Source organism: Montipora foliosa, chromosome 12 (genome assembly GCF_036669935.1).
Source record: "Montipora foliosa isolate CH-2021 chromosome 12, ASM3666993v2, whole genome shotgun sequence".
Taxonomy (NCBI): domain Eukaryota; kingdom Metazoa; phylum Cnidaria; class Anthozoa; order Scleractinia; family Acroporidae; genus Montipora; species Montipora foliosa.
This window is the reverse complement of record NC_090880.1, coordinates 40315256-40387122: the sequence shown is the minus strand read 5'-3', so window position 1 is coordinate 40387122 and position 71867 is coordinate 40315256. Positions and strand designations below refer to the sequence as shown.

General features: G+C 39.3%; 3 protein-coding genes and 1 long non-coding RNA gene across 11 annotated transcripts in view; 1 reads left to right on the top strand and 3 right to left on the bottom strand.

The window, feature by feature from the left end:
* The window catches only part of LOC137979073 (uncharacterized), a 13894-nt gene extending 5808 nt beyond the window's left edge, over positions 1-8086 (bottom strand). Inside the window, exon 1 of one of the 2 annotated variants that reach the window (XM_068826241.1) lies at positions 7817-8086. In XM_068826241.1, coding sequence (XP_068682342.1) covers positions 7817-8015 — 199 coding nt within the window. In that variant the 5' untranslated portion in view covers positions 8016-8086. Of the gene's footprint in view, positions 1-3979; positions 4778-7816 lie in introns of those variants that run through there. The other variant, XM_068826240.1, reaches the window with a different exon arrangement.
* A 15330-nt stretch (positions 8087-23416) lies between these two features.
* LOC137980096 (uncharacterized) lies at positions 23417-33941 on the bottom strand. 2 transcript variants are annotated; one of them, XM_068827451.1, is made up of 4 exons: positions 29846-30649; positions 26029-26138; positions 24524-24842; positions 23417-23626 (listed from the first exon to the last, which is right to left on the bottom strand). In XM_068827451.1, exons 1-3 carry the CDS (start codon positions 30228-30230, stop codon positions 24546-24548), a joined length of 792 nt encoding a protein of 263 aa, XP_068683552.1. In that variant the 5' UTR covers positions 30231-30649; the 3' UTR covers positions 23417-23626; positions 24524-24545. The 2 variants fall into 2 exon arrangements, with proteins under 2 accessions (XP_068683552.1, XP_068683553.1); XM_068827452.1 differs by lacking the exon at positions 29846-30649 and adding an exon at positions 33683-33941 and having other exon boundaries at positions 23490-23626.
* A 4558-nt stretch (positions 33942-38499) lies between these two features.
* Positions 38500-65361, top strand: LOC137980057 (uncharacterized). Of its 5 annotated transcripts, none has more exons than XR_011118431.1 (4): positions 38500-39029; positions 49318-49375; positions 61114-62882; positions 63220-65361. It is a non-coding gene; the product is annotated as an uncharacterized lncRNA (long non-coding RNA). The 5 variants fall into 5 exon arrangements; XR_011118430.1 differs by lacking the exon at positions 49318-49375 and having other exon boundaries at positions 38504-39029; positions 61114-61607; positions 61754-62882; positions 63220-65358; XR_011118433.1 differs by lacking the exon at positions 49318-49375 and having other exon boundaries at positions 38510-39029; positions 61114-62046; positions 62671-62882; positions 63220-65354.
* Positions 47539-56605, bottom strand: LOC137980053 (uncharacterized). Of its 2 annotated transcripts, none has more exons than XM_068827404.1 (4): positions 56048-56605; positions 52185-52294; positions 50706-51023; positions 47539-49311 (listed from the first exon to the last, which is right to left on the bottom strand). In XM_068827404.1, the coding sequence occupies exons 1-4, from the start codon at positions 56430-56432 to the stop codon at positions 49132-49134; spliced, it is 993 nt and encodes a 330-aa protein (XP_068683505.1). In that variant the 5' UTR covers positions 56433-56605; the 3' UTR covers positions 47539-49131. The 2 variants fall into 2 exon arrangements, with proteins under 2 accessions (XP_068683505.1, XP_068683506.1); XM_068827405.1 differs by lacking the exon at positions 56048-56605 and adding an exon at positions 52408-52563.
* Positions 65362-71867: the final 6506 nt, after the last annotated feature.

Here is a 71867-nt window from a genome sequence, read left to right as displayed (position 1 = left end):
TGGTGTATTCTTTTATGTTAGTGTTTGTTCTGAAGAAGCAACTTTGGCTACTAACGAAATTAATTTTTTTCAAAGCGAACGTCAATCGCCGCTCGACATTGAAGTCGTCTTGTCGATCACAAAAGCTCTTGCTTTTAGTTTGACCGCTTTTGTGGGAATTCATCTCCTGTGGGAATATAACATCAGCTCTTTTGACCTTTTTATTTTAGAAATGCCTTGTAAACGAATATTTTTTCGCCCAGGTGCGGTTGCGGGATCAAAATATAACGAAAACACTACCCTAGTGGAAAAATGTTTGTCGACGAGTGCCACGTGACCAGCGTGAACCAGGGTCTTCTCTCAACGACAATGGAGGCAGAGAAGAGAGACCCTGGGAACGAGGTTGCTTCCGCACCATATTCGACTGAGAGGAGGAGATTTGGGTTTTGATTTAAGAACGAGGTAACAATGTCTGATTTGAAAGCGAACAACGGAAAATTAAAACAGTATTGATGGTTCGCATGTGACGTCATGGTGACCATGTTGGTTGGCAAGACTCTCCGCTGGGAAGTGAACTTTATTATTATGCAAATTCTGCGAAAAGGAATAAGGTGAGACATTTCGTGACACATATACAGGTATAACATTTGGTGACGTTCGTGGCAATTTCTGACAACCTCAGTGTTAACCCGCTTTGGCAGACAAACAACACTCTGTTTACGCAGAGAATAACTGTTGGGTCAGGCACTGATCTCTAGTGATTAGTTTTCAATTGTTCTGGTGACACCATATTTAAACTTAGGAAAACTTTAGTAAGATAGTTTGGTACTTTCTATACACAAAACTAAGTGTCTCACCTAATTTTAGTCACAACCAAAAGAAATTGTGTTTGTATTGCCAACCAACATGGCCGCTTTGTCACTTGGGTGAAAACCAAGAATCTATTTTAGAATTGACTCAAGAGTATATCACTTAGAGTTTTATCTTGATGAAGCTCATGGAGATTAAGAGGATTACTGAAATTCCATAACAGATAGTTGTGTGGAAAGAAGATTTTACTTAAGGTTTCAAGTATGTTTTAAGTATGAAAGAACGCCTTATCACTTGGAGCGTCAGAAGGCCGCGACATGAACATTCAAGGGAAGTATTTTTCCAGTGCATGGCCTAGCTAACGCCTTCGTACAGTAGAGTAAAGGGAAAAGATAACTTTGAGGTTCGGTTCACACTATTTGGATATGAGATTTACTTTAAAATCTGCCGGATAATCTGCGGGTGAGACAGTTGGCCTATAAGTTGAGTAACTGGAAGAATGTCCGACACGAGTCTTAATTCCGGCAGAGCTTAAAAGCTTCATGATCTCAATACAATTGCCAAGAGCTATAAAAGTTTAGATCATTTGCTCCAAATTCGAGATATGCCAGATACTTCAGAATTGTAACCGCGCGTATTTGTACACTCTAAACAGAACGCTACGAACGAAGTGTAGCGGAGTATATCATTCTTACGAAATATTGTTTCTACGCCTACATGTTCAGCGAACGACAAAGTCCCTTGATGGCGGTTTCTGCTGAGACATCCTGATAAAGCATAAACCTTTTTTTTTTTGGACCAGCCATTTATTTTTGCTGGAAAGATAGGACACACCACAACATAGGGAAGTTTGTAAAGAGTCCTTCGGAATTTATGAGCAATGAAGTGGGTTGCAGGACGGGTTTTATTTTTCTTATCCGAGTATCCATTTCCGGTTGAAGTTAAGTCCGGTGGGCTTCGAACTCACACTTCTCGCATAGAAGTCCGATGCTCAAATGACTGAGCAACAGGTGCACAGTCTTGACCAGAACATTATGCGCTTTTTTGAAGCGCTCAAGTTCGGTTAGCTCAGGGGTGATCTGTTCCAAATATGAGTGGCTGGCGAGCGGGTCCGCCTTGAGTCATCATCAGGAAACAGATACATAGATGTTTGGGTACCTATTCGTTTTGCAGCGTAATTTAGCCGACATGTCAGAGACAAACAAGGAAGCCTCTTTGAAAGTTAATCTGGCCAGCCTGACCTCAGATTTAACCAGAAGATGCGTTTTCTGTTACACTCATGTGATTGTTAGTAAGCTTTGGCAGATAAAGAAGACCAATGCAAAAGGCGGTATAGCTTGGTGTGTTGACCACGACAGGAAACATCAAAACGCGATTTTAAAAAAGCGCCAAGTGGTTCTCTTTCAACCCGGCTCAAGTCAAGTTAACAAAGAACGTGATCTACTTATTACAAAGTCAAACGCCTAGAAAAGAGCACAACTGAATGAATTCATCAGTTCTTGTTAAAAAGCCGATTTTCTGGCATAGCATCACGCATGCGCAATAGAACGTTTTGTTATATCCATAAATAAGTACGTACAAAGTTCCTCAGGAACGTTTAGTGAAGTGGTAGTAAATTTAAAGGAACTCGCAACTGCCAATGACTTCCAACCTGTCTCGACAAGCCTTCAGCACTCCCTCAAGTCTAAAGTCCAAAGTGTAAAGTTCATTCCGGTGCGCCTAAGTCGAATTGTTTGTTTTTCTGCCAAGCTAGAGTACCACGGTAGTTTTAAATAGGTTGGTTGCCCGTAAAGTAAACTACATTACTTTCCTCAATTTGCTTCTTCTTTTTTTCCCCCCAGAAACGCTTGTAAACCGCCTTTTATCGTATCTGGGTCATTTGCCGTGACGATGAATTTTTGCCCCTCCGAAAAAATAGCCGGAAGACTTATTTCTTTTGCGTCATTAAACTTTTGTCTTCCATGGTAAGAACCAAACAAGACCAGAAGAGAGAAATGGAAAAAAAATGCGGCTTTTGACAGCATGTAAAACAATGGACTCTTGGAAGCACTTCAGTCACAGTCATAAGCGGTTTGCTTAATAGAGCGACAGTCAATTACATGACCGTCTAGCTACGTGGCTTTCGGCGGCTTCGAGAAAGGGATGTTAGATTGTTAAAAATAATTCTGCATTGACCAAAGGGAACAACAATTTTTATCAAGTGTTTCTCCATTCCACCCCCTCCAAAACCCCGTTGTTTTCGTAAGGTATCAGCGGCTTACTGATTTGGTCATGTTTGTAGTGAGTCAAGTAAAATTATGCTGCTAATAGCTTAATTAGAGGTGGAATGATGATGAATTTAATTAAATAATAGATAATAGTGACTTATTGTGGCGATAATCCTACTCCAGCTTTTTTCTTTTGCAGCCGAATTGATTCGTTCTTAGAACAACGCGTCATAAATTAAACAATTTGCTATAGCTAGAGCAAGAAGAAGAAGATCACTTTTTGTTTGAGAAAATAAACACCTACGAGACCGTTAACAACCTCATCGAATTGCATAGCCACAACATTTATCGTGGTTTACACCTCAATGGACATTTGGTCATTTTATGCCCATCGGATATACTTTGCGTCTGATTGAAACGTTTCCGACAACCAAGACCTGCCTTTAAAAATCGGCAAACCTGAAATTTTTCATCGCGAAATGTCCGTGCGATGATATACGGTTTCCAGCTGTTAAAAAGCACTAGTCATTACTCGAATACACGCAGCTTTTTCCGGAAAAGCGAACGAGCAAAGTACGATCTTTCCCGATGTTGCGGCAGTCGTAACTGCACGTGACCAACATCCTAACGGTTCGGGGTCGAACTCATCAAGGGTAAAAATGTTTATATTTACGACGTATTTAATTTCATTTAAACTCGTGATTTCTCTTACTAACAGGAAAAACTGGATATTTTCCCTCATTCTTTCATACGTTTAAAGATTTAAAATTTTTCTCGGTTTTTATCAATGGCATCATTGTGCATACAAAACAGACAATTCTTTATAGACGTGCATATGATGAAGTTGTTTGTAGCAGCTTGGACGAATGTTTGGGTATGAGAATGGAACATAGCGCATTGCTCATGAAAAAAAAAAGTTGACCATTCTTCTCTCGTTGTATCGCTTATCATAATGTGAAGTGGTTATGACAAAATACTCTTACCGTTGAATGCAACACTTTGGCTACGGTCTCCAGGTGAGGTTATGCTCTTGTTGATGATGCCAAAATTGTAAAAGATGAAAGCAGTGAAAGCAAGGGAGCTTAATGAAACCAGCGTCAATATGATTAACCAAAAGATGAAGCATTTTGACCGTCGAGATAAGTTTCTTGTTGTAGGTACTTCAGAGACAACGTCGATATACATCGGCTCCAAATGAAGATCTTGCTTGCTAGCATCATAGACGTTGGTAGTGCTCATTGTTAACGCAGCATTATTTAGAAACTCTTTTCCTTGAGCTAACGTTGCGTAATAATTTTCTTCACGGTCTGTAGTGGCTTTCGAAGGCACACAGTTGTTGTAGTTATTGTCTGCTCTTCCCAAATACATATTCCCTCTCTACTTAATTAAGGAACTTTCCCGGTTGATTTCGCGTTTGTTTTGATCTAGCGGGAAACTCCGACAGTGACAAGTATCGTTTCAACTGCGCAAGGTTCCAGTTTCCCGCCTTTTAAAATAGATCACCCGTACTGAGACTGCGATCACAGTTGGAGTCCAGACTGCAGTATAGCATTTCATCGTTTAGTTTATGCGTGCGAAACGCCAGAAAAACGTGGCGTTTTTCATTCGGAAATAATCCATCAATCATTCAAGTTAATCCAATTAACCTTTTTTTCACCATTTTCATCATTAACAGAGCGATATGTGACAACTTGTAAGAGTAATTAAAAAGATCGTTTTTTTCGATATCGCTGTTTTTTCAACAGTTCGGATAGCGTTTTATTCGTTAAAAATGTGCTCGCAGACACAGGAAAAAATAACAGATTCCCATTTTTGGCTATTTTAGGGTATTTAAAGAATACCAACAAAAATCCCAAATTTGGAAGAGTGAGACAAGTCCCAATCAGGGAACGTGGTTGGGAATTCCCTGGTTGGGACTTGTCTCACTTTGCCAAATTTGGGATTTTTATTGGTATTCTTCAAAATACCCTAAAATATCCAAAAATGGGAATCTGTTATTTTTTCCTGTGAAAACAAGTTAGTGACGAGAATAATTTTTCCCATTGCTTTTTGAATAAATCCCTATTTCATTTGTTTTAAGATAAAACATTTGCCGGAAGATTTAACATAGTTACTCCCCTAACTCCATTCAGCGTGTAGTGATTTCCCAATGACCCCCAACTAGCTTAACTTGGGTAATCTTAAATGCAGCTGCCATGTCAAAACAGAGAAACCCGTTAGACTGGTTAAGAGTACAATCTATACATAACTTGGGTAAAAGGGGTTCGTTGCAACTTCTGCTTGGACTTGTCATCACTGAAACGACAAACAATGCTGTACCGAAACAAGACGAGCCATCGTTAGATGCTCCTGACAATATCTTCCTTTTCACTTCGATATGAGTTACTTGAAATAATTTTACCGGAAACTTGGTACAATAAGTTTTGAGCGTAACGAGGTGTCAACATCAGTATACCACCAATTTGCACAAGAAGAACCCAGGCTGCTGTAAGTACTAAAATAGAAAGTTTTGAAGCAAGCAACCGTGGACAAACAAAAAAATAAAAAAAATAAAAAAAAATGTACAATTAAAAATTTATAAATTGAACTATGTAAACTACATTAACTATCTTACTCAATATCATACAATAAAAGCTGCTTTCCATGAATGCCGTGTTTAGAATAATGGCTTACATAACCTCTTTAATCAGTCGTTTGAATTGATTGAGGAACTCTGCTTTCCTTAGCTCTAATGGCAAACTGTTCCGCAAAACTGCGCCACTAAATAGCTAAAGCTGTTTTTTGTAGTAGTTTGTGCGCGGTTGCGGAACATTTACCTTATTCACAGAATCTCTCAAACAATAACCAGAATCGCGATGGACAGTTTTCGAGCAGAGATACTCAGGTGCTAGTCCCTGTAGGGACTTAAATACCATTGTTGCTCTTTCAATTTGCATTTGAGAGACTAGGGATTTCCATCCTAAGAGTTCAAATAAATTGTTGACATGAGCGTCATATTTAGCAGGGTCGTAACGAGGCATATGGGATCATTGATCAAAGGTCTGAAAAGGGATCAAGGATCACAGCTCTGGGATCAGGAATCACAACGCATGGGATCGGGATCAGCAGTATTTTTCTTGGAATGAGGGATCAGGGATCAAATTTTTGCGGGTTCAGGGATCAAAATTCTCATCATTTTTGGGATCGGGATCAAAATTTTGGGTAAAAATATCGGATCAGTTACGAAAATATATATCTCGTTACGACCCTGTAGATAGAGTAGGTCAAGACACGGGCTGCTCTGTTTTGCAGTTTTTGCAGTTTGTCCTGCAAAGTCCACAGTTTCCCCAAACAATATTGCAGTAGTTGAAATGAGGTTGTACTAGGGCCTGATAAATAGAATGTAAGGTCCCATAGGGTACAAGATGCCTGTTTTCACTCACGTGATCAGTAACCTTGTTTTCCTCCGAAACAAAAGAAAACGTTTGAGTGATAATAGAGCTCAATTCCCGGAGACGTCACATGAAAACACTCTTCAGCCGCGAGACGTCAAGTTATTGAGAGGAATGCGTAACAAACTAAATGTCACGGTAGGGGATCACGCGTGTCGAATGACGCCCGAGTTGGTGCGGAGTGGATGAAGATGAAGGACCCCATGAAGATCTGAACGAGCATGAAATGAGTGAGGAGCTAGCGACTATGATAAAGGCCAGCAAGAATTTGATAAATGTAGTGACGAAGTCAGTGCAGATGACAACAATTCCCAGGCCAGCAAGATGAATTAGGGACACCGACGAATTGTCTCTTTGGTTTAACGTCGCGATATGGAAGGGCAGTGCCCGGAGAGGGGGGTGGGGGGGGGGGTGACTCCCATATAAAAGGGGAGGGATGCTCATCGTCTCGCTTAGGGGTGTAAATTTCGGATTTTGGTCTCACTTAGGGTGTTTTGGGCAAAACGCAATCATATGTAGACGTGAAAATATCCTTAGGGTTGCGCGCGAAGAAATATAAAAGTGTATATTTACACTTTTATATTTCTTCAGGCAGGTGAAAGTATTAGATGATAATGTTTTTGCCATCATTAAAAGTCGCTGTATTTTTTTATTTTTCTGTGTTATGGATAATAAAGTAAAGGAAAGTGGTGCATTTATATAGCGCCCTTATCACAACGTCTGAAAGGCGCTTTACAATGATCAATTTACTCCCATGGTCCCTTTTAGGGGTAAGAAAACGCCTGGGCCACGCCCACATTGGTCTCCTTTAAGGGTTTAATGTACAAGAGTATCCCTCGCCTTTTTATATGGGAGCCCCCCCCCTCCCCCCCGGAGGCGGTGAGGTTCAATATTCGACTCTTGTTTTAAGTAAGTATCTGTTTATTACCACATTTAAACTTTGAGCAAGTTCCTGCTGCCATGTAAAACAAGGAACAAACAGTACCGGTTAGCTTCCTCAATGCAATCGCATGTTTTAGACCAAGATTAAACATTCCATTCGCATCTCCAAACTGTCAGGTCATAACTGAGTATTGCAAAGTCTTTCAACAATTTTGTCCGCGGCTGTAGATGTTATTGATAGTACGGGTGTTGTATCAGTTCAAACCTCTTCTTTTATTTTTGTAGTTTAGACTAGTTGTAAGTCAGTGTACAAATTGCACTCGAAATCAGGCGATTTCCTATACAAATTGGAGAGATGTGAAAGAGTGTGATGGGGAGTAGTCAGTACGATAACAACTCAACCATCAACTGAAAACACTCAAATTTCAGCGTTATACTATGAGTATGTCTGCCATGTGTAACCACACCTTTGAGGTTTAATTTGAAAAGAGAGTGAGATGACCTTACCATTGTTTGTCTTGGAAGCGATGTAATCCACTGTGGCTTTGATATGAGACAAAGTCTCGCTGTCGATTGGTGATGCACCACAATGGTTGTTTATCACAAGGCCTTGTCCTTCGGTCAAATTGATTGGTGTTTGATTGCTGCGAGAAAACGAGGTGGCAATCATGATAATGATCGTGGCGTAGCTCGTAGAAAGAAACATTTTCAGTTATTTGCATTGAGACAATGAATGACAACAGTTCTAGCTTGTCAATGAGTATTTATAGCTGATTCGGAGTGAAAACTTAACACTTGCACGTCATCTGACGTAAAGGAGCTATAGGATTATCAACTGTGGACGTCAAATCCAAAGTGCACAGTTAATCTATTGTGTTTAAGCCTTGTTTACGTTGGCCAGACATCACCCGCGCTAAAAACACGCGTGAAAGAACACGCAAAGGCCATAGCAACATTGAATGGAAATTCTTTGTTGGCCAAACACCATATGCTCCACAGTTATGAAATACTACGATTCTCAGTTGAGTATGACACTAGGGAAGTTCGGTGACAATGTTTCAGCGTTAAAGTTACCATGTTGTCAAGGGCAACTTCCTTCGGCGTGAAAACTTAACACTTCCCACACGTCATCTGACGTAAAGGAGCTATAGGATTACCAACTGTAGACCTCAACTGCAAAGTGCACAGTTAATCTATTGTGTTTAAGCGTTGTTTACGTTGGCCAGATATCATCCGCGCTAAAAACACGCGTGAAAGAACACGCAAAGGCCATAGCAACATTGGATGAAAATTTTTGTCGACCAAACACCATATGCTCCACAGTCATGAAATACTACGATTCTCAGTTGAGTATGACACTAGGGAAGTTCGGTGACAATGTTTCAGCGTTAAAGTTACCATGTTGTCAAGGGCAACTTCCTTCGTTTCCAAGAGTAACTTTTAGGGCTTTGACGTCACGAGCGATGAGCCCGCCAAAATCTACAAATTGCAACGGTTAAATTCAAACTGGCGACTGTTACCAGTTAAATGACGTCAAACCCCGAAAAGTTACCCTTGGAAACGAAGCAAGTTGCCCTTGACAACAACAAGCCAAAAACCTTGTCCCCAAACTTCCCTTGTCATACTCAAATGAGAATCGTAGTAGATTTGGAGAATGTGGAAATTGTTGACAGGTCACCGACGTGGCGATAAAGACTAATTCTTGAAGCGTAGCACTCAGTGCCAGATGAGAACTCCATAAACGAACACATAGCGCTGCCTAGCGTATACAAAAACATTAACAACTTCTAGCGTCATTAATAATACTCTCGGGACCTTAAGGAATTCTTTCGAGATATTTAATATTACTGTACAGGACGCCGTTAAACATTTGCATTTTTATCCTTTGCTGAAGAAGGCAACTGTTGTAGCCGAAACGTCCGAGACGATAAGAATTTTTAGCCAGTGTAAACTTTTTAATTCCTCTCCTTAGCTGAGAGCTTCCTCATGGTATTATGTATGCATGCGCCATGTGTTTTTCTGTGGTACGGTCCCATGCGCGGACTCGATCGCGGAGTTTTGCGCATTGAGAATACATTGTTTTTTCTATGGCAGAGATCAGATCATCAACTAGATTTCATGGAATAATATGATGAGAGATTTTTAGTAAATGAACTTAACGGGATTTTGTTATCAAAATTCTCACCTCAAGCAATTATTACTATTGAGGTTCAAAGAGAGCATTTTACTTTGTGTTAAATCTGTGCGCATCAAAGGCAAAATATAACCAATCTTTCACAGTGAAGAGCCAACAATATTGTATTTCGGGATACTATATTTAAACCTTCACAGGAAACATACAAAACGTTAACGTTTAATTAACTGAATAGATTATTTGGGATGGAGTGAATGAATGATTGACTGCCATCTGACTGCCTCAGATACCTCATTGCATGCTACGTCATCCAATGCAAGGGCCAGGGGAACCATCTTCGTGAGCGAGTGCTTTTTTGCAGGTTTCCACAATGTTTTGATATCTTTACGTCGAAACTTCAGACTTTGTATCTTGAAGCCTTTTTCTGTTTTTTTTGGTTAGAGCATCCGACTAGATCACGGAGGGTCGTGCGTTCAAATCCCATCTGGGACTCGGATATTTTTCCGAGTCTACATTTCTCCTTACATTCAATATCATTGTTGTTGTTTCATCGTTAACACACTCACTTTGGAGGTTGGTTGGCTGCATCTTGATATGCATTAATGTGACAGCGCGATGCTGTTAGTGAGTTTCAAATGTGCTGATGCGGTTCCAGTCGAGACCCACAAATCGACCCTTGCTCACCATAGAGTCTCCAGTAGCTCAGTGGTTAGAGCATCCGACTAGATCACGGAGGGTCGTGGGTTCAAATCCCATCTGGGACTCGGATATTTTTCCGAGTCTACATTTCTCCTTACATTCAATATCAATGTTTAATAAGCTTGGTTAAACGAGAGTTTTAGAGTAAAAATCTCAACTACCTTTGAATTTTTTGGCGTTTGTTGAGATAAGTCCTTCTAAAGAGTACATGCAATGCATAGTAGCAGGCTATTAACGTAATATTTAACAATTATTCCATAAGCGCGCGTTGGATATGAGATGGTAAATAGCCAACGAGGCGCGTAGCGCCGAGTTGGCTATAACCAGTCTCATATCCAACAAGCGCGAATGGAATAATTGTTTTATTAAATTCCTTGAACTCCAAAAATTTGGAAGTACGAAATACGAGCGGACAAAGCGAGCAAATCCGAGCGAAATCGAAAAAAACTTGATGAGAACTGATGCGATGTTGTGTAATACCTTGTTGTCAGACAGACGCAGGCTCATCACAAAAACATTTCTTGCCTTTTCGCGTACTTCTAAACGTCGGAATTGATCCAAACTTTCCACAAAAAGAGATTTTTCTCCTTTTACGTGGGATGCCGAAGGCATACCACGTCTTAAAACCGGGCTGGATACTTTTTTTTGCTAGTAGTCACAAATGTGCACACCCCACGGATGTTGAATTAAGTTCCGATCGGATGCATCCTACTGAAAACCTTGTAGTGCTATCCTTCTTCCCTACGGCGATTAGAACCCCCTCAGTTGACCCATATCCGAAGAGCACTGAGAGCGCGTTAGACCGCTCTGCCACTGTAGCAAAGTTCTCTGCTATGAATGAGAGCAAATATATAATTGATTCCTTTCCGGCCGCGCTGATCGATACAGTATCAAACGTCACATCTGAAAGTATTTGATAAAGTGAACAGCTGTTTTTTTCTTTGACAATGGCAAGCTTCAAAGGTAAAGAAAAGTTTAAGTTATTTATAGAGTTTGCTTCGTTCGTGCGCGTTCCACTGTAAACACTCCAATCGACCTGTTCTTGGGAACCAGTTTGTTCAGTCGTTCTAGCGTAGAAAGAAGACAAGAAAAAGTTTTCAGTGGCCAAATAAAATAAAAAATGAAATCAAGTTTTAAAAAAATAGCTATTCTCTTTACGGGGACTACGCAGCGGTCTCCATCCAAGTACTAACTTCAGTCGAAGGGGCTTGACTTAATTTGAAGCTCAGGACTCTGGCCAGAGCGGGTTTTCAAAAGGAGTAACTCTAGAAAGTCTTCAAATCAACACACTTCGATGATATAGACTCCTTCAGAAGAATGCGAGGGATTGTCATGCAAGTTTTCCTTCAAATTGTTTCGTTTTCTTTGCAAACTGACAAACTGACGGGTCTGGTCGGCCAGTTCTGACAAAAGGAAAACGCACTTAGACTAGCATCAACGATTGTGATCTTTGTTTTGAATTCGTACACATCATCTTGCCGAACTTTATAACACTTGAAAGAAAAAAAACACAAACTAACATGTTTACAACACTTGAAAGAAAGAAAAAAAAACTAGCAAACGAACACTTGGTGTTTTTCAGTCATTTTTTCACAGATGTATCCTTTGTTTCGTGAGCTGCACGCAAGGTAACTTGATCACAGGCGGCTGCTAAAATCGATGTCGCTTTCGATTTTAGGATTTTACTTGTACAACGAAAAGTACCGTAGGAGAATTGAACGTTGTAAAAATCTCTCAAAATGTTTTTCTCTGAAGGTAAGTTTTTTATATGTGCGGCACAAAATTATGATGTTTGCATGTCGCAAATTTTGTTGTTGGTCGCCAAATATCGACATGGTACATTTTGACGCCTGAGCAAACGAAAACGACTCAGTTGACAGTTGCGGAAAAACAAACACGGTGTCAAATTACTGTATTACCACATGTACGTTAAATTTGTTTCGAAATAATATAGAACACTGGTCTTCACCGAAAGTTTCGTTAGATCAGCGAATTTTGGTTACTTCCCGGATCGCCTTTGTAAATCTTTACCGATTCGCCTAAAAACATTGTAAATCCCAGTAACTATCGGAATGACTTAGAAAATTTGTTAAAACCTTTTAGAAAACTAAATAAGTGGGCGGACGGACCACGGCAAAAAAACCAAAAAAAAACACATGTACGCAATGCGTCCGTAATTTGTTAAATATCCCGCATCTCCTTTATTGTACGCCCAAATGTCCCTTATCCGTGGAATTTTTTAGTTAAACATTCCTTATCATGAGAACCCTAATTGGACTTCGTTGTGTTGCATTTGCAACCCGGGGTACAACTCCGTACCGTAGTTCTGGACTCCTTTTTAGTGACTCGAATCCGAGCCCTCAGCTGTAAATATTAGGCGCACGAAAAAAGCGTACTAAATTAAATGACCCGGCCACAAAGTCCCGTACTTGAAACGGGGAGCTTAATTTTCTGTCTGTACGTAGTCTGGTATGGCAATTAGCTTCGGATGATTGTTGACTTTTTGTGCTCGTAATATACAGCATAGAGCACGTGGCGATCTTTGATTGGGCAATGCACAATAGAAGGCACCTGCCGCTGTTTACACTGGTCAAAGTTGGAAAGCATTATATTCTTAGCAGCATTCAGCTACGTGATTGATAACCCTCCTTCTTCAGTTGTCAGCCTTCGAGTGTCTGTCGACCATGCGGAAGATGTTGCGTGGGCTTAATCGCTTTCTTCTTGGGACGCTCAAAACACATACAAACGCACAGGCCGTTCGCGGTAGACCCACACTAAAAAATGTCGAGCGTCAGTTTCGAAACGGGCCGGTCCGCGATCTGAAAGAAACTCAAATGAACTCAAATGAAACTGAAATGAATGCAAATATTGAAAGCAATGCATGTCGAAATACTAATTTTTTAATAAGGAGATGCTTTATTGAGAACGACTCTGAAGGTGACAGGGACAAAGAAGAAGATTTGACAAAGATCATAGACGCCATGTTGGAACTTCTGCAAGACTGTGGAAGAACAGGTAAATGCAAAATGAAAGTTACCTTCAAAATCATGAATACTCGGTACGATGTGGATGTATTAAAGGATGTTTTTAAAAGTCTGGTCCACCGCATGGCATATTGTAAGTTCAACCTCTGCAGGGACATAGAGGAAAACCCTGGTCCACAGCGCATTTTTCCCAGTAAAATAGTACATGCTCGTTATTGTTTACGTTTTGGTATTTGGATCAAATGCTGGTCTTGTATCGACAAGGACTATATTGTGTTTATTTTATGTGATATTTTTACTAACATTACATAACCAGAATTTCAATAGTGTTGATGGTAAAATTCCAAGTCGATGTTCATATTGTTTTCAACATTCTGCCATCTATGTTTACAAATACATGGGAAAGTATCTGTCAAGAAGAATTCCTCACGCTTCAGATGGAAGCTTTAATCCTTACGTTATCTCAAACGGTTTATGGTCACCTCGCCACCAGGAAGACTCGCCACCAGTTAACTCGCCACCAAGGGTCATCTCGCCACCACCAAATCGCCACCAAGGCATCACCGTCTCGTATTGCTTTGGTGACTCTAGTCAGAGCTATTATAGTCATTATAGCACTCATCCGGCCATAGTAATAGTGTGGCATGGTTTTCTATAGGTTAGGCTTACAAATATTTGTCAGGAATAGCTTGGTAGGGTAGAGGGTAAGTACAATTCCTCGCAACTATCGTTGAACCAATTGTCGACATCATCCCATCAACTTTAATAATTTTTTTTTCTACGTCCTAGATTAAGTATTTTTTTCCGCAATTTGAAGTAGCAGTGGAGTTTTCTCGTCTAAATGGCATCGCTTGTTTACTGAAATTTTTTTGTTTGGAAGAATTTGGCATCAACCGTGAAGTAAGCGTTTGAAATGGTGGAAAATCCACTAAGGGGGAACGAAGCTTTTACAGTGAGGAGTTCGGAGAAAAAAGTTTTGAAAACCGGACCCAATGCGCCAACTGCTCGGATCGGAAATAAAAATTCGAGTCGCCTTGGAAAATATCAATATTAGGCTTGGATTATGAAACTATTAACGGATCAAGGCGAGTCTTACCGCTTAATTAAAAATCAACACAGCATCGCACTAATGGAGAGTGTCCCTTGTCTATGATTTATTACCAAATTTGCAATATAAGTTAAACGAATAGTTAACATAACATACTTAAGGCAACGCACTTTAAAAAACTGAAATACGCTGTTTGTTGTAATGCTGTCACGGCGCTGACGTTTTTTTCCCTGTTGACGGATCCATAAGTCGGAGGAGGTCTTGTTCAGCTCTGGAACCGATCTGCTGAAGGACAGGCGTTTTGAAAGTACCTTGTCTGGTCTTGAGGTGTGGCTTGGGCCGATATTGTAGAACCAATGGGCAGGTTCCCCTTGCTGGCGCGGTTCTCTCAGAACAAGCGACGGACTTATTTGTCTTGGTCGCGCCTTGTCTTCAATGTACGCGATCTTGTTGCAGCAGATTGTTAAAGCCCATTTCCGTCTCTCACGTGGGACGTGTTTAGGGGGCTGGTTGTGACGGCCTGGATTTTTGTCTGTTGGGCTGGCTCGGTTTGGTGCCTGCTATCGCATTTGGACGTGTGGAGTGCTGGTTTTGGGGGAAACGAGATGGAATTTCGTCCTTCCGAGCCAGAGCGGTTTTTCTGCGGAGACTTGATCGGCGAGATAGGCGGTGGGCTGTCTCTCATTTCTGCGAGCATGGCAATGATCTGTTTATCATCGAATTTTGGGCCATTAGATGTTTCTTTACAAAGAACTGTTTCGTTCAGCATTACAACAACAACGTTAATTTCGTGGAGAGGAAAGAATTACATGTCTTTCCTATTTCATTTTTTGTCCGTGAGGTCAGTCCAGCGTGTAACTTAATTTACCTTCTTAATTTTAGATACAGTCAAGTAGGACAAACTTCGGTAAAGTTTAACTTAAAAAATTCGGAACAGCATGGTGGCGAGCATAACTCGTCGTGGTGGCGAAAGCTTTGACTTGCATATTGGTGGCGAGTTTGCTGGTTGGGAGTCTTCCTGGTGGCGAGAGATGACTTAAGTTTCCCTTTGGCATCAATGTATGCAGATGCCGTATTTAGTTTGAGACATATTTTCATTGATACAGTTGGTGTGATGACGCGAGGAAATAAAATCACCTCTTCTTATACAGCAGAGTAATCAATCTATTTGTTTCATCATGTAAACACATGGGCAATTATAAAGAACACAATTATATTTTGTAACTTTATTATGAACTTCGCCGCGAACTTGCCATTACAACCACTTTGCCGATTATATTAACAATTCGGCAGAACACTTTTATTGTGAATGGTGTCGAAGAAAATTCTGGGGATCTTTCTGATGCTGCAACATGTTGTTACATTTCCCAACATTTTCTTAAGTGTAGAACTCTCACCAAATTCTATCCTCAAATAATTTTCCCTCTGACCATGAATGTAGTAGGTGAATATTATGTACTCCCGGGGATGGTTCGATGTATTTAAACCTCATTTTCCAGTGGCTTTAAAGATGACACTTCTTGGGTGTCCATTGATGATATGTGTGCTGCAGTCAGAATTACACTTCATTTGAGGCTCCCTTTTGGATGAGCATTGTCAAGGCTGGTTTTTTGGCATATTTGAAAAGTCTTCAAAATTGTGTGTAATAATAATAATGAAAATAACATTAATTATGAATATACAAAAAATCAGTTGCGTTGTGAAACTTTGCAGGAAGATTATAATACTTTGCTTTTTGGCACTTCTTCAACAGATAAACCCACCTGTAGTGTTGATAATAGTGATATATTGCTGTATAACAAAGAGCTGTGCTATTGCTTTTTATGCTAGTTGTTTTTCGGTGATCAAACATTGTAATTATTGGAATTCGGATACATCTATGCAATTGTTGAACATGGACAACGCGTTCTTTATTGAAATCACCAAGTATCAGGAAAAAGCCATTCAACGTACCACAAAATGTTAGTATATATGGTGCCAATATTAAATGTGAATTTTGTTCTTAAAAGCAAGGGGGGGGGGGGGACTCTTTCCGTCCTAATTTTTTTCCCTTCTAGTAAATTAGTTTCTTGAGAGATTGATTTTGCAAAGTGCAATTAATGAATACAGGATTTTTGCTTCATTTTCCCATGATGTGTTTTAGTTGTGTTTATCACTAAACCAGCAGAAATGCAACATTTTTTCTTAATTTGCTTGAATGAGAATCAAGAGCTTGATATACATAAAGAAAGTGATGCAAATTCCTTAGTTCAAAGAGTCTGTGAATATGTAACTATCAAGCTCAATGGTCATGAAACAGAGTATTATATTCAGTGTGTATCATGTACATGTCCATTAGAGAAAAGAGAAAAACAAAAGATTTTGAAATGCCATAAGTCTTCCAACCAGAAAACCAAAATTGCAATTAAACGGAGAAACTGTTATGCACAACTTGAACCTGCAAACAAAAAGATCCGCTTGGATAAGCGTCACCAGCATTACAAGAAAGGAAAGAAAAATGTTTTGAGTGCTTGTGCAGCGAAATATAAATCTATGGATGCAAATGAGAAACAAATCTTCTTACTTCCTGTGCAGAAAAATATAGAGCTATGGATGCAATTGAAAAACAACAACTTTTACATAAAACAAGACAAGCTTATCAAAACATGGAAAGCAACCAAAAAGAACAATTGTTTGCAAAGAGGAAGGCAGTAAAAAGTAATGCAAAACTACAAAAAGCTACTGTACATAATGACTTTGATTCCTGTCTCACATGTTTTTTCAAAAAAAAATCAGAGAAGGCCCTTACTACATATGTTCTGTGTGTAATAGAATTCTTTATAGAAAAACAGTCAGAGAATTAAATAAATATGCCATTCAGGATTTTTTTACAGGGAAAAAGTCATTTGATAACAAGGAATACATCTGTAAAACATGTAATGCTAAGTTGTCTAAAGGACAAATGCCATGCCAAGCTGTTCAAAATAAATTAATGGTTGATGAAATCCCCTCAGAACTACAATGTCTAGAAAAACTTGAGCAGATTTTTTATAGCTCAGCGCATTGTTTTTTTGAAAAAATAGTAGTTATGCCCAAAGGTCAGCAACGAAAAATAAAGGAGCTATCTGTAATGTGCCCATAGAATGTGATAGGACGTGCAGTGTTTTGCCTAGACCCCCTGAAAGGTCAGGAATAATTATGCTAAGGCTGAAACGGAAGCTTGATTTTAGAAGTCATGTTTTTTTCAAGCTGTACGGCCTGACTTTGTGCTACATGCCCTTAACTGGCTCACATTGAATAACCCTTTGTACAAAAGCATAACAGTTAATATTGAAAACATTGACACCAATCTCACTAAGCTACAGCTGCAAAGTAATTCAGAAAACAAAGGCAAAATGTCTCCAGACATCAATGTCTCTTGTGAACAGAAAGCAGTAGATCAAAAGGAGGAAGAAAGAGATGATCCTTTGAACGAGTTTAGGGCACCCACTACTGACATGTTTACAGTCAGTTCTACCAAACTATCCTGTGAATGTGGAGCAAAACAGAAATTCAAAGTCCACTGGAAATGAAATTTTCAATATTGCTCCAGGTGAAAATAAACATCCAGTTTCATTCATGACTGACACACTTTGTGAAGAACTAGCATTTCCAGTATTATTTCCAAAGGGCAGATTTGGTTATGCAGTAGAGAGAGCAGTTAAATTATCACCCACAAAATACTTCAATGCGCGGCTTTTACATTATAGTAGCAGGTTTGCAATGAATCCTGAGTATTTATTTTTTGCACAGTTTATAATAGAACAGAAAAAAGTATCGGATAGTATTAATATAGCTCTCAGAAAAGTTCATGGACAGTCTCTTACTGCATCATGTTTAAGATCCAATGTCCAAAGTTTACAAAATCTTATATGTCAAGACCAGGCCTATTTATTTCTAAGACAAATCCCAGGGACACCGCCATACTGGCAAAAATTTATGTATGAAATTTTAGCCATGGTGAAACAGCTTGGCATTCCAACCTGGTTTATGACATTGTCTTGTGCTGACCTTAGATGGCCTGAGTTGTTTCAGATTATTGGCAGAACACAAGGCCATAATATAACTGAAGAAGAAATTGAAGCATTGTCTTATAATGAAAGGTGCTCTATGCTTGATGTAAACCCTGTTGTTGTGGCAAAGCATTTTCAGTATAGGGTTGAAACATTTTTTACGGAAATACTGCTCACTAGCCCAAATCCTATTGGTAAAGTAGTCCATTATGCTCTACGAATTGAATTTCAAATGAGAGGGTCACCCCATCTGCATGCATTAATATGGACAAGTGATTGTCCAAGGTTAACACATGAAACGAAACAAGACTACATAGATTTTATTGATGCTCGAGTTCAGGCATACCTGCCAGATAATCATGTCGACTCTGGATTATATGAATTGGTTGGAACTTATCAAAAGCATAATCACTCAAAGACTTGTAGAAAATACAGAAATATTCCATGCAGATTTAATTTTGGTCAGTTCTTCACAAAGAGAACAGTTGTAGCAGAGCCTCTCTCCCAAGAACTGAATGAAGAATTAAAAAACAAAGTTGTTAACCAAAAGAAATGAAGTTCTAAGTTTAGTCAAAGAAGAAATAGACAAAGTGTTAAATCCAAATAAGCCAGAGTATGATCCCATTAAAACAGAAGAACAAGTTCTGAAATTCATTAGGTATTACAGAAGAAGAATATTACTGGGCCTTATCTGTGTCTGGTGATTCAGACTTTGCTTTGCACCTTAAAAGACCAGTTGATAGCTGTTTCATCAATAACTATTTTGTTGCTGGGTTAAAAGGTTTCAGAGCTAATGTTGACTTGCAACCTGTCTTTAATCATTACAAATGTGTAACATATGTTTGTTCATACTTCACAAAAGATGAAACTGAATGTTCACAGGCGATCATGAATGCAGCAAAAGAGGCTAAAGAGTCAAACTTGACTATTAGGGACAGTTTGAAGAAAATAGGAGCGGCATTTCTCTCTACAAGGGAAGTGAGTTCTCAAGAATGTGTTTACAGGTGTATGCCTGAACTTTGGCTTAGAAAAGTTTTTCCGAAAACAGTTTTTGTAAGCACTGATTTGCCTGAGAAAAGAGTTAGAGTCGCAAAGACCCAGCCAGAACTTGATGAATTAGATGATGATAGTACAGACATTTTCAAATCCAATATAATAGAACGGTATAGCATCAGACCATATACAATCCCTGCTGTTGATAACTTATGTTTAGCTGAATTTGCTGCATACTACTACAAAGAATACAAAACTGATGCTACAACAAATGATACACAACCAGAAATTCTTACAGACAAGGCAACAGAATTACATGTTCAGTTTACCACAAATACTGATGTCACCAGCCTGTTACCTCCCAAAATTAAATTACTTAACACTAATGAAGTCATGAAATGCAGGAAAATTAAAGCTGTGGTACGGTACTATACACCAAACAAGACAAAAGAACCTGAAAAGTATTTTCATTACCTACTCATGCTGTATTATCCATGGAGAAAAGAAGATACTCTTATTGGCAGTGAAGAAACATATGCATCAAAATTCTGCGAATCTGAAGTGCAGCTTGTTGTTGAACGAAATAGAGCAACATTTGAACCTGATGCAGATGCTATTTCAGAAGCACTGGCAGCTTTGAGGAACAGTGAAGGCAACAATATTGTCCATTCCTTTGATTCTTTGAATGATCAGGAAAATGAAGACTTGAAATTTCATATGCAAAGACAATGATGAAAATGATGAGGAATCGTTTAACGAACAACCACCTTTACATCTTGCCTCTAATTCTGACTGTCCTTGTGCATCAGCAGTAACGGCAATATTACGGTACCATATAAAACAGCAATTTTGCGTAACAAGATGCACTCACGTTGTGGCCTAATGTCACCATAGCAACTGGAAAAAAGCACCCAATATTTTTGTTTGAAAACGTTTAAAGCTCGAAAACGAACATTTTTTTTTATTGCTGGAAAGTGATCTACAGGCTAAGTTGAAACTCTTAGCAAAGTAAAATTTCTCTGGAGTAGATTCAGAGCCACCTTAACTATTCTGGTTGTGAAGGTAGCTCCGAATCCGCTCCAGGGGAATTTTTTAAACTTTGCAAAGAGTTTCAAGTGAGCCTGTTAATTAATTTCCAGCGGAAAGAAATGATAGTCACATAGTTCGTTTTTGGGATATAAGTTCTAAAGACAAGATATTTCTATGGCAAACCTTTTCGTCACACTACTAAGTAAGCACGTCTTGTTTTGCAACAACTGCTGTTTTAAGGAAACCACAACATAGCTGCTTGATAAAGGGTTGTTAGGTACAGTTTCTTGATCGTGTTGAAACAGGTTTAAGCCCCCTTAACAGATTTTGTTTAGGTTTACGTTGGTAGCATGTCCCTCTATTAGTATACGCAAAAAGCATTGTAAGACTGCTTGTGCGCGCGATTATTTAACCGAAACCGTCTTCACATAAGTTGCAGTCCATCGTGCTACATTTTTTGCGACATTTCAGTACGTTGTTTTCCTAAGGTAGCATGTGGGAATTTGATGAGAGATTAAAAGGTCTTCGTGATTGAGAAATCTAGATTTCCTCAGCTGGAATGCTGGGAAATGCTTTAAATTGCCAAATCCAAGGCAAAGTCCATTTTCCGATTTTGTGTTCGATCTAAATCGATTTCCCAGTCGAACGCATGTCCTGAAGTAAATAAATAAGAGGCCTTCATCATTTTCTTCCCTACTAAACGAAGGTACTGCTTAATCAGTTCAGGAGTTATTTTCAACCCTTTTGTGCCTTTTCACACTGTCGAGAAAAGAAACCTTTTTGTACTCGGCCAGTTGACAACTTAGCTGAATGAACGCCGGCCGGGGTGGGTTGTGTTGGGTTTTGGCAAGAAAACTCTCCAAACTCTACTACCCCTGCCTCTCAACAACTTTTGATACCCAGAAACCAGAAATTTGGAAGGGAACATCTGCGCTTAGTTTTATTAATTGGACTTTGCCCAGAACTTGACAATAACAAACTCCGTTATTTTTTCACATCCCAGAAAAATGACCTTTGTAATTTGTACGCGCTGATCATAATTTCGTCATTTCTTGGTCTTTTCAAGCCTCGAGATTAAAGCGTGGCATGCATTGGATGTAAGTGCTTATTTCCGCTTCTGTCATCGATTGAAGTGGATGTGCCCTCCCCAAGCCCACAGCACAGTGTTTTGATCAAGAATGTCCTTTCCTCATTCCAAGACATTTCCTGTTTGGGTGTCTATGTTTAGGCGATATATTAAAAAAATAAACAACACTTGTCTCGTGAGACTCACGCGGAACGAATTAGGATTGAATTAAGACTGAATTGTATAGAATGGAATGTTTCATATATTTAATTGTTTCCCTACTGCGCGCTCCCCAGGCAATTAACTCAATGACGAGGCAATATTTGTAACGGTTTACCTCTGCGCAACCCATTCTCAGCTTACAAAATTCGAACACATCTGACTCGCTAATAGCTCTTGAAGAGGAAATAGGGAGGAAAACGTGGGAGATGTGTAGGAGAAGAAGTAGAGTTGCAGAGGAATGCTCAATACTAAGTCGTCCACTGCACGGTGATGACCGGTACGAATCAGCCATAACGCGCCAAAACACGTTCTTAAAAACGCAAAAAAACAGACACTGATTTTCTGTGAGCAAATTAACTTGATTGTATCCATTTAATCGATTCAATACATGATTCTTTAACAGCAGTTGCAACGTACATAACTTGCTTAATTAAAATCTACGGTCTCTTCACAATGATGAATAAATAGTGATCTTTACAATCTTTTCGTTTTGAAATTACATAAAACCAACAAAATTGGCTTAAATTTCTTATATTTGCTTTACAGTGTACATAAGATATGACACATCGCGGGGAAGTTTCAAGAGTTCAGCATTCAGAGCTAGCAACTAGTAACCCCACTTAATTGAGTGAACGTTTTCACAGACCTAATCATTTCAGGATTCAATTACTCTCTTTTTGTAAGTTATGCCTCTCTGACGTAGACAAAGACATTGTGTATTGATTGGCTACGTGGCACCATACTTGGCTGGGAAGCCGATTAAAATGTAGACTGTCTGCGATCACTCCAAGTAGAGATATGGAAGTTGAAAGCTCCGAGACACGAGCCCCTGAGAAAGTTCGTTATTTACAAGTTCCGAAAAAATTTTCATTGACAGCTTTTTAACATGCAAAGAAGACACATGAAAAACTAAAGGACAACTTTTCTTCGTCCCCACTTATTTTCTGTACAGATAAAATACACTTTCAATTCTCTTTACAAAAATAAAATTTTACATTTATTTATTTACCTACAGAATTATAATATATATCTATATACATATTTCTCTATTCGTTTATTCATACATCGATTCGTCAATGCAGGGCTTTACAAGTGATGTAAAAAAGCTCTTTGAAACGAATGAAAGGTTTAAGACTAGATGAAATTCACTTCGTTTTCAAGTAGTCTTTCAGGAAGCCAAGCCTATACATATGATACAGAAACGTCTAATGTTTTACTCAAAAGGGAGGTCGTTTTTTCTCTCACTTGAACGAAAGCCTTAGTCAAATTTAAGTAATTCTAACGTAGTTCAATTGTTTCTTTGGGTTTTTTTTGTTGTTTTACTCTGACAACTAAAACGTTGAAAGTTGAAAGGTCGTATACAAAAAGTGCGGCCTGCAATAAGCCTACCCCTTTTTAGGAATGTTGCCTTGTTGGAGAAATTCCGCCCCTTAATCGTTCTAACCTACCCACCTCATCCATTCACAATGTTGTTGTTTTTTATCACCGACTTACTTTTTCCGTCATCAACATTGAATGGGAAGGGGTGGGGACTGAATGCAATGTAACGTAAAGATGAATTTTTCCTTATGGTGGTCTTTTCAGTAGTCTCAACTACTTTGGTCGCTTATTGTAGCTGAAGGTTTTGCTATTATCTGGGATTTGCATGAAAAAACCTGTACATTAACTCTTTCTACCCAATGTAGATTTTCTTTGTTCCTAAATGATTATAAGTGTGAAGAGATGTCTGTTAAATCAAGGAAAATGTTGACTTCAAATTCAATGCATCTTTGGTTTTGTCGAAAGACTCACTCATTCAACTGTACTATCGCTAATTCTTCTCATATAATACCATGTCGGTCAAAATTAGCTCATGTACACTCCAAGAATTTCGTCGGGTCTAATAACCAGTGCTACAACCAGATTCGGTGAAAGGCTGAGCCGGAGAGAGCTCAAAGTTCACATTCCCAGTAATTTATTTTGCAGGACATTCAATTCGTTTGATTTAAGTGCCTTGCGTGTACCATTACAAACACAACTGTATTTAGGCAAACCATCTTGTCCTTTGAATGTAACAGTTCATATGTGGAGGCATCGTTTGAATAACACGAGGCGCTTATTATCTTCTTGCCCTGTAGGTGGCAAACGGCAAACAAGATTTGATAAATTTATTTCTACCTTATTTCTACCTACCGGTAAGTTACGGACCGAGTTTTTTCCCGTTGATTTATGGCCAAAGCGCGAGGTGCGCGGCCATAAATCACTCAAAGGGAAAAAAACAAGATATTTATTGTATCTCGGAGGTTATCCGGCGCGCAGGCAAGGAAACTAGTCGAAGTCAAGCGGAAGTGGCTGGCAAAAATACAGGTGTTTTGATGAGCTGGCTGGGAAATTTTTATTATTGATAGAGGTTTTGCCTGGGAATTACTGACTTTTTCTAGCATTTCAACCCGAGCTGGCTGTAGAACTCTGAAGACTGAGGACGACTAAAAAAAAAAAAAAAAAAAAAAAAAAAAGCTTAACCCCTTCCCTCTCCCAGAGAGTAGTCACAAACATACGACGGCTGGTCAGAGTGATTGCGCTTGCGGAAAAAACCTGTGTTTTGTCCCGGTTTTGTCGCTTTTGTTCGGTCGTTTTGGATCGAGGGATTTGAAAAGCGCGCGGAATTCCTGGCTGGGAAATAAATTTGATCAGCTGGCTGGGAAACCAACCAATTTTATCTAGCTGGCTGGGAAATTTCTTGTGTGTCTTGCTGGGAAAAAGGAACAGATAATTTTTTCCCAGCAACACTGAAAAACACCTGAAAATGCCTTAATAACATTTATTTTCATTAACTGGTTTTATAATAATGAAACTTGTCGAGTTTCATAACCAGCCTACATCTAGTCACTATGTTGTATTGTATTGTATATTGTGACCCAAATTTAGCGGTTTAAGTAATGTCAGGACTCCTGGTAATGTTTAAAAAAGGAGCACCATATGAAAATTTTCGTACTAAAAGAGAAGCGATAAGAGAAAAAAAATCTCACCTTAGTCTCCAATATGGACGCGTCAGTTAAGGCAGTCACACCTGCCGTTACATTTGAAACGAAGGTTTTGTAATTGCAAGAGCTGAAATTCCCAGCACCTCTCTGTCCGGGGGAACCAGGGGGACCAGGGGGGACCCCGGGATCCAGGAATGCCATTAATGCCGTTATGACCCGGTGGTCCCTTTGGTCCTAGTGCCCCCGCTTTTCCGGGTAATCCCGGTAATCCGTCTCTACCTTTCAAGCCTGGTGGTCCTGACGGGCCTTGAGGTCCCATGGGACCATTTTGCCCGGGTGGTCCCGGCATTTTACTGATATTAGCCTACGAAATGAACATGCAGAGAGGTTGTAAATAAGAGTCACCAAGTACTAGATGCTCATGGTGTCATTGAAAGGAGGATTATAAGTTTAATTGATTGATAATGGCAGGTTATCAGCTCATAACCCTGTTTGCGAGAAGACTTTGAACGTGACCATATAAGGGACGGACCATTAGAAATAAGCCGAACTGGTGGGGGGCGTGTAAGCTTTGAACTAATTTTTTCCTCGTGCTTCTTTTGTACCGGAATAATTCAGTTATGGGTTTCACAAACCAGCTGCTCGGTTGGATGAATAATTCAGTTTGGGTTTTGCCATGCGGGAACTCACATTGGGTTGCCATGGGTTCGAACCCTGGCCGAATCAAAACTCAGAATCTTAAAATAATTGGGGAGAAAGTTCTACCTCTGTAATTTCATCTGCAAATGGTTTGACTTTCAAGTCTGCTCGGACAAGGACTATAAACCGTAGGCCCCGTCCCACAAATATCTCATATATTCTTAAGTTCCCCGTGGGATGTTAAAGACCAATTACTCTTCACTATTCGAGAATAGTACGGGGGATGGAGTTCCCTGTGTTGTGCCATAGTTAATAGATGTAGGCTGGTTATGAAACTCGACAAGTTTCTTTGTTTCATGCTTTTTGTTCGCTTTTTTGGCCTTGACCCTGCACAAAACCCGACAAAAACACTTATTTCGGCAGGATAACCAATCAAAAGCTCCGACTAATTTATTCGAAATTAACTTGCTAACCAAAAACAAAAGATTTTGCAGGGTCACCGTCGGTTTCAATATCTAATTGCGACTGTATTGTTCCTGCTTTTGAAATTCCCAGGGTTTCATAACCAGTCCCTAGATTAACTATGGTTGTGCCTGTCCTTAGGAAGAGTATGGGTCGGTGGGCATAGGAGGTCCACATTCAGCTGAATAGCTGCCAAAACTTCAATCTGCTCAAATAAATAACAAAAAGAAAAACAAACAAACAAACAACAAACACTAACGTATGTATGAAAAACAGTTAAGTTGGTGAAGTGTAATTGTTTTTAAATGATCGTTGAATGTTTGGTAATCCCTGAAATCACAGTTAAACATTTAGGATTGTGCCAAAGATGCATGAAGGGACATGATCATCTGTAATACCAACTTTGCGTCACCTTGTGCGCTTCTATTTCAGTTGTATTTGTTACTTACCAGTTTTTCTCTGAGGAAAGTCACTTGTTGGGAAAGCTGGTTAATTTTCTCTTCGTAATCAGTTTTCAAAGAGGCAAGCCCAGTTCTTAATTCGCCTGAATAATTTTGGCCTGAAAAATAGAAAAGATGTGATATTTAGCATTGCGGTTCTTTGCGAGGTCGTGTACAATTATGATAGTTTGGTCAAGATTAAATCGTTGTTTTGTAAAGAGTTCTTCCGCACCATATTCGACTGAGAGGAGGAAATTTGGGTTTTGATTTAAGAACGAAACGAGGTAACAATGTCCTATGATTTGAAAGCGAACAACGGAAAATTAACAACAGTATTGATGGTTCGCATGTGACGTCATGGTGACATGTTGGTTGGCAAGACTCCCGCTGGGAAAGTGAACTTTATTATTATGCAAATTCTGCGAAAAGGAATAGGTGAGACATTTCGTGACACATATACAGGTATAACATTTGGTGACGTCGTGGCAATTCCTGACAACCTCAGTGTTAACCCGCTTTGGCAGACAAAACAACCCCACTCGGTTTTACGCAGAGAATAACTGTTGGGTCAGGCACTGATCTCTAGTGATTAGTTTTCAATTGTTCTGGTTGACACCATATTTAAACTTAGTAAAACTTTAGTAAGATCGTTTGGTACTTTCTATACACAAAAATAAGTGTTCTCACCTAATTCTAGTCACAACCAAAAAGAAATTGTGTTTGTATTGCCAACCAACATGGCGCTTTGTCACTTGGGTGAAAACCAAGAATCTATTTTAGAATTGACTCAAGAGTATATCACTTAGAGTTTTATCTTGATAAAGCTCATGGAGATTAAGAGGATTACTGAAATTCCATAACAGATAGTTGTGTGGAAAGAAGATTTTACTTAAGGTTTCAAGTATGTTTTAAGTATGAAAAACGCCCTTATCACTTGGAGCGTCAGAAGGCCGCGACATGAACATCAAGGGAAGTATTTTTCCAGAGCATGGCCTAGCTAACGCCTTTCGTACAGTAGAGTAAAGGGAAAAGATAACTTTGAGGTTCGGTTCACACTATTTGTATATGAGATTTTACTTTAAAATCTGCCGGATAATCTGCGGGTGAGACAGTTGGCCTATAAGTTGAGTAACTGGAAGAATGTCCGACACGAGGTCTTAATTCCGGCAGAGCTTAAAAGCTTCATGATCTCAATACGAATTGCCAAGAGCTATAAAAGTTTGATCATTTGCTCCAAATTCGAGATAGCCAGATACTTCAGAATTGTAACCGCGCGTATTTGTACACTCTAAACAGAACGCTACGAACGAAGTGTAGCGGAGTATATCATTCTTACGAAAATATTGCTTCTACGCCTACATGTTCAGCGAACGACACAAGTCCCTTGATGGCGTTTCTGCGAGACATCCTGATAAAGCATAAACTTTTTTTTTTGGACCAGCCCATTATTTTTGCTGGAAAGATAGGCCACACCACAACATAGGGAAGTTTGTAAAGAGTCCCTCGGAATTTATGAGCAATGAAGTGGGTTGCAGGACGGGTTTTATTTTTCTTATCCGAGTATCCATTTCCGGTTGAAGTTAAGTCCGGTGGGCTTCGAACTCACACTTCTCGCATAGAAGTCCGATGCTCAAATGACTGAGCAACAGGTGTACAGTCGTTGACCAGAACATTATGCGCGTTTTGAAGCGTTCAAGTTCGGTTTAGCTCAGGGGTCATCTGTTCCAAATATGAGTGGCTGGCGAGCGGGTCCGCCTTGAGTCATCATCAGGAAACAGATACATAGATGTTTGGGTACCTATTCGTTTTGCAGCGTAATTTAGCCGACATGTCAGAGACAAACAAGGAAGCCTCTTTGAAAGTTAATCTGGCCAGCCTGACCTCAGATTTAACCAGAAGATGCGTTTTCTGTTACACTCATGTGAGTGTTAGTAAGCTTTGGCAGATAAAGAAGACCAATGCAAAAGGCGGTATAGCTTGGTGTGTTGACCACGACAGGAAACATCAAAACGCGATTTTAAAAAAGCGCCAAGTGGTTCTCTTTCAACCCGGCTCAAGTCAAGTTAACAAAGAACGTGATCTACTTATTACAAAGTCAAACGCCTAGAAAAGAGCACAACTGAATGAATTCATCAGTTCTTGTTAAAAAGCCGATTTTCTGGCATAGCATCACGCATGCGCAATAGAACGTTTTGTTATATCCATAAATAAGTACGTACAAAGTTCCTCAGGAACGTTTAGTGAAGTGGTAGTAAATTTAAAGGAACTCGCAACTGCCAATGACTTCCAACCTGTCTCGACAAGCCTTCAGCACTCCCTCAAGTCTAAAGTCCAAAGTGTAAAGTTCATTCCGGTGCGCCTAAGTCGAATTGTTTGTTTTTCTGCCAAGCTAGAGTACCACGGTAGTTTTAAATAGGTTGGTTGCCCGTAAAGTAAACTACATTACTTTCCTCAATTTGCTTCTTCTTTTTTTCCCCCAGAAACGCTTGTAAACCGCCTTTTATCGTATCTGGGTCATTTGCCGTGACGATGAATTTTTGCCCCTCCGAAAAAATAGCCGGAAGACTTATTTCTTTTGCGTCATTAAACTTTTGTCTTCCATGGTAAGAACCAAACAAGACCAGAAGAGAGAAATGGAAAAAAATGCGGCTTTTGACAGCATGTAAAACAATGGACTCTTGGAAGCACTTCAGTCACAGTCAGAAGCGGTTTGCTTAATAGAGCGACAGTCAATTACATGACCGTCTAGCTACGTGGCTTTCGGCGGCTTCGAGAAAGGGATGTTAGATTGTTAAAATAATTCTGCATTGACCAAAGGGAACAACAATTTTTATCAAGTGTTTCTCCATTCCACCCCCTCCAAAACCCCGTTGTTTTCGTAAGGTATCAGCGGCTTACTGATTTGGTCATGTTTGTAGTGAGTCAAGTAAAATTATGCTGCTAATAGCTTAATTAGAGGTGGAATGATGATGAATTTAATTAAATAATAGATAATAGTGACTTATTGTGGCGATAATCCTACTCCAGCTTTTTCTTTTGCAGCCGAATTGATTCGTTCTTAGAACAACGCGTCATAAATTAAACAATTTGCTATAGCTAGAGCAAGAAGAAGAAGATCACTTTTTGTTTGAGAAAATAAACACCTACGAGACCGTTAACAACCTCATCGAATTGCATAGCCACAACATTTATCGTGGTTTACACCTCAATGGACATTTGGTCATTTTATGCCCATCGGATATACTTTGCGTCTGATTGAAACGTTTCCGACAACCAAGACCTGCCTTTAAAAATCGGCAAACCTGAAATTTTTCATCGCGAAATGTCCGTGCGATGATATACGGTTTCCAGCTGTTAAAAAGCACTAGTCATTACTCGAATACACGCAGCTTTTTCCGGAAAAGCGAACGAGCAAAGTACGATCTTTCCCGATGTTGCGGCAGTCGTAACTGCACGTGACCAACATCCTAACGGTTCGGGGTCGAACTCATCAAGGGTAAAAATGTTTATATTTACGACGTATTTAATTTCATTTAAACTCGTGATTTCTCTTACTAACAGGAAAAACTGGATATTTTCCCTCATTCTTTCATACGTTTAAAGATTTAAAATTTTTCTCGGTTTTTATCAATGGCATCATTGTGCATACAAAACAGACAATTCTTTATAGACGTGCATATGATGAAGTTGTTTGTAGCAGCTTGGACGAATGTTTGGGTATGAGAATGGAACATAGCGCATTGCTCATGAAAAAAAAAAGTTGACCATTCTTCTCTCGTTGTATCGCTTATCATAATGTGAAGTGGTTATGACAAAATACTCTTACCGTTGAATGCAACACTTTGGCTACGGTCTCCAGGTGAGGTTATGCTCTTGTTGATGATGCCAAAATTGTAAAAGATGAAAGCAGTGAAAGCAAGGGAGCTTAATGAAACCAGCGTCAATATGATTAACCAAAAGATGAAGCATTTTGACCGTCGAGATAAGTTTCTTGTTGTAGGTACTTCAGAGACAACGTCGATATACATCGGCTCCAAATGAAGATCTTGCTTGCTAGCATCATAGACGTTGGTAGTGCTCATTGTTAACGCAGCATTATTTAGAAACTCTTTTCCTTGAGCTAACGTTGCGTAATAATTTTCTTCACGGTCTGTAGTGGCTTTCGAAGGCACACAGTTGTTGTAGTTATTGTCTGCTCTTCCCAAATACATATTCCCTCTCTACTTAATTAAGGAACTTTCCCGGTTGATTTCGCGTTTGTTTTGATCTAGCGGGAAACTCCGACAGTGACAAGTATCGTTTCAACTGCGCAAGGTTCCAGTTTCCCGCCTTTTAAAATAGATCACCCGTACTGAGACTGCGATCACAGTTGGAGTCCAGACTGCAGTATAGCATTTCATCGTTTAGTTTATGCGTGCGAAACGCCAGAAAAACGTGGCGTTTTTCATTCGGAAATAATCCATCAATCATTCAAGTTAATCCAATTAACCTTTTTTTCACCATTTTCATCATTAACAGAGCGATATGTGACAACTTGTAAGAGTAATTAAAAAGATCGTTTTTTTCGATATCGCTGTTTTTTCAACAGTTCGGATAGCGTTTTATTCGTTAAAAATGTGCTCGCAGACACAGGAAAAAATAACAGATTCCCATTTTTGGCTATTTTAGGGTATTTAAAGAATACCAACAAAAATCCCAAATTTGGAAGAGTGAGACAAGTCCCAATCAGGGAACGTGGTTGGGAATTCCCTGGTTGGGACTTGTCTCACTTTGCCAAATTTGGGATTTTTATTGGTATTCTTCAAAATACCCTAAAATATCCAAAAATGGGAATCTGTTATTTTTTCCTGTGAAAACAAGTTAGTGACGAGAATAATTTTTCCCATTGCTTTTTGAATAAATCCCTATTTCATTTGTTTTAAGATAAAACATTTGCCGGAAGATTTAACATAGTTACTCCCCTAACTCCATTCAGCGTGTAGTGATTTCCCAATGACCCCCAACTAGCTTAACTTGGGTAATCTTAAATGCAGCTGCCATGTCAAAACAGAGAAACCCGTTAGACTGGTTAAGAGTACAATCTATACATAACTTGGGTAAAAGGGGTTCGTTGCAACTTCTGCTTGGACTTGTCATCACTGAAACGACAAACAATGCTGTACCGAAACAAGACGAGCCATCGTTAGATGCTCCTGACAATATCTTCCTTTTCACTTCGATATGAGTTACTTGAAATAATTTTACCGGAAACTTGGTACAATAAGTTTTGAGCGTAACGAGGTGTCAACATCAGTATACCACCAATTTGCACAAGAAGAACCCAGGCTGCTGTAAGTACTAAAATAGAAAGTTTTGAAGCAAGCAACCGTGGACAAACAAAAAAATAAAAAAAATAAAAAAAAATGTACAATTAAAAATTTATAAATTGAACTATGTAAACTACATTAACTATCTTACTCAATATCATACAATAAAAGCTGCTTTCCATGAATGCCGTGTTTAGAATAATGGCTTACATAACCTCTTTAATCAGTCGTTTGAATTGATTGAGGAACTCTGCTTTCCTTAGCTCTAATGGCAAACTGTTCCGCAAAACTGCGCCACTAAATAGCTAAAGCTGTTTTTTGTAGTAGTTTGTGCGCGGTTGCGGAACATTTACCTTATTCACAGAATCTCTCAAACAATAACCAGAATCGCGATGGACAGTTTTCGAGCAGAGATACTCAGGTGCTAGTCCCTGTAGGGACTTAAATACCATTGTTGCTCTTTCAATTTGCATTTGAGAGACTAGGGATTTCCATCCTAAGAGTTCAAATAAATTGTTGACATGAGCGTCATATTTAGCAGGGTCGTAACGAGGCATATGGGATCATTGATCAAAGGTCTGAAAAGGGATCAAGGATCACAGCTCTGGGATCAGGAATCACAACGCATGGGATCGGGATCAGCAGTATTTTTCTTGGAATGAGGGATCAGGGATCAAATTTTTGCGGGTTCAGGGATCAAAATTCTCATCATTTTTGGGATCGGGATCAAAATTTTGGGTAAAAATATCGGATCAGTTACGAAAATATATATCTCGTTACGACCCTGTAGATAGAGTAGGTCAAGACACGGGCTGCTCTGTTTTGCAGTTTTTGCAGTTTGTCCTGCAAAGTCCACAGTTTCCCCAAACAATATTGCAGTAGTTGAAATGAGGTTGTACTAGGGCCTGATAAATAGAATGTAAGGTCCCATAGGGTACAAGATGCCTGTTTTCACTCACGTGATCAGTAACCTTGTTTTTCCTCCGAAACAAAAGAAAACGTTTGAGTGATAATAGAGCTCAATTCCCGGAGACGTCACATGAAAACACTCTTCAGCCGCGAGACGTCAAGTTATTGAGAGGAATGCGTAACAAACTAAATGTCACGGTAGGGGATCACGCGTGTCGAATGACGCCCGAGTTGGTGCGGAGTGGATGAAGATGAAGGACCCCATGAAGATCTGAACGAGCATGAAATGAGTGAGGAGCTAGCGACTATGATAAAGGCCAGCAAGAATTTGATAAATGTAGTGACGAAGTCAGTGCAGATGACAACAATTCCCAGGCCAGCAAGATGAATTAGGGACACCGACGAATTGTCTCTTTGGTTTAACGTCGCGATATGGAAGGGCAGTGCCCGGAGAGGGGGGGGGGGGGGGGGAGACTCCCATATAAAAGGGGAGGGATGCTCATCGTCTCGCTTAGGGGTGTAAATTTCGGATTTTGGTCTCACTTAGGGTGTTTTGGGCAAAACGCAATCATATGTAGACGTGAAAATATCCTTAGGGTTGCGCGCGAAGAAATATAAAAGTGTATATTTACACTTTTATATTTCTTCAGGCAGGTGAAAGTATTAGATGATAATGTTTTTGCCATCATTAAAAGTCGCTGTATTTTTTTATTTTTCTGTGTTATGGATAATAAAGTAAAGGAAAGTGGTGCATTTATATAGCGCCCTTATCACAACGTCTGAAAGGCGCTTTACAATGATCAATTTACTCCCATGGTCCCTTTTAGGGGTAAGAAAACGCCTGGGCCACGCCCACATTGGTCTCCTTTAAGGGTTTAATGTACAAGAGTATCCCTCGCCTTTTTATATGGGAGCCCCCCCCCTCCCCCCCGGAGGCGGTGAGGTTCAATATTCGACTCTTGTTTTAAGTAAGTATCTGTTTATTACCACATTTAAACTTTGAGCAAGTTCCTGCTGCCATGTAAAACAAGGAACAAACAGTACCGGTTAGCATCCTCAATGCAATCGCATGTTTTAGACCAAGATTAAACATTCCATTCGCATCTCCAAACTGTCAGGTCATAACTGAGTATTGCAAAGTCTTTCAACAATTTTGTCCGCGGCTGTAGATGTTATTGATAGTACGGGTGTTGTATCAGTTCAAACCTCTTCTTTTATTTTTGTAGTTTAGACTAGTTGTAAGTCAGTGTACAAATTGCACTCGAAATCAGGCGATTTCCTATACAAATTGGAGAGATGTGAAAGAGTGTGATGGGGAGTAGTCAGTACGATAACAACTCAACCATCAACTGAAAACACTCAAATTTCAGCGTTATACTATGAGTATGTCTGCCATGTGTAACCACACCTTTGAGGTTTAATTTGAAAAGAGAGTGAGATGACCTTACCATTGTTTGTCTTGGAAGCGATGTAATCCACTGTGGCTTTGATATGAGACAAAGTCTCGCTGTCGATTGGTGATGCACCACAATGGTTGTTTATCACAAGGCCTTGTCCTTCGGTCAAATTGATTGGTGTTTGATTGCTGCGAGAAAACGAGGTGGCAATCATGATAATGATCGTGGCGTAGCTCGTAGAAAGAAACATTTTCAGTTATTTGCATTGAGACAATGAATGACAACAGTTCTAGCTTGTCAATGAGTATTTATAGCTGATTCGGAGTGAAAACTTAACACTTGCACGTCATCTGACGTAAAGGAGCTATAGGATTATCAACTGTGGACGTCAAATCCAAAGTGCACAGTTAATCTATTGTGTTTAAGCCTTGTTTACGTTGGCCAGACATCACCCGCGCTAAAAACACGCGTGAAAGAACACGCAAAGGCCATAGCAACATTGAATGGAAATTCTTTGTTGGCCAAACACCATATGCTCCACAGTTATGAAATACTACGATTCTCAGTTGAGTATGACACTAGGGAAGTTCGGTGACAATGTTTCAGCGTTAAAGTTACCATGTTGTCAAGGGCAACTTCCTTCGGCGTGAAAACTTAACACTTCCCACACGTCATCTGACGTAAAGGAGCTATAGGATTACCAACTGTAGACCTCAACTGCAAAGTGCACAGTTAATCTATTGTGTTTAAGCGTTGTTTACGTTGGCCAGATATCATCCGCGCTAAAAACACGCGTGAAAGAACACGCAAAGGCCATAGCAACATTGGATGAAAATTTTTTGTCGACCAAACACCATATGCTCCACAGTCATGAAATACTACGATTCTCAGTTGAGTATGACACTAGGGAAGTTCGGTGACAATGTTTCAGCGTTAAAGTTACCATGTTGTCAAGGGCAACTTCCTTCGTTTCCAAGAGTAACTTTTAGGGCTTTGACGTCACGAGCGATGAGCCCGCCAAAATCTACAAATTGCAACGGTTAAATTCAAACTGGCGACTGTTACCAGTTAAATGACGTCAAACCCCGAAAAGTTACCCTTGGAAACGAAGCAAGTTGCCCTTGACAACAACAAGCCAAAAACCTTGTCCCCAAACTTCCCTTGTCATACTCAAATGAGAATCGTAGTAGATTTGGAGAATGTGGAAATTGTTGACAGGTCACCGACGTGGCGATAAAGACTAATTCTTGAAGCGTAGCACTCAGTGCCAGATGAGAACTCCATAAACGAACACATAGCGCTGCCTAGCGTATACAAAAACATTAACAACTTCTAGCGTCATTAATAATACTCTCGGGACCTTAAGGAATTCTTTCGAGATATTTAATATTACTGTACAGGACGCCGTTAAACATTTGCATTTTTTATCCTTTGCTGAAGAAGGCAACTGTTGTAGCCGAAACGTCCGAGACGATAAGAATTTTTAGCCAGTGTAAACTTTTTAATTCCTCTCCTTAGCTGAGAGCTTCCTCATGGTATTATGTATGCATGCGCCATGTGTTTTCTGTGGTACGGTCCCATGCGCGGACTCGATCGCGGAGTTTTGCGCATTGAGAATACATTGTTTTTTCTATGGCAGAGATCAGATCATCAACTAGATTTCATGGAATAATATGATGAGAGATTTTTAGTAAATGAACTTAACGGGATTTTGTTATCAAAATTCTCACCTCAAGCAATTATTACTATTGAGGTTCAAAGAGAGCATTTTACTTTGTGTTAAATCTGTGCGCATCAAAGGCAAAATATAACCAATCTTTCACAGTGAAGAGCCAACAATATTGTATTTCGGGATACTATATTTAAACCTTCACAGGAAACATACAAAACGTTAACGTTTAATTAACTGAATAGATTATTTGGGATGGAGTGAATGAATGATTGACTGCCATCTGACTGCCTCAGATACCTCATTGCATGCTACGTCATCCAATGCAAGGGCCAGGGGAACCATCTTCGTGAGCGAGTGCTTTTTTGCAGGTTTCCACAATGTTTTGATATCTTTACGTCGAAACTTCAGACTTTGTATCTTGAAGCCTTTTTCTGTTTTTTTTGGTTAGAGCATCCGACTAGATCACGGAGGGTCGTGCGTTCAAATCCCATCTGGGACTCGGATATTTTTCCGAGTCTACATTTCTCCTTACATTCAATATCATTGTTGTTGTTTCATCGTTAACACACTCACTTTGGAGGTTGGTTGGCTGCATCTTGATATGCATTAATGTGACAGCGCGATGCTGTTAGTGAGTTTCAAATGTGCTGATGCGGTTCCAGTCGAGACCCACAAATCGACCCTTGCTCACCATAGAGTCTCCAGTAGCTCAGTGGTTAGAGCATCCGACTAGATCACGGAGGGTCGTGGGTTCAAATCCCATCTGGGACTCGGATATTTTTCCGAGTCTACATTTCTCCTTACATTCAATATCAATGTTTAATAAGCTTGGTTAAACGAGAGTTTTAGAGTAAAAATCTCAACTACCTTTGAATTTTTTGGCGTTTGTTGAGATAAGTCCTTCTAAAGAGTACATGCAATGCATAGTAGCAGGCTATTAACGTAATATTTAACAATTATTCCATAAGCGCGCGTTGGATATGAGATGGTAAATAGCCAACGAGGCGCGTAGCGCCGAGTTGGCTATAACCAGTCTCATATCCAACAAGCGCGAATGGAATAATTGTTTTATTAAATTCCTTGAACTCCAAAAATTTGGAAGTACGAAATACGAGCGGACAAAGCGAGCAAATCCGAGCGAAATCGAAAAAAACTTGATGAGAACTGATGCGATGTTGTGTAATACCTTGTTGTCAGACAGACGCAGGCTCATCACAAAAACATTTCTTGCCTTTTCGCGTACTTCTAAACGTCGGAATTGATCCAAACTTTCCACAAAAAGAGATTTTTCTCCTTTTTACGTGGGATGCCGAAGGCATACCACGTCTTAAAACCGGGCTGGATACTTTTTTTTGCTAGTAGTCACAAATGTGCACACCCCACGGATGTTGAATTAAGTTCCGATCGGATGCATCCTACTGAAAACCTTGTAGTGCTATCCTTCTTCCCTACGGCGATTAGAACCCCCTCAGTTGACCCATATCCGAAGAGCACTGAGAGCGCGTTAGACCGCTCTGCCACTGTAGCAAAGTTCTCTGCTATGAATGAGAGCAAATATATAATTTGATTCCTTTCCGGCCGCGCTGATCGATACAGTATCAAACGTCACATCTGAAAGTATTTGATAAAGTGAACAGCTGTTTTTTTCTTTGACAATGGCAAGCTTCAAAGGTAAAGAAAAGTTTAAGTTATTTATAGAGTTTGCTTCGTTCGTGCGCGTTCCACTGTAAACACTCCAATCGACCTGTTTCTTGGGAACCAGTTTGTTCAGTCGTTCTAGCGTAGAAAGAAGACAAGAAAAAGTTTTCAGTGGCCAAATAAAATAAAAAATGAAATCAAGTTTTAAAAAAATAGCTATTCTCTTTACGGGGACTACGCAGCGGTCTCCCATCCAAGTACTAACTTCAGTCGAAGGGGCTTGACTTAATTTGAAGCTCAGGACTCTGGCCAGAGCGGGTTTTCAAAAGGAGTAACTCTAGAAAGTCTTCAAATCAACACACTTCGACGATGATATAGACTCCTTCAGAAGAATGCGAGGGATTGTCATGCAAGTTTTCCTTCAAATTGTTTCGTTTTCTTTGCAAACTGACAAACTGACGGGTCTGGTCGGCCAGTTCTGACAAAAGGAAAACGCACTTAGACTAGCATCAACGATTGTGATCTTTGTTTTGAATTCGTACACATCATCTTGCCGAACTTTATAACACTTGAAAGAAAAAAACACAAACTAACATGTTTACAACACTTGAAAGAAAGAAAAAAAAACTAGCAAACGAACACTTGGTGTTTTTCAGTCATTTTTTCACAGATGTATCCTTTGTTTCGTGAGCTGCACGCAAGGTAACTTGATCACAGGCGGCTGCTAAAATCGATGTCGCTTTCGATTTTAGGATTTTACTTGTACAACGAAAAGTACCGTAGGAGAATTGAACGTTGTAAAAATCTCTCAAAATGTTTTTCTCTGAAGGTAAGTTTTTATATGTGCGGCACAAAATTTATGATGTTTGCATGTCGCAAATTTTGTTGTTGGTCGCAAATATCGACATGGTACATTTTGACGCCTGAGAAACGAAAACGACTCAGTTGACAGTTGCGGAAAAACAAACACGGTGTCAAATTACTGTATTACCACATGTACGTTAAATTTGTTTCGAAATAATATAGAACACTGATCTTCACCGAAAGTTTCGTTAGATCAGCGAATTTTGGTTACTTCCCGGATCGCCTTTGTAAATCTTTACCGGATTCGCCTAAAAACATTGTAAATCCCAGTTAACTATCGGAATGACTTAGAAAATTTGTAAAACCTTTTAGAAAACTAAATAAGTGGGCGACGGACCACGGCAAAAAAACCAAAAAAAAAACACATGTACGCAATGCGTCCGTAATTTGTTAAATATCCCGCATCTCCTTTATTGTACGCCCAAATGTCCCTTATCCGTGGAATTTTTTAGTTAAACATTCCTTATCATGAGAACCCTAATTGGACTTCGTTGTTTGCATTTGCAACCCGGGGTACAACTCCGTACCGTAGTTCTGGACTCCTTTTTAGTGACTCGAATCCGAGCCCTCAGCTGTAAATATTAGGCGCACGAAAAAAGCGTACTAAATTAAATGACCCGGCCACAAAGTCCCGTACTTGAAACGGGGAGCTTAATTTTCTGTCTGTACGTAGTCTGGTATGGCAATTAGCTTCGGATGATTGTTGACTTTTTGTGCTCGTAATATACAGCATAGAGCACGTGGCGATCTTTTGATTGGGCAATGCACAATAGAAGGCACCTGCCGCTGTTTACACTGGTCAAAGTTGGAAAGCATTATATTCTTAGCAGCATTCAGCTACGTGATTGATAACCCTCCTTCTTCAGTTGTCAGCCTTCGAGTGTCTGTCGACCATGCGGAAGATGTTGCGTGGGCTTAATCGCTTTCTTCTTGGGACGCTCAAAACACATACAAACGCACAGGCCGTTCGCGGTAGACCCACACTAAAAAATGTCGAGCGTCAGTTTCGAAACGGGCCGGTCCGCGATCTGAAAGAAACTCAAATGAACTCAAATGAAACTGAAATGAATGCAAATATTGAAAGCAATGCATGTCGAAATACTAATTTTTTAATAAGGAGATGCTTTATTGAGAACTACTCTGAAGGTGACAGGGACAAAGAAGAAGATTTGACAAAGATCATAGACGCCATGTTGGAACTTCTGCAAGACTGTGGAAGAACAGGTAAATGCAAAATGAAAGTTAACTTCAAAATCATGAATACTCGGTACGATGTGGATGTATTAAAGGATGTTTTTAAAAGTCTGGTCCACCGCATGGCATATTGTAAGTTCAACCTCTGCAGGGACATAGAGAAAAACCCTGGTCCACAGCGCATTTTTCCCAGTAAAATAGTACATGCTCGTTATTGTTACGTTTTGGTATTTGGATCAAATGCTGGTCTTGTATCGACAAGGACTATTTTGTGTTTATTTTATGTGATATTTTTACTAACATTACATAACCAGAATTTCAATAGTGTTGATGGTAAAATTCCAAGTCGATGTTCATATTGTTTTCAACATTCTGCCATCTATGTTTACAAATACAGGGGAAAGTATCTGTCAAGAAGAATTCCTCACGCTTCAGATGGAAGCTTTAATCCTTACGTTATCTCAAACGGTTTATGGTCACCTCGCCACCAGGAAGACTCGCCACCAGTTAACTCGCCACCAAGGGTCATCTCGCCACCACCAAATCGCCACCAAGGCATCACCGTCTCGTATTGCTTTGGTGACTCTAGTCAGAGCTATTATAGTCATTATAGCACTCACCGGCATAGTAATAGTGTGGCATGGTTTCTATAGGTTAGCTTACAAATATTTGTCAGGATTAGCTTTGGTAGGGTAGAGGTTAAGTACAATTCCTCGCAAATCGTTGAACCAATTTCGACATCATCCCATCAACTTTAATAATTTTTTTTTCTAGTCCTAGATTAAGTATTTTTTCCGCAATTTGACAGTGAAATTTTCTCGTCTAAATGGCATCGCTTGTTTACGAAAGGGAAAATTGCATCACCGAAGAGCGTTTGAATGTTGGAATCACTAAGGGGGAACGAAGCTTTTACAGTGAGGAGTTCGGAAAAGTTTTGAAAACCGGGAAATGCGCCAACTGATCGATCGAAATAAAAATTTCGCCTTGGAAAATATCATATTAGGCTTGGATTATGAAAACTATTAACGGATCAAGGCGAGTCTTCCCCTTATAAAAATCAACACAGCATCCACTAAATGATGTCCTTGTCATGATTTATTACAAATTTCAAATAAGTAACAATATTTACAAACTACTTAAGGCAACGCACTTTAAAAAACTGAAATCGCTGTTGTTGTAATGCTGTCACTGCGCTGACGTTTTTTTCCTGTTGACGGATCATAAGTCGGAGGAGGTCTTGTTCAGCTCTGGAACAGATCTGCTGAAGACAGGTTTGAAAGTCCTTGTCTGGTCTGAGGTGTGGCTTGGGCCGATATTGTAGACCAATTGGGCAGGTTCCCTTGCTGGCGTGTTCTCTCAGAACAGCGACGGACTTATTTGTCTTGGCGCGCCTTGTCTCAATGTACGCGATCTTGTTGCGCAGATTGTTAAAGCCCATTTCCGTCTTGGGACGTTTAGGGGCTGGTTGTGACGGCTGGATTTTGTCTGTTGGGCTGGCTCGTTTGGTGCCTGCTATCGCATTTGGACGTGTGGAGGCTGGTTGGGACGATGGAATTTCGTCTTCCGAGTCAGAGCGGTTTTTCTGCGGAGACTTGATCGGCGAGATAGGCGGTGGGCTGTCTCTCATTTCTGCGAGCATGGCAATGATCTGTTTATCATCGAATTTGGCCATAGAGTTCTTAAAAGAACTGTTTCGTTCAGCATTACAACAACAACGTTAATTTCGTGGAGAGGAAAGATTACATGTCTTTCCTATTTCATTTTTTGTCCGTGAGTCAGTCCAGCGTGTAACTTACTTTACCTTTTAATTTTAGATACATCAAGTAGACAAACTCGGTAAAGTTTAACTTAAAAAATTAAGGAACAGCATGGTGGCGAGATAACTCGTCGTGGTGGCGACTTTGATTGCATATTGGTGGCGAGTTTGCTGGTGGCGAGTCTTCCTGGTGGCGAGATGACTTAAGTTACCTTTGCATCAATGTCTGCAGATGCCGTATTTAGTGACATATTTTCATTGAATACAGTTGGTGTGATGACCGAGGAATTAAAATCCCTCTTTCTTATACAGCAGAGTAATCAATCTATTTGTTCATCATGTAACAATGCAATTATAAAGAACACAAGTATATTTGTACTTTATATAACTTCCCTGAACTTGCATTACAACCAATTTGAAGATTATATTACCAAGTAGCAGAACACTTTATTGTGAATTGTGTCAAGAAAATTCTGGGGATATTTCGATGCTGCAACATGTTGTTACATTTCCCACATTTTTAAGTGTAGAACTCTCACCAAATTCTATAAATCAAATAATTTTCCCTCTGACCATGAATGTATTAGGTGAATATTATGTACTCAAAGGGATGGTTCGATGTATTAATCATCATTTTACAGTGGCTTTAAAAGATGACACTTCTTGGGTGTACATTGATGATATGTGTGCTGCAGTCAGGAATTACACTTCATTTGAGGCTCTTTTGGATGAGCATTTCAATGGCTGGTTTTTTGGCATATTTGAAAAGTCTTCAATTGGTGTTAATAATAATAATGAAAATAACAATAATTATGAATATACAAAAAAAATCAGTGCGTTGTGAAACTTTGCAGGAAGATTATAATACTTTGCTTTTTGGCACTTCTTCAACAGATAAACCCACCTGTAGTGTTGATAATAGTGATATTGGCTGTATAACAAAGAGCTGTGCTATTGCTTTTTATGCTATTTGTTTTTCGGTGATCAAACATTGTAATTATTGGAATTCTGATACATCAGATGCAATTGTTGAACATGGAAACGCTTTCTTTATTGAAATCACCAAGTATCAGGAAAAATCCAGTCAACTACCACAAAATGTTAGTATATATGGTGCCAATATTAATGTGAATTTTGTTCTTAAAAGCAAGGGGACTCTTTCGTCCAATTTCCCTTCTAGTAAATTAGTTCTTGAGAGATTGATTTTGCAAAGTGCAATTATGAATACAGGATTTTTGCTTCATTTTCCCATGATGTGTTTTAGTTGTGTTTATCACTAAACCAGCAGAAATGCAACATTTTTCTTAATTTGCTTGAATGAGAATCAAGAGCTTGATATACATAAAGAAAGTGATGCAAATTCCTTAGTTCAAAGAGTCTGTGAATATGTAACTATCAAGCTCAATGGTCATGAAACAGAGTATTATATTCAGTGTGTATCATGTACATGTCCATTAGAGAAAAGAGAAAAACAAAAGATTTTGAAATGCCATAAGTCTTCCAACCAGAAAACCAAAATTGCAATTAAACGGAGAAACTGTTATGCACAACTTGAACCTGCAAACAAAAAGATCCGCTTGGATAAGCGTCACCAGCATTACAAGAAAGGAAAGAAAAATGTTTTGAGTGCTTGTGCAGCGAAATATAAATCTATGGATGCAAATGAGAAACAAAATCTTCTTACTTCCTGTGCAGAAAAATATAGAGCTATGGATGCAATTGAAAAACAACAACTTTTACATAAAACAAGACAAGCTTATCAAAACATGGAAAGCAACCAAAAAGAACAATTGTTTGCAAAGAGGAAGGCAGTAAAAAGTAATGCAAAACTACAAAAAGCTACTGTACATAATGACTTTGATTCCTGTCTCACATGTTTTCAAAAAAAAATCAGAGAAGGCCCTTACTACATATGTTCTGTGTGTAATAGAATTCTTTATAGAAAAACAGTCAGAGAATTAAATAAATATGCCATTCAGGATTTTTTTACAGGGAAAAAGTCATTTGATAACAAGGAATACATCTGTAAAACATGTAATGCTAAGTTGTCTAAAGGACAAATGCCATGCCAAGCTGTTCAAAATAAATTAATGGTTGATGAAATCCCCTCAGAACTACAATGTCTAGAAAAACTTGAGCAGATTTTTTATAGCTCAGCGCATTGTTTTTGAAAAAATAGTAGTTATGCCCAAAGGTCAGCAACGAAAAATTAAAGGAGCTATCTGTAATGTGCCCATAGAATGTGATAGGACGTGCAGTGTTTTGCCTAGACCCCTGAAAGGTCAGGAATAATTATGCTAAGGCTGAAACGGAAGCTTGATTTTAGAAGTCATGTTTATTTTCAAGCTGTACGGCCTGACTTTGTGCTACATGCCCTTAACTGGCTCACATTGAATAACCCTTTGTACAAAAGCATAACAGTTAATATTGAAAACATTGACACCAATCTCACTAAGCTACAGCTGCAAAGTAATTCAGAAAACAAAGGCAAAATGTCTCCAGACATCAATGTCTCTTGTGAACAGAAAGCAGTAGATCAAAAGGAGGAAGAAAGAGATGATCCTTTGAACGAGTTTAGGGCACCCACTACTGAAACATGTTTACAGTCAGTTCTACCAAACTATCCTGTGAATGTGGAGCAAAACAGAAATTCAAAGTCCACTGGAAATGAAATTTTCAATATTGCTCCAGGTGAAAATAAACATCCAGTTTCATTCATGACTGACACACTTTGTGAAGAACTAGCATTTCCAGTATTATTTCCAAAGGGCAGATTTGGTTATGCAGTAGAGAGAGCAGTTAAATTATCACCCACAAAATACTTCAATGCGCGGCTTTTACATTATAGTAGCAGGTTTGCAATGAATCCTGAGTATTTATTTTTTGCACAGTTTATAATAGAACAGAAAAAAGTATCGGATAGTATTAATATAGCTCTCAGAAAAGTTCATGGACAGTCTCTTACTGCATCATGTTTAAGATCCAATGTCCAAAGTTTACAAAATCTTATATGTCAAGACCAGGCCTATTTATTTCTAAGACAAATCCCAGGGACACCGCCATACTGGCAAAAATTTATGTATGAAATTTTAGCCATGGTGAAACAGCTTGGCATTCCAACCTGGTTTATGACATTGTCTTGTGCTGACCTTAGATGGCCTGAGTTGTTTCAGATTATTGGCAGAACACAAGGCCATAATATAACTGAAGAAGAAATTGAAGCATTGTCTTATAATGAAAGGTGCTCTATGCTTGATGTAAACCCTGTTGTTGTGGCAAAGCATTTTCAGTATAGGGTTGAAACATTTTTTACGGAAATACTGCTCACTAGCCCAAATCCTATTGGTAAAGTAGTCCATTATGCTCTACGAATTGAATTTCAAATGAGAGGGTCACCCCATCTGCATGCATTAATATGGACAAGTGATTGTCCAAGGTTAACACATGAAACGAAACAAGACTACATAGATTTTATTGATGCTCGAGTTCAGGCATACCTGCCAGATAATCATGTCGACTCTGGATTATATGAATTGGTTGGAACTTATCAAAAGCATAATCACTCAAAGACTTGTAGAAAATACAGAAATATTCCATGCAGATTTAATTTTGGTCAGTTCTTCACAAAGAGAACAGTTGTAGCAGAGCCTCTCTCCCAAGAACTGAATGAAGAATTAAAAACAAAGTTGTTAACCAAAAGAAATGAAGTTCTAAGTTTAGTCAAAGAAGAAATAGACAAAGTGTTAAATCCAAATAAGCCAGAGTATGATCCCATTAAAACAGAAGAACAAGTTCTGAATTCATTAGGTATTACAGAAGAAGAATATTACTGGGCCTTATCTGTGTCTGGTGATTCAGACTTTGCTTTGCACCTTAAAAGACCAGTTGATAGCTGTTTCATCAATAACTATTTTGTTGCTGGGTTAAAAGGTTTCAGAGCTAATGTTGACTTGCAACCTGTCTTTAATCATTACAAATGTGTAACATATGTTTGTTCATACTTCACAAAAGATGAAACTGAATGTTCACAGGCGATCATGAATGCAGCAAAAGAGGCTAAAGAGTCAAACTTGACTATTAGGGACAGTTTGAAGAAAATAGGAGCGGCATTTCTCTCTACAAGGGAAGTGAGTTCTCAAGAATGTGTTTACAGGTGTATGCCTGAACTTTGGCTTAGAAAAGTTTTTCCGAAAACAGTTTTTGTAAGCACTGATTTGCCTGAGAAAAGAGTTAGAGTCGCAAAGACCCAGCCAGAACTTGATGAATTAGATGATGATAGTACAGACATTTTCAAATCCAATATAATAGAACGGTATAGCATCAGACCATATACAATCCCTGCTGTTGATAACTTATGTTTAGCTGAATTTGCTGCATACTACTACAAAGAATACAAAACTGATGCTACAACAAATGATACACAACCAGAAATTCTTACAGACAAGGCAACAGAATTACATGTTCAGTTTACCACAAATACTGATGTCACCAGCCTGTTACCTCCCAAAATTAAATTACTTAACACTAATGAAGTCATGAAATGCAGGAAAATTAAAGCTGTGGTACGGTACTATACACCAAACAAGACAAAAGAACCTGAAAAGTATTTTCATTACCTACTCATGCTGTATTATCCATGGAGAAAAGAAGATACTCTTATTGGCAGTGAAGAAACATATGCATCAAAATTCTGCGAATCTGAAGTGCAGCTTGTTGTTGAACGAAATAGAGCAACATTTGAACCTGATGCAGATGCTATTTCAGAAGCACTGGCAGCTTTGAGGAACAGTGAAGGCAACAATATTGTCCATTCCTTTGATTCTTTGAATGATCAGGAAAATGAAGACTTGAAATTTCATATGCAAGACAATGATGAAAATGATGAGGAATCGTTTAACGAACAACCACCTTTACATCTTGCCTCTAATTCTGACTGTCCTTGTGCATCAGCAGTAACGGCAATATTACGGTACCATATAAAACAGCAATTTTGCGTAACAAGATGCACTCACGTTGTGGCCTAATGTCACCATAGCAACTGGAAAAAAGCACCCAATATTTTGTTTGAAAACGTTTAAAGCTCGAAAACGAACATTTTTTTATTGCTGGAAAGTGATCTACAGGCTAAGTTGAAACTCTTAGCAAAGTAAAATTTCTCTGGAGTAGATTCAGAGCCACCTTAACTATTCTGGTTGTGAAGGTAGCTCCGAATCCGCTCCAGGGGAATTTTTTAAACTTTGCAAAGAGTTTCAAGTGAGCCTGTTAATTAATTTCCAGCGGAAAGAAATGATAGTCACATAGTTCGTTTTTGGGATATAAGTTCTAAAGACAAGATATTTCTATGGCAACCTTTTCGTCACACTACTAAGTAAGCACGTCTTGTTTTGCAACAACTGCTGTTTTAAGGAAACCACAACATAGCTGCTTGATAAAGGGTTGTTAGGTACAGTTTCTTGATCGTGTTGAAACAGGTTTAAGCCCCCTTAACAGATTTTGTTTAGGTTTACGTTGGTAGCATGTCCCTCTATTAGTATACGCAAAAAGCATTGTAAGACTGCTTGTGCGCGCGATTATTTAACCGAAACCGTCTTCACATAAGTTGCAGTCCATCGTGCTACATTTTTTGCGACATTTCAGTACGTTGTTTTCCTAAGGTAGCATGTGGGAATTTGATGAGAGATTAAAAGGTCTTCGTGATTGAGAAATCTAGATTTCCTCAGCTGGAATGCTGGGAAATGCTTTAAATTGCAAAATCCAAGGCAAAGTCCATTTTCCGATTTTGTGTTCGATCTAAATCGATTTCCCAGTCGAACGCATGTCCTGAAGTAAATAAATAAGAGGCCTTCATCATTTTCTTCCCTACTAAACGAAGGTACTGCTTAATCAGTTCAGGAGTTATTTTCAACCCTTTTGTGCCTTTTCACACTGTCGAGAAAAGAAACCTTTTTGTACTCGGCCAGTTGACAACTTAGCTGAATGAACGCCGGCCGGGGTGGGTTGTGTTGGGTTTTGGCAAGAAAACTCTCCAAACTCTACTACCCCTGCCTCTCAACAACTTTTGATACCCAGAAACCAGAAATTTGGAAGGGAACATCTGCGCTTAGTTTTATTAATTGGACTTTGCCCAGAACTTGACAATAACAAACTCCGTTATTTTTTCACATCCCAGAAAAATGACCTTTGTAATTTGTACGCGCTGATCATAATTTCGTCATTTCTTGGTCTTTTCAAGCCTCGAGATTAAAGCGTGGCATGCATTGGATGTAAGTGCTTATTTCCGCTTCTGTCATCGATTGAAGTGGATGTGCCCTCCCCAAACCCACAGCACAGTGTTTTGATCAAGAATGTCCTTTCCTCATTCCAAGACATTTCCTGTTTGGGTGTCTATGTTTAGGCGATATATTAAAAAAATAAACAACACTTGTCTCGTGAGACTCACGCGGAACGAATTAGGATTGAATTAAGACTGAATTGTATAGAATGGAATGTTTCATATATTTAATTGTTTCCCTACTGCGCGCTCCCCAGGCAATTAACTCAATGACGAGGCAATATTTGTAACGGTTTACCTCTGCGCAACCCATTCTCAGCTTACAAAATTCGAACACATCTGACTCGCTAATAGCTCTTGAAGAGGGAAATAGGGAGGAAAACGTGGGAGATGTGCAGGAGAAGAAGTAGAGTTGCAGAGGAATGCTCAATACTAAGTCGTCCACTGCACGGTGATGACCGGTACGAATCAGCCATAACACGCCAAAACACGTTCTTAAAAACGCAAAAAAACAGACACTGATTTTCTGTGAGCAAATTAACTTGATTGTATCCATTTAATCGATTCAATACATGATTCTTTAACAGCAGTTGCAACGTACATAACTTGCTTAATTAAAATCTACGGTCTCTTCACAATGATGTATAATAGTGATCTTTACAATCTTTTCGTTTTGAAATTACATAAAACCAACAAAATTGGCTTAAATTCTTATATTTGCTTTACAGTGTACATAAGATATGACATCGCGGGGAAGTTTCAAGAGTTCAGCATTCAGAGCTAGCAACTAGTAACCCCACTTAATTGAGTGAACGTTTTCACAGACCTAATCATTTCAGGATTCAATTACTCTCTTTTTGTAAGTTATGCCTCTCTGACGTAGACAAAGACATTGTGTATTGATTGGCTACGTGGCACCATACTTGGCTGGGAAGCCGATTAAAATATAGACTGTCTGCGATCACTCCAAGTAGAGATATGGAAGTTGAAAGCTCCGAGACACGAAACCCTGAGAAAGTTCGTTATTTACAAGTTCCGAAAAATTTTCACTGACAGCTTTTTAACATGCAAAGAAGACACATGAAACTAAAGGACAACTTTCTTCGTCCCCACTTAATTTTCTGTACAGATAAAATACACTTTGAATTCTCTTTACAAAAATAAATTTTACATTTATTTATTTACCTACAGAATTATAATATATATCTATATACATATTTCTTTATTCGTTTATTCATACATCGATTCGTCAATGCAGGGCTTTACAAGTGATGTAAAAAAGCTCTTTGAAAACGAATGAAAGGTTTAAGACTAGATGAAATTCACTTCGTTTTTCAAGTAGTCTTTCAGGAAGCCAAGCCTATACATATGATACAGAAACGTCTAATGTTTTACTCAAAAGGGAGGTCGTTTTTTCTCTCACTTGAACGAAAGCCTTAGTCAAATTTAAGTAATTCTAACGTAGTTCAATTGTTTCTTTGGGTTTTTTGTTGTTTTACTTCTGACAACTAAAACGTTGAAAGGTCGTATACAAAAGTGCGGCCTGCAATAAGCCTACCCCTTTTTAGGAATGTTGCCTTGTTGGAGAAATTCCGCCCCTTAATCGTTCTAACCTACCCACCTCATCCATTCACAATGTTGTTTTTTTATCACCGACTTACTTTTTCCGTCATCAACATTGAATGGGGAAGGGAGTGGGGACTGAATGCAAATGTAACGTAAAGATGAATTTTTCCTTATGGTGGTCTTTTCAGTAGTCTCAACTACTTTGGTCGCTTATTGTAGCTGAAGGTTTTGCTATTATCTGGGATTTGCATGAAAAAACCTGTACATTAACTCTTTCTACCCAATGTAGATTTTCTTTGTTCCTAAATGATTATAAGTGTGAAGAGATGTCTGTTAAATCAAGGAAAATGTTGACTTCAAATTCAATGCATCTTTGGTTTTGTCGAAAGACTCACTCATTCAACTGTACTATCGCTAATTCTTCTCATATAATACCATGTCGGTCAAAATTAGCTCATGTACACTCCAAGAATTTCGTCGGGTCAATCTAATAACCAGTGCTACAACCAGATTCGGTGAAAGGCTGAGCCGGAGAGAGCTCAAAGTTCACATTCCCAGTAATTTATTTTGCAGGACATTAATTCGTTTGATTTAAGTGCCTTGCGTGTACCATTACAAACACAACTGTATTTAGGCAAACCATCTTGTCCTTTGGAATGTAACAGTTCATGTGTGGAGGCATCGTTTGAATAACACGAGGCGCTTATTATCTTCTTGCCCTGTAGGTGGCAAACGGCAAAACAAGATTTGATAAATTTATTTCTACCTTATTTCTACCTACCGGTAAGTTACGGACCGAGTTTTTTCCCGTTGATTTATGGCCAAAGCGCGAAGTGCGCGGCCATAAATCACTGAAAGGGAAAAAAACAAGATATTTATTGTATCTCGGAGGTTAATCCGGCGCGCAGGCAAGGAAAGTAGTCGAAGTCAAGCGGAAGGTTCAACTGCCACAAAGATTGCCGTGTCAAAATCAGAAAAACTAAATCTTCTTGGCCGTTTGAAATAGTTGCTTGGAAGATTCAAACAGTTTTACAAGTTTATGTAACAGAAACGACATGAAAAACTTGCTAGATAATGCTTTATCGAAATTTTAAATTTAGCGGACTGGACAGCTGGTCAGCCTACTAATTTAGCCAATCGCAGCGCGCGTACTAGCTGAGAGATATAATAAAATTGCATTTTGTGTAAACTGAGTATCTTTACCATCAGCCAGGGGCACCCAACGAATCTGTTCCCCAGAGGAATCTTGCTGGCTGGCAAAAATACAGGTGTTTTGATGAGCTGGCTGGGAAATTTATTATTGATAGAGGTCTTGCCTGGGAATTACTGACTTTTTCTAGCATTTCAACCCGAGCTGGCTGTAGAAACTCTGAAGACTGAGGACGACTAAAAAAAAAAAAAAAAAAAAAAAAAGGAGGACCCCTTCCCTCTCCCAGAGAGTAGTCACAAACATACGACGGCTGGTCAGAGTGATTGCGCTTGCGGAAAAAACCTGTTTTGTCCCGGTTTTGTCGCCTTTATTCGGTCGTTTTGGATCGAGGGATTTCAAAGCGCGCGGAATTCCTGGCTGGGAAATAAATTTGATCAGCTGGCTGGGAAACCAACCAATTTTATCTAGCTGGCTGGGAAATTTCTTGTGTGTCTTGCTGGGAAAAAGGAACAGATAATTTTTTCCCAGCAACACTGAAAAACACCTGGAAATGCCTTAATAACATTTATTTTCATTAACTGGGTTATAATAATACATTTTACAACAAATTGGTCGTTGGTTGCCCCTGAACGTGACCCTGCACAATCTTTTGTTTTTGGTTAGCAAGTTAATTTCGAATAAATTAGTCGAAGCTTTTGATTGGTTATCCTGCCGAAAAAAGCGTGTTTTTGTCGGGTTTTGCGCAGGGTCAAGGCCAAAAAAGCGAACAAAAACATGAAACAAAGAAACTTGTCGAGTTTCATAACCAGCCTACATCTATTAACTATGTTGTATTGTATTGTATATTGTGACCCAAATTTAGCGGTTTAAGTAATGTCAGGACTCCTGGTAATGTTTAAAAAAGGAGCACCATATGAAAATTTTCGTACTAAAAGAGAAGCGATAAGAGAAAAAAAATCTCACCTTAGTCTCCAATATGGACGCGTCAGTTAAGGCAGTCACACCTGCCGTTACATTTGAAACGAAGGTTTTGTAATTGCAAGAGCTGAAATTCCCAGCACCTCTCTGTCCGGGGGAACCAGGGGGACCAGGGGGACCCCGGGATCCAGGAATGCCATTAATGCCGTTATGACCCGGTGGTCCCTTTGGTCCTAGTGCCCCCGCTTTTCCGGGTAATCCCGGTAATCCGTCTCTACCTTTCAAGCCTGGTGGTCCTGACGGGCCTTGAGGTCCCATGGGACCATTTTGCCCGGGTGGTCCCGGCATTTTACTGATATTAGCCTACGAAATGAACATGCAAGAGGTTGTAAATAAGAGTCACCAAGTACTAGATGCTCATGGTGTCATTGAAAGGAGGATTATAAGTTTAATTGATTGATAATGGCAGGTTATCAGCTCATAACCCTGTTGCGAGAAGACTTTGAACGTGACCATATAAGGGACGGACCATTAGAAATAAGCCGAACTGGATGGGGGGCGTGTAAGCTTTGAACTAATTTTTTTCTCGTGCTTTGTTGTACCGAGAATAATTCAGTTATGGGTTTCACAAACCAGCTGCTCGGTTGGATGAGCATTGGGTTGCCATGCGGGAACTCACGGGTTCGAACCCTGGCCGAATCAAAACTCAGAATCTTAAAATAATTGGGGAGAAAGTTCTACCTCTGTAATTTCATCTGCAAATGGTTTGACTTTCAAGTCTGCTCGGACAAGGACTATAAACCGTAGGCCCCGTCCCACAAATATCTCATATATTCTTAAGTTCCCCGTGGGATGTTAAAGACCAATTACTCTTCACTATTCGAGAATAGTATGGGATAGAGTTCCCTGTGTTGTGCCATAGTTAATAGATGTAGGCTGGTTATGAAACTCGACAAGTTTCTTTGTTTCATGCTTTTGTTCGCTTTTTTGGCCTTGACCCTGCACAAAACCCGACAAAAACACTTATTTCGGCAGGATAACCAATCAAAAGCTCCGACTAATTTATTCGAAATTAACTTGCTAACCAAAAACAAAAGATTTTGCAGGGTCAAGGTCGGTTCAATATCTAATTGCGACTGTATTGTTCCTGCTTTTGAAATTCCCAGGGTTTCATAACCAGTCCCTAGATTAACTATGGTTGTGCCTGTCCTTAGGAAGAGTATGGGTCGGTGGGCATAGGAGGTCCACATTCAGCTGAATAGCTGCCAAAACTTCAATCTGCTCAAATAAATAACAAAAAGAAAACCAAACAAACAAACAAACATCAAACACTAACGTATGGAAAAAACAGTTAAGTTGGTGAAGTGTAATTGTTTTTAAATGATCGTTGAATGTTTGGTAATCCCTGAAATCACAGTTAAACATTTAGGATTGTGCCAAAGATGCATGAAGGGACATGATCATCTGTAATACCAACTTTGCGTCACCTTGTGCGCTTCTATTTCAGTTGTATTTGTTACTTACCAGTTTTTCTCTGAGGAAAGTCACTTGTTGGGAAAGCTGGTTAATTTTCTCTTCGTAATCAGTTTTCAAAGAGGCAAGCCCAGTTCTTAATTCGCCTGAATAATTTTGGCCTGAAAAATAGAAAAGATGTGATATTTAGCATTGCGGTTCTTTGCGAGGTCGTGTACAATTATGATAGTTTGGTCAAGATTAAATCGTTGTTTTGTAAAGAGTTCTTCCGCACCATATTCGACTGAGAGGAGGAAATTTGGGTTTTGATTTAAGAACGAGGTAACAATGTCTGATTTGAAAGCGAACAACGGAAAATTAAAACAGTATTGTTGGTTCGCATGTGACGTCCTGGTGACCATGTTGGTTGGCAAGACTCTCCGCTAGGCCGCTGGGAAGTGAACTTGATTATTATGCAAATTCTGCGAAAAGGAATAAGGTGAGACATTTGGTGACGTTCGTGGCAATTCCTGACAACCTCAGTGTTAACCCGCTTTGGCAGACAAACAACACTCTGTTTACGCAGAGAATAACTGTTGGGTCAGGCACTGATCTCTAGTGATTAGTTTTCAATTGTTCTGGTGGCACCATATTTAAACTTAGTAAAACTTTAGTAAGATCGTTTGGTACTTTCTATACACAAAACTAAGTGTCTCACCTAATTCTAGTCACAACCAAAAGAAATTGTGTTTGTATTGCCAACCAACATGGCCGCTTTGTCACGTGGGTGAAAACCAAGAATCTATTTTAGAATTGACTCAAGAGTATATTACTTAGAGTTTTATCTTGATAAAGCTCATGGAGACTAAGAGGATTACTGAAATTCCATAACAGATAGTTGTGTGGAAAGAAGATTTTACTTAAGGTTTCAAGTATGTTTTAAGTATGAAAGAACGCCTTATCACTTGGAGCGTCAGAAGGCCGCTACATGAACATTCAAGGGAAGTATTTTTCCAGAGCATGGCCTAGCTAACGCCTTTGTACAGTAGAGTAAAGGGAAAAGATAACTTTGAGGTTCGGTTCACACTATTTGGATATGAGATTTACTTTAAAATCTGCCGGATGATCTGCGGGTGAAACAGTTGGCCTATAAGTTGAGTAACTGGAAGAATGTCCGACACGAGTTTTAATTCCGGCAGAGCTTAAAAGCTTCATGATCTCAATACAATTAAAATTGTTGGATCAGAGAACATGTCGAGTTGCCAAGAGCTATAAAAGTTTAGATCATTTGCTCCAAATTCGAGATATGCCAGATACTTCAGAATTGTAACCGCGCGTATTTGTACACTCTAAACAGAACGCTACGAACGAAGTATAGCGGAGTATATCATTCTTAAGAAATATTGCTTCTACGCCTACATTTTCAGCGAACGGCAAAGTCCCTTGATGGCGGTTTCTGCTGAGACATCCTGATAAAGCATAAACCTTTTTTTTTTGGACCAGCCATTTATTTTTGCTGGAAAGATAGGCCACACCACAACATAGGGAAGTTTGTAAAGAGTCCCTCGGAATTTATGAGCAATGAAGTGGGTTGCAGGACGGGTTTTACTTTTCTTATCCAAGTATCCATTTCCGGTTGAAGTTAAGTCCGGTGGCTTCGAACTCACACTTCTCGCATAGAAGTCCGATGCTCAAATGACTGAGCAACAGGTGTACACTCTCGACCAGAACATTATGCGCTTTTTTGAAGCGTTCAAGTTCGGTTAGCTCAGGGGTCATCTGCTCCAAATATGAGTGGCTGGCGAGCGGGTCCGCCTTGAGTCATCATCAGGAAACAGATACATAGATGTTTGGGTACCTATTCGTTTTGCAGCGTAATTTAGCCGACATGTCAGAGACAAACAAGGAAGCCTCTTTGAAAGTTAATCTGGCCAGCCTGACCTCAGATTTAATCAGAAGATGCGTTTTCTGTTACACTTATGTGATTGTTAGTAAGCTTTGGCAGACAAAGAAGACCAATGCAAAAGGCGGTATAGCTTGGTGTGTTGACCACGACAGGAAACATCAAAACGCGATTTTAAAAAAGCGCCAAGTGGTTCTTTTTCAACCCGGCTCAAGTCAAGTTAACAAAGAACGTGATCTACTTATTACAAAGTCAAACGCCTAGAAAAGAGCACAACTGAATGAATTCATCAGTTCTTGTCAAAAAGCCGATTTTCTGGCATAGCATTACACATGCGCAATAGAACGTTTTGTTGTATCCACTGCTTAAATAAGTACGTACAAAGTTCCTCAGGAACGTTTAGTGAAGTGGTAGTAAATTTAAAGGAACTCGTAACTGCCAATGACTTCCAACCTGTCTCGACAAGCCTTCAGCACTCCCTCAAGTCTAAAGTCCAAAGTGCAAAGTTCATGCCAGTGCGCCTAAGTCGAATTGTTTGTTTTTCTGCCAAGCTAGAGTACCACGGTAGTTTTAAATAGGTTGGTTGCCCGTAAAGTAAACTACATTACTTTCCTCAATTTGCTTCTTCTTTTTTCCCCCCAGAAACGCTTGTAAACCGCCTTTTATCGTATCTGGGTCATTTGCCGTGACGATGAATTTTTGCCCCTCCGAAAAAATTGCCGGAAGACTTATTTCTTTTGCGTCATAAAACTTTTGTCTTCCATGGTAAGAACCAAACAAGACCAGAAGAGAGAAATGGAAAGAAATGCGGCTTTTGACAGCATGTAAAACAATGGACTCTTGGAAGCACTTCAGTCACAGTCATAAGCTGTTTGCTTAATAGAGCGACAGTCAATTACATGACCGTCTAGCTACGTGGCTTTCGGCGGCTTCGAGAAAGGGATGTTAGATTGTTAAAAATAATTCTGCATTGACCAAAGGGAACAACAATTTTTATCAAGTGTTTCTCCATTCCACCCCCTCCAAAACCCCGTTGTTTTCGTAAGGTATCAGCGGCTTACTGATTTGGTCATGTTTGTAGTGAGTCAAGTAAAATTATGCTGCTAATAGCTTAATTAGAGGTGGAATGATGATGAATTTAATTAAATAATAGATAATAGTGACTTATTGTGGCGATAATCCTACTCCAGCTTTTTTCTTTTGCAGCCGAATTGATTCGTTCTCAGAACAACGCGTCATAAATTAAACAATTTGCTATAGCTAGGTCAAGAAAAAGAAGATCACTTTTTGTTTGGGAAAATAAACACCTACGAGACCGTTAACAACCTCATCGAATTGCATAGCCGCAATATTTATCGTGATTTACACCTCAATGGACATTTGCTCATTTTATGCCCACCGGATATACTTTGCGTCTGATTGAAACGTTTCCGACAACCAAGACCTGCCTTTAAAAATCGGCAAACCTGAAATTTTTCATCGCGAAATGTCCGTGCGATGATATACGGTTTCCAGCTGTTAAAAAGCACTAGTCAAGTGTTAAAAAGGGTTGGAAAGTACTGTGACGTCACGTGAAAACTAAGAATACACGCAGCTTTTTCCGGAAAAGCGAACGAGCAAAGTACAATCTTTCCCGATGTTGCGGCAGTCGTAACTGCACGTGACCAACATCCTAACGGTACGGGGTCGAACTCATCAAGGGTAAAAATGTTTATATTTACGACGTATTTAATTTCATTTAAACTCGTGATTTCTCTTACTAACAGGAAAAACTGGATATTTTCCCTCATTCTTTCATACGTTTAAAGATTTAAAACTTTTCTCGGTTTTTATCAATGGCATCATTGTGCATACAAAACAGACAATTCTTTATAGATGTGCATATGATGAAGTTGTTTGTAGCAGCTTGGACGAATGTTTGGGTTTGAGAATGGAACATAGCGCATTGCTCATGAAAAGAAAAAAGTTGACCATTCTTCTCTCGTTGTTTCGCTTACCATAATGTGAAGTGGTTATGACAAAATATTCTTACCGTTGAATGCAACACTTTGGCTACGGTCTCCAGGTGAGGTTATGCTCTTGTTGATGATGCCAAAATTGTAAAAGATGAAAGCAGTGAAAGCAAGGGAGCTTAATGAAACCAGCGCCAATATAATTAACCAAAAGATGAGGCATTTTGATCGTCGAGATAAGTTTCTTGTTGTAGGTACTTCAGAGACAACGTCGATATACATCGGCTCCAAATGAAGATCTTGCTTGCTAGCATCATAGACGTTGGTAGTGCTCATTGTTAACGCAGCATTATTTAGAAACTCTTTTCCTTGAGCCAACGTTGCGTAATAATTTTCTTCACGGTCTGTAGTGGCTTTCGAAGGCACACAGTTGTTGTAGTTATTGTCTGCTCTTCCCAAATACATATTCCCTCTCTACTTAATTAAGGAACTTTCCCGGTTGATTTCGCGTTTGTTTTGATCTAGCGGGAAACTCCGACAGTGACAAGTATCGTTTCAACTGCGCAAGGTTCCAGTTTCCCGCCTTTTAAAATAGATCACCCGTACCGAGACTGCGATCACAGTTGGAGTCCAGACTGCAGTATAGCATTTCATCGTTTAGTTTATGCTTGCGAAACGCCAGAAAAACGTGGCGTTTTCCATTCGGAAATAATCCATCAATCATTCAAGTTAATCCAATTAACCTTTTTTTCATCATTTTCATCATTAACAGAGCGATAAGTTACAACTTGTAAGAGTAATTAAAAAGATCGTTTTTTTCGATATCGCTGTTTTTTCAACAGTTCGGATGGCGTTTTATGCGCTAAAAATGTGCTCGCAGAACAAGTTAGTGACGAGAATAATTTTTCCCATTGCTTTTTGAATAAATCCCGATTTCATTTGTTTTAAGATAAAACATTTGCCGGAAGATTTAACATAGTTACTCCCCTAATTCCATTCAGCGTGTAGTGATTTCTTAATGACCCCCAACTGGCTTAACTTGGGTAATCTTAAATGCAGCTGCCATGTCAAAACAGAGAAACCCGTTAGACTGGTTAAGAGTACAATCTATACATAACTTGGGTAAAAGGGATTGGTTGCAACTTCTGCTTGGACTTGTCATCACTGAAACGACAAACAATGCTGTACCGAAACAAGACGAGCCATCGTTAGATGCTCCTGACAATATCTTCCTTTTTACTTCGATATGAGTTACTTGAAATAATTTCACCGGAAACTTGGTACAATAAGTTTTGAGCGTAACGAGGTGTCAACATCAGTATACCACCAATTTGCACAAGAAGAACCCAGGCTGCTGTAAGTACTAAAATAGAGAGTTTTGAAGCAAGCAACCGTGGACAAAAAATAAAATAAAATAAAATAAAATAAAATAAAATAAAATAAAATAAAATAAAATAAAATAAAATGAAATGAAATGAAATGAAATGAAATGAAATGAAATGAAATGAAATGAAATGAAATAAAATAAAATAAAATAAAATTTTTAAAATAAAATAGAATAAAATTAAATTAAAAAATAAAAAAAATAAAGGCACAAAATAAAATAGAGGCACCGCTTACAGAGTGTAAAGACAAAAGATTAGGGCCTAATTCCTATAGGCTGTTCTTTTTGGAGCAAGACGAAGTCAGTACTATTCAGGTCTGTAGTCAAATGGGCTTTATTCACTCGGCGGCCATATTGGGCCATAGACAATAGGTTTCGTACCCCCGAGCCTCGATTGAAATGTTTGGGAGGAGTTTCGGTGGTGAAAACAAAAGGTTTCAATCCCTTGCCACTCAACATGGCCGCCATAGCCAAACGTTCCTTCACATACGTCGTGTTAATGTCTTAAAGTGGCATCAAGAGCCCATGATTTCATTGTATCTTTAGAGACCGACTGATGATTTTTAGATTGACTGAAACCAAACCTTTCCAGCTAATCACAAATCTTGCATGAAAACTTATTTCCTATGGGATTGAGAATGGTCACTTGTGCAAGCCAAATCTTATTCAAGAGCTCGTCTAAAAAAAAGCTTCATCTGTGAAAATAGTCTAATGGGGCCGGTTCCTGGAAGGTGTAATATCTCTATTCCAGGTATAAATGTGCCGGAATAAGGTTAAGGCCTCCTAGTGTCATCTAACAGGGGGAGATCCAGAATTTTTCTTTAGGAGAGGGTGCACGACTTAGGAATGGCGTAGCTGAATGGTGATTAGAAAGCCGTAGGTCATCTCAGGTGCGGGGGAAGGAAGGGGGGGGGGGGGGGAGGCAGCCCATGCATCCTCCCCCTAGATCCGCTGCTATCTAATGATCGCCTTAGAACCTGTTTAGTCCTAATATCCGCGGAGTACCTGCGGAGGGAAACACTGGAGAGAATAAATCCTAACTGTTCCGATGGTGACAAAATCTATTTTAATGCTATCTGTTCCAATCCTCGGTTTTACCACTGTACTATTGTTTAAACTTAGTCGACCATGCACTCCCCGATGTAAGCCGTTTTGTTGGAGGCAAGGTTGTTGGAAGGCATATCTGGACTAAGTTTCTTGAAGCATTGGAAAGCCGCTAAGCATTAGTTACCTAAATTTAACAATCCTGCGGTCGTTGAGGTCATTAGAGACATTTAGCATCTAGTATTTTTCGGAAAATGGCAAACGGCCCGGTGAATGTCCGAGTGTCACGTGACATGGTCTTGCGGTCGAGTTTGCAGTTTTCGGTTCAAGTTCTAACGGCTCAATACCCTAACCTACCCTTCTCGAGGTAAGCGATTTACCGCAGCGTTTTTCACTTTAAAATTCTGTAGGAACTCACGTTTCAACCTATAAGTTATGTTTTTGAATGCTTTAAACATGTAAGGTAAAACAATAATTTCAACATGGTGCGTTTTTCCCGCAAAATGCCGAACTTTATGCTAAAGTTTGTTTTTGTCGCTACGGCAAACGGCAAAACTGCTAACGGCTAAATATATTTATTAAATTCTCAACCTCGGATGATGCAATTCTCGTGCTCTGATTGGTTCACTCAATCTCGGTTATCAACTCATATACCTTAGTTTGACCTTATATGGTAAATGATTGCGCTTAGCGTTGCTAAACTAAAAACGTTTACGCCAGAAAGCGAAATTTCTTTCGGTATAAAGCAAAAGAAAAACGTTTTTGTGGAAAGTTTGGATCACTTTCGAAGCTTAGAGATACGCGAAAAGGTAAGAAATGTTTTTGTGATGAGCCTGCGTCTGTCTGACCACGAGGTATTACACAACATCGCATCTTCGTCGACTTTTTTCGATTTCGCTAGGATTTTCTCGCTTTTTTCACTCGTATTTCGTACTTCTAAACTTCTCATATCCAACGCGCGCTCGTGGAATAATTGTTAAATATATATAGTTTAGTGTACGTAAAAAAAAAATCGACGAAGAGACAAACTCTTGACTGTTCTGGACGAGGTTTAATGCACGACGTTTCGGCCGTTCGGCCTTCTTCAGGTTAAAAGTTAAAAACTAAAAAAAACTATTTACAATGATTGCAAATCACAAAAACAGCGGCTTATATACACGGAACAGAAATATTGAAATTAAGGAAACGTAACAAAACAAAGGTCTAAGCTACAAGGTGACCTGGATTTGACAATCAAAGACAAATAAAGAACTATAACAAAGGTCGAAGCTACAAGGTGACATGGATTTAACAATCGAAGATAAAGAACTGTAGGTGACATATCGATAAAAATGCATCATATTGGGAAAATGTCAACTCACAACTACTCAATTGTAGTAATTAATGCGGTGTTTTGATCTAAATTCCCGCCTTTTGTTAAGACTATGAGGATTAAGGGTAAATAATTGCGCAGTCCAATAGGCCTCCCTAGTGAGTAACAATTGTTCAAGATGTAAAGAATTTTCAAAAGACCTAATTTGTTCGATAATGATGAAATTAATTTGTGAAATTTCATGTTCAGAATTATTAAAATGGATGGCCAATTTACGTACACTAAACTACAAATTCGCGTCTAGACATTGTATCCTGTGGATCCTCTTACTGCGAGTTCATCGTTAGGTTAACCAATTGAACACTGTTTAAAGGTTTTGTATATATATATATAAATATTTTAAGAGGAAAAAAGGACGCAACTACATTTCCCGACAAGCCTGTTTCGTGAATCGCTTCACTCTTCAGGGGTTTAATGAAAGAATATTCATGTGACTATCGTGTATATACTAGGAGAATTTGCATAATCGATTATTCATGCCGACACAGAAACAAAGCGTTGCTACGCAACAGCTGAACTTTTAACTTTTTAAGTTTACCGCGTAATCGATTATGCAAATTCTCCTAGTATATACACGATAGTCACATGAATATTCTTTCATTAAACCCCTGAAGAGTAAAGCGATTCACGAAACAGGCTTGTCGGGAAATGTAGTTGCGTACTTTTTTCCTCTTAAAATATTTATTCCGCTCTGCTTTAACGTATTGAGCACTGTTCCACGAGAAAATCGACTTACAGACTCCCTATATATATATATATATATATCGTTTTCAAAAATTGTAACGGTCACATTTGAAAATGTATGTTGACTAGCATACGAAACGTCAAGTTTTATAAAAAATGCATTGGAATACAATGTTTATCACCGCTGTTTGTGTTATTTTCTTAAAAAAGTACCAGTATTTTTTTTCAAAGACGAACACTGAAGAAATTTACAAGTGATTATTTATTCCAAATTGCAAGATAAAAATCTTCGATTACTTATAATGATATACATGCAAACATTTCACCTTTATTGCAATAATTTCAACTGTCTGCACTAATTTCACTTTTTTCACTCTGTTTGGGATTACTTGACGTGCTCTCAGCCAATCAACACGCTAAAATTTTTGCATGTATATTATTATGTTAGTTAGCAAATACAATCACACTCTTTTCTATTAAATGAATTTTTCCGCGTTTTGAATAATTAGCGGAAAAATATGCTCTCGTCGTTATGAACTATCAAGGGATTCGGTAAGAGTATTTAAGAAGGTGTTTTATGCAGATTAGTCATCTTGGTGTTCTCGCTGGAGGCACTTACTCTTGATTTTCTTTGCTAATTTGTCTGTTTTTCTTTCTTTTAGTTCTTACACGTCGCTGGCCAGTCGTCAGGCAAACCAAGCCTTATTTTGGATTTATCTTTTCTTAACAAATTTATCGTGAAGAAGTCTGTCAAGTACGAATAATTGAGAACAGTTCTTCAAATGTTTCTTCCGGTGATGTCTGTTTTTTCGTTTGATCTCAAGTCAGCCTATCACTACATTGATATCTGTGAGGAACACAGGAAATTTTTGTCGTTTAAGTGGCCTTCTTCTGATGGAGGTATGAAATTTTACGAATTTAAGGTTTTGCATTTTGGTTTGACTTCAGCTTCTTATGTCTTCACCAAAGTAGTTCATCCATTGATGAAATACTGGAGAGGTCGTGGACATCTTATTTTAATGTATCTCGATGACGGTATTGGAGGCAATATGTCTGTAGAACGTTCCAGAATTCTCAGCGATTCAGTTCGTCATGATCTTGCTTCATCTGGTTTCACAGTTAACGACTACAGATCAATTTGGGAAACTTCTCAGAGGTTAGTTTTTCCTGGGATCTATTTTAGATTTTGGCGAAGGTTTAATTCAAATTCCTGAGTTTCGCATCCATAAGCTCAAATCTTCCCTCGTTTCTTGTCTCCAAAAATAAACAAATTATTAGGCAGAGATCTTGCTTCACTTACAGGGCAAATTATTTCTATGGCTTGTGCAGCAGGCAATATTACCAGGTTGTTTACAAGAAACTGCTATGGAGCGATTGAATGTAGATCCTCTTGGGATCAGCCCTTGCACGTCTTTCCTGAGGCTCGTTATGAATTTTCCTTTCGGTTGAACAATATTGACTCTATTAATGGCAAGGTTATGTCTCCTAAATCAAGCGCAGTTGGTGTTATTTACTCCGATGCCAGTGACTCTGGTTTTGGTGGTTATTTCGTGCAGTGCGGCTTGGATTTAGTGTCAGGTGTTTGGTCCCACGAGGTAAGGTAAAGGTAAAAGTACACGTTATTTAACGTTGGAGGTTCCTTTGCTCTCTGGAGAGTACTCTCCCAGGAAGCCGACGGTGCGCTCATTTTACCCCCCTCTTAATGCGGTCTAGCTCTACTTTTAGAGAGATTTTGGCAGTCAAGTTTGTTCTGCTTTCTTTGGTAAACCAGCTTTCAGGTTTAACCCGGTTAAATGGTTTACGGACAATGAAAATGTACCTCGGATTATTTCGTCTGGAAGTAGTAAAGGTCATTTGCAGTCCGAAGCTTTGTCTATATTTAGTATCTGCTGTAGTCATGGCATTTCGATCGAAATGGAATGGATCCCAAGATCGCAGAATGATCAGGCTGATTTTCTCAGTCGTATTTTTGATTCAGACGACTGAGGCCTTTCTCCACTTTCGTTTCACCACATAGACTCAGTTTGGGGTCCTCATTTTGTAGAATCGTTTCGCAAATCATGTGAATGCCAAACTCCCTCGTTTCAAGTCAATATTTTGGAATCCAGGTTCTGAAGGCATAGATGCTTTTGTTATGAATTGGCACGGGGAGAATAATTATCCCTGTCCGCCTATCTGTCTTATTTTGCGTGTCTTACATAATATGAGTAACTGTAAAGTTTCAGGTTCTCTTATTGTTCCTTTGTGGCATTCCGCCCCCTTTTGGCCGATGATTTGTCCAGATGGAGAACGTTTTGCATCTCTCATTGTCGATTGGATGGAACTTCCCTCTTTCAAAGAAGCGTACATTTCCGGCAGTTGTAATAGCGTGTTTGGAAACGAAAACTTGAACTTCAGGATGATTGCTTTGAGAGTCTACTTCGATTGTTAGGTATTTTTCATTTTTCTTTTGCGTGCTGTATTTTTCTTTCTTTGTACTCTTGGGGCTGTGCGGCCTCCAGTTAGCACACGATAGCAAATACTGTGTCATGTTTTTCTATTGTTGTTTCGCACGGGTTAGGTGGTGTTAGGGAATTTAGACGAGAGATGAATTTTTCCGCGTTTTGAATAATTAGCGGAAAAATATGCTCTCGTCGTTATGAACTATCAAGGGATTCGGTAAGAGTATTTAAGAAGGTGTTTTATGCAGATTAGTCATCTTGGTGTTCTCGCTGGAGGCACTTACTCTTGATTTTCTTTGCTAATTTGTCTGTTTTTCTTTCTTTTAGTTCTCGATGTTAGCGTTACTGAGAAGTAGTTGATTTGCGTCCAGTCGCGTGTGCTGAGTCTTTATGGAGTTTATTTAGTAAACTTTTCGCTGCTAGTGGTTTTATATATTCATATATTTTCTGAATGCGTGCTTTTGTTTCGCAATTGATCTGTCATTTTGGTAGAATATGGAGAATATGTATTGGCCTTTTTTGTGCCAAGAGATTTTTGGGACTATCTGTGCCCTCGAGCATGGGACCATCTGTGCCCAGCTTTCATGGAGTTGCGAGTTAATTTACGGTGTCAAATAGTTTGTGTTTATTATTATCATATATTTTCTGAATGCGTGCTTATGTTTTCGCAATTGATCTGTCATTTTGGTAGAATATGGAGAATATGTATTGGCCTTTTTTGTGCCAAGAGATTTTTGGGACTATCTGTGCCCTCGAGCATGGGACCATCTGTGCCCAGCTTTCATGGAGTTGCGAGTTAATTTACGGTGTCAAATAGTTTGTGTTTATTTGACATGCTTTTTAAATTTGGGATTAAGGGACAATCTGTGCCCCCTACCGGACTCGGGACTATATGTGCCCAGCATTTAGGGAGTTGCGAGCGAATTTGAAGTGTCGCTTGGTTTGTGTTTCTATAACATGTTTTGAATTTGTGATTCAGGGACCACCTGTGCCCTTTGTCAGACGTGGGGCTATCTGTACCCATGACTGTGGATTTATTTGTAAAATCCTGTGTTGGATTTACTATTTACTTTTATTGCTGTTTATCAGTTTCTAATCTCAATTCATTAAATAATATAGACGAATGGCCTATCTTCTTTGTCTTTCTTTTCTTGTCGGTTAGTTCTTGTCTTTTTGCAGATGTGTTCCAGTCGGAAATGTGGTAGGAATTCTTTTCCTCAACCCCCAAGCATCTCCAACCCACTGCCTCCCTGGTGAAGAGCACAGTTCTTGGATCTAAAGCGGATGAATCGTCGTAAACTGATCACTTCCGTGACGGGGCGTGGATCGTTATCGCAAGGTCAGACCTACCGACTTGTCCTGTTATAAGGCCTTGGAAGAGTACATCTCAGCTGCGCAGATCGACCTCTCCGAAGATTTACCTCTCTTCAGAGCCCTTGCTACTCCTCGTTCGAAAGAGATGGTCCGGAGCCAAGGGATTAGCTATACGAGAGCTCGCGAACTTGTAAAGGACGCTTTTAAAGGTTTAACAGACGTTTCAAAGCTCAGTCTTCATAGCCTACGAGCTGGAGGAGCCACCTCAGCAGCTTGTGCTGGAATTCCTGAAAGACTATTGAAGCGTCATGGTCGTTGGGCGAGCGAAAACGCCAAGGATGGCTACGTTAAAGACGATTTTAATTCTCGTCTGTTGGTCACACGATCTCTAGGGATCTAAATTATTTGTATTGTTTTTCTTTAACACCGTGCCCGGCAGGTCGGGGGAGTTCTATCCATAGGGCCGGGGTTTTTCCTCAGTATTTGCTGCAACGAGCGCGGTGAGGTTTTTTCATCCTATGGATGCTCGTTAGTTCTTCCCCAGGTTCTGTTTTTTGCCTTATGCACCTATGACTGTGTTTGTAATTGTTGCTTTAGCGTGTCTCAATAAACGTGCGGCCTCCAGTTAGCACACGATAGCAAATACTGTGTCATGTTTTTCTATTGTTGTTTCGCACGGGTTAGGTGGTGTTAGGGAATTTAGACGAGAGAGCCTTTTTATAAGAACGTTCTGGCTTAGATTAACCAAAGTTTTTAGAACATACCAAGAATGTACCTAAGCCGAGAGTCAGTCAAAGCATGTCAATATTTTGCTCATTCGTTTTTTTTTTGGTGAGTAGTATACGATAAAGGTGAAAGAAATATTGAAAAACTGTAGTCAAGCAACACAATTAACTGAAATACATGGTACGTCTTTTAACATTAACAATGTGGCTTTCTTAGCTCATTGTATGATACACTGAAGAACTACCAAGTTTGGTTTGTAATCGAACATGTTAAGAACGTTTTCAGGCTCAGATTACAAAAAATAAAAACATTCAGCCCAGCCCCAAAATTAGTCCTTCTTATGAAAAAGAGTGTAACTATAGATAGCCCATGCAAACCAACTTTCAAACAATCTTGGATCACATTGACTTTTCCGAGTTGCTGCATGCCTCAGTTTCAAAGCGAGTCCTGGTTCATATTCAAATGGAAATGAGTTGCGTATTCTTATGCAAATCAAACTAATCTCCCTTACAATAGTTGAGCACCAAGACTCACTTCGAAACCGAGACAAACAACAACTCGAAAATGCCCCATTCCGAGGGTCTTCAGTCGGAAGACCACATAACAAGAAATTCCGGATGTCAAATCTTCAGTGCCTGGAACTCCCCCAATGTATATTAATTCATCTTAAATATGGCTTTATGCTCTTAGTTGGCTCCAGTATATTTGACGTATTTCCTACAATATTTCCTTTCGTGGTCTTAGCGCAATAAATCCGGCATCAGGAAAGCTCTTTCTAACCCGTTATATCTTGACTCGTTATTCTCTATCCTCTTATTTACATTTTAAGTTCAAAACGGTGACGACATCAGAAATCACGAGAAGCATACGGATGATGTCACTTGCGGTTTTATTGATGTTTTTTCAATGAAGTTTCGATTTCCTGCTTTCAGCCTCTTATTAACCTTTTTTTTTTTCGTTTAATCACGAAATTGTTTGATCTTCTATTAAATATTAGAGGTTACGATGAATTTTTACTGAGTCGCTAAATCGTCCCTTTCATTGACTTCTTGTTTAACCTTAAGCATTACCGGAGGCTATGAAAAAAAAATTCAACTGTGAAAAAGCCATTTAAATTTTCTCAGTGGTATAGCTGATGATGTGTTTGCATTCAATCGACTTAAATGAAATCGATATGAAAACTTGCAAAGTCATTTTGCAGTGCAAACGCGTAGGCGGCATAGTGGTCCAAGCCGAAGCATTTCCTCTTTACGCATTTTAGATTTTAAGGAAGGATATTAAGAGATTGAGTTGAAGAATGTATATTTATACTCAGTTGTCATTCAAAGAAAAAGATTTTTTTTGGCTGCGTGTACAAAGGACGTCCGTCCACACAGGAAGAAGGCAACCAGTTGGATAATTACGAAGCTTGCTGTGGAAGATTGAAATGGGAGTCCGCGTGGTAATAGAGAGCTTTAGATTCTAGTACGAAAACGACTACAAGTACGAGATTTTCTCATAAGACAACAGTGAGCAAGCGCAAACCAGCGTCATTTTGGCGGGAAAAACCGGTTACCGTCGTCATTTTAGAACGAGCTTTTGCAAAAATATCGTAGAATCAAAACAAGTCAACAACAAGGTAGCATTTTTTGACGAGCAAAAAGGCTCAGTTACCAGCTATAAGAATAACTGAGTAACCTATACTGCTAACAAAGAGTAAGATTAAGCGTACGGGTTATAAATTTCCGTAGTATTTTCGCTAAAAACGGGAAGTCAAAACTCGTACTCGTTCTCGTCCTCGTCATAGAATCTAAAGCTCTCTAATGACAACCGGGCCACCGCAACAATTTCACAGGAGACAAGCTCCTGAGTGAAACCGGTTAACCTTGAGATTGAAGGAGGATCTTTATTTTGAAACAAAACAAACAAAAGAGACCTCACTGTTTGGTAACTCAACACTTTGACACCAAAGCTTGATATCTCAGTGGTATAGCAATGTGTAGTCATAGGTTCGAGTACCATTCGAACTTGTATTTTAAGGCTTCTTTACAACAGCTGCTCATGGGTTGATCCTTCTTTAAGAAAATCGTTTCATACCCGCGCTTGCAATATATGACTTTCACATATTCTCTTCAAACCTATTTTCACATCTTTCAGGATATGAAACGAACTTGCACAGGCACCGGATGGCTTGACAGCTCAGTGACAACGCATGCGCAGTGCATCCGCACCTGTATGGTTTCAACTGCCGTTCAAGCCTAAACTTTTCCGGCGTCTTTACAATAACTGCTGAAGTAGTTTAATTAAAAAAGGCGTTCTTTCGTCAAGGAAATCCCTTTAATACAAGGGATAAGTAATACAAAACCGTTGCCAATTGCGACTTCAGATTATCAGTTCTCGCCTCAGAGTCACGAGATCGAAAGAGAAAAAGTCTTGACTGACTCGGAGTGTATGCCTTTCCGTGCATCAAAGACTAGGACAACAGTAGAAGAGTATCGTGATACAAAATATGTAGCGGATAGTATGTTTCGTATTTTGTGCGCATATGGCGATTTCATAGACCAATACAGCTAACTCAATGTTGTACCCAATTCAAATCTCTCGGGGTTAAGATTCTTTGTGTGTTGAATTTGTATGACAATGAAGCATTCACATTTAAATGATATGGAAATACTTGGAACAAAACGTTTTATTCCCAAAAGATTTGAATTGGGCACAACATTGAGTTAGCCGAATTGGTCTATTGCGCTGGTGGTGAACTCTTAAGACACGATTCCAGCAGATAGAAAAAAAAATTGCTTGTTTCGTTTTTGACCTTTGGAGTTTTAGATAGATCTTACATGGTAAACCCTGGCGTTTTTAGGGGTGGGCAATGGAGAGACGGGTAAGGTTTTACGACGTTTTATTAACTGACTTAAACAGTGCACTTGTGAATTGTATAAGTTTTGGTTGAGTTATTACAATTCTGTTGCTATGTTTTTGTCAGGTGTATATTCTATCCCAAGCGGTCAAAAGTGGATTGATTTTTTATATCAAATGCACCAATGAACTCGAGTTAGCTCTGCGGATATCTTATCAAAATGGCTGTAGGCACGAACCTTCTACGTGTACGAGTTGATAAGTACCCGTATCCGCGCAAGTGTTGTCCGGCAATACAGCGGCATAATGAGATTCACATTACTTGATGTAGGCGTCTCAAAGTAACCCTTTAACCATGACCTTGACCAGAACCCTAACAGAGAATTAAAGGTGGCTCCCCAGAGTATTTGCGAATACCCTCATTACAGAGCACGAGTTGCAAAAGGAAACATAGTTAATTTCTCCTAAAGTTTTCCTTTTAGAGATTTACCAGTATGGGTACCATATAATAAGGCTTTTATTTTTGCAACAATAAAAGCAAGGTGACACACTCTAACTGGGTGGCTTAGTGGTTATCAACCGCGCCTCCCACCTCTGCGACCTAGGTTCAACCCTGGTTCCGAGGTCGTATGTGGGTTCAGTTGATCTCAATCTGACTCCGAGGCTTTTTCTCCGGGTACTCCGGTTTTCCTCCCTCATGAAAATCGACTCTAGATCAGTAACATCTGGCCGGATACCCTCGTATAGGGATAACCTCTGGTATCTCTCCCTTTCACTGGATGGCGTAGCTAAAATACCAGGCGGATGTTGGCCACACCCGGGTTGGTGTTATGATGTGTCACCTTGCTTTTCCGTTCTGCTTGCACATCCTTTTGGAATGTTGTTTCTTGTTGTTGGGAGTTGTTGCACGAACTTTGAAACTGATCAAACTTTTACGCCAACAACTTCCAAAATTTCTTTTGTTCCGTGATCGCACAGCTCTTGCAACATTGTTGGGGCCACGCACGCGCATGGTCTCCATGGTGAAAGCAACACAAACAAGGTTGCAGCCGAAATTTGTACGTTAATCTAGTCTTACGGGTCGTATCCTTCCCATAATATAATGCACGTCCTTACATTGTTGGAAGTTGTTGCGTCCGTTTGACAAATTGTGACGTAAATGCAACTGAGGACATGTACCATCAATCTCTATACTCAATCAATTAAACAGCTATATTGGGCATGTATGATCCCCGCACCAGTATCGTGACAGATATCTTTGGTGTCTCACTGTGATAAACAGACGCTGCAATTTGACCCAACAAAATTACTGAGCTTTGACAGATGTGGTAAATGTGGTCACAAAAGTAAACGATGGTTATTCTGCGTTCACCAAAAATCAAGTGATTATTGATCGCGGTCCAGTTTATTTCTTTGTTGTCTGTTAGCGCCAAACTATCGAGTAAGCTATAAAAAGGGAGAAATTAGCCAGAAAGTGGAAACTTCTTGAAAGGCAACTGCGGGTCGGGTCCTTTACCCTGCTTAGCAGAGGGTCCTTGATGCTTATCTGGAGAGTTGTGTGCAGTAAAAACAATAAACCAGCTTTTTGGCCACGTTTATAGTTTATATTGCCTAACAACAAGCTTTTGATCCTATCAAAAATGATCCTTTTCAGGGGCGGATCAAGGATTTTTCTTAGGAGGGGGTGCACCAGTTCTATTAGAAATCCTCAGGCCATCTCGGGGGATCTAGTGGAGGGTGCAGGGAATGCGCACCCTCCTCCCCCAGATCCGCCTCTGCTGGTGCTGTTTTTCTTAACGTTACTGCAAATTGGCTTACGCTGACAAAACATTTGTAACAAATACTCAAAGAATCTGCCAATTGTAACTTTTAGGACATCTTAATAATGTATGTTTAAAAACAAAGATTCCCAACTCTACGTACTTAAGCAATAGAAGACGTTATCCGTGTTTCCATATCCTCATCTAAACACAAGGCGGAGTTGGGAGAATTCGATATACAGTTATGCAAACTCGAGACGCAGTCGAGGGTTTGCATAACCTCGAATCCTATTCATCGGTTTCTTTGATGCACTGTGATCCAAGTGATCTCGGATCAGTAGTGATCCTTTTTCGGATCATCCCAAAGGAACGCACCGTTAGTACCGAAAGTCAATTTTAGTGCGTGATTTTAAAGCACTTTAAAAGTTTGAAAAATGTAAAAAAATTGTGTGCTGGATGGCAAAGCTTGCTGTTTTTCATCTTAATCTCAGTTAATGTTCACTGTAAAATCTCTCACCGAAATGTCAGTGGCCTCAAAATTGACATTCTTACCAATTTCATCACGCTCTTTCCATTTGTACACCAACTATCTTTTATGATTGACAAGGTCACGTGACAAGTCATGCAAAGCAGATCACGTGACTAAGCTAAAAAGGGCGCGAAAGCAGTTAGACTCCAAGGCGTTTCTATTCAAGCGAAGTTGCTCGATGGATGCTGAAAACTTGAATTGAAGTTTTAGGAGTATCTCTCGAAAATATGATGTACAGTTAACTGGAAAGAGGATGGAAGTTGTCACAGGCGCTGCAAGTGGTATAAATCGAATGATTTGGGATTAAATCAGTGGTTAAATTCATTCAGTCGACGTCCACGCTGTTCGAAGAGTTATACCAGGTTAGTGCACAATGTAGACGTAATTTTAGCTTATTATTATGACCCGAAAGGAATTGTTTGACTTTGAATTGTTGGACCGAAACGGTGTCATAGGTAGACAAAAAATGAAGTTAATTAGCGAGGCTAAACTGTATATCAATCAGCCAGGCTTCGGTTCCAAGCAAACATCGCCATTCTCGCCGGTGTTAAGCAATATTAATTCTGATGAAGCGTTTTGTTTTTGATACTTGAAAACACAATTATCCAAGGCTGTGAGAAAACTATATGTTATGTTTCAATTTAACTTAATTAGTCTTACAAATGATGGTAGTTTTATATATTGTAAAAGCGAAGTGAGAACGCTGCAATTTCTCGGCTTTTAATACAGTGATACGTTACATTTCCGGCATTCCTGTCATTGTGATGTCCTGTTTTCTGTCGTCTGGTTTCAGTATGAGGATATTATTTTCATAAATTGGATCGATTCAACAAACTACCGTTTAGTTTGCTGTTTGCCGCATGTAAAAGAGTGTGCAGAAGTGTTTTTGTGAAAGAACACCTTTGATGATAAGCAACCAACAAATTTTCTTCAAATGAATGAAGGGGATAGTTTCTAAAGAAACTGTGGTGCTGCGTCGGTGGGGAAGTAGTATACAAAAATTTGGTTTTATCAACGGAGTTGATAATGTAAATTGGCCACCGTTCAGAGATTCTAAAGGCTGACGTTTGGAACGTTAGCCCTTCGTCAGAGCGAATCGAGGAATTATGGGTTACGTGTAGTTTTTATAGTTGAGTAGGAGCTACGCTATTGGTGGTATTTTTTTTGGCAACGTGAAAAATCGGAATGTATTAGTTAAATGAAAAGCGCTCATTAATACCGTGAGGATTAAGGGTGCCGATTTAGAAGATTTATTTTTGTTCTAGATTCTTGCGGCTTTCCGTCGTACCTAGATGTAGAGAAAGGCCGCAGATAGCCATGTGTTTTTTGGAGTGGTTAGGGAGATTAAAATGACGAGCGACTGGCTTAGATGCATCTTTGTCATTCTTCTCAACATCGCGAAGGTGTTCGCGGAATCGGTCACCTAGTCGTCTACCTGTCTCGCCAACGTATAATTTATTGCATAACGTACAGGTTATGCAATAAATGACATTTGCGGAGGTACATGTGAAACGATCGGTGATCTTAGTAAACGCAATGACATAGTTGTCAAATCGGCCGACAGAGGCGGCGCGGTAGTTTCCAAAAAGAGGCTTTGCGGCAACTTTCGGATACCTCGTTTTATGCCAAAATCCAGAAAGATCTCACTTCCGAAAATCAAAAACTTGTCAAAGACACCATTCAGAATCTCATAGTTAATCAAGAATTACTGGACACCGCCACTAATCTCATCATCAACACACCTAGAACTTCGTGCATTTACTTCTTGCCTAAGATTCACAAACCTAACAACCCAGGTCGCCCTATCG

Excerpts from the sequence above, each read along its gene's own strand:
- LOC137980096 (XM_068827451.1), bottom strand. The coding sequence starts at position 30,230 with ATGTATTTGGGAAGAGCAGACAATAACTACAACAACTGTGTGCCTTCG. Across the intron at positions 26,139-29,845 it reads CCAAAGTGTTGCATTCAACG|GCCAAAATTATTCAGGCGAA; the intron begins GTAAGAGTATTT and ends TCTATTTTTCAG. Across the intron at positions 24,843-26,028 it reads CTTTCCTCAGAGAAAAACTG|GCTAATATCAGTAAAATGCC; the intron begins GTAAGTAACAAA and ends TTCATTTCGTAG.
- LOC137980053 (XM_068827404.1), bottom strand. The coding sequence starts at position 56,432 with ATGTATTTGGGAAGAGCAGACAATAACTACAACAACTGTGTGCCTTCG. Across the intron at positions 52,295-56,047 it reads CCAAAGTGTTGCATTCAACG|GCCAAAATTATTCAGGCGAA; the intron begins GTAAGAATATTT and ends TCTATTTTTCAG. Across the intron at positions 49,312-50,705 it reads CGTCCATATTGGAGACTAAG|GGCAAGAAGATAATAAGCGC; the intron begins GTGAGATTTTTT and ends TGCCACCTACAG.